Here is a 72,089-nt window from a genome sequence, read left to right as displayed (position 1 = left end):
CATGTTTTACTCGATATGAGTCGCATATTACAACACACTTTGTGCAATACAGAATATACATTGCATTTATATAGATTTTGTTCTTAATGTGAGGAAATATTTTTGTTGTGAATATTTTAAAAAATGTTGAGTAAAAAATATAAAATTTATTATGTCTAGTAAAAAAAAAAATCATTAGCAAAGCTTTATGCATTGTTTGTTGGTACAAAGTAATCCTTAATGTCCAAAAATTTCTTGGCATGGCAAATTGGGGAAGGGATCAGTAAGATAATACTAATGAATTTGATGTAGTTGCTTAACCATCTCTAAAAGTTGGAAGACCATAATATTTTTCTCAAGCCTTCATTATTAAAAAAAAAATCATTAAAAAAAATCTTTATTTTTACCTTTTTCATGATTTTAATATTCATTGAATTTTTAAGTTTTTCCATCAACCCTAATAAATATTTTTCTATCATTGAATTTCCCCTTTAATATTTAGTCCTTGTTTGGAGCTCGTAAAATACCGAAGAAAAGAAATAAAAATATCAATAAATTCGCGTTTTCACGTTTGGTTATTAAGAAAATTGAAAAAAATAAAAATAAAACATATAACAAATTCATGAACAAAATTTTGATTCTTCTCATCATTAACCCTTGGTTTTTTTTTTTTTTTTTTCATATTTTTAATCATATTAAATTCAACTTTTATTTTCAATAGTATCAAATATAGAAAGAAAATACAATGGAGAAATGAGTTTCCTTATCCTTTCTTTTTTATTTTTACTTTTTTTCAAGTAAAATCTTTAATTAAAAAAGAACACTAAGAATATTAGACAAAACAGTATTAGTACTTGGCAGTCAACAAGAAAATATGAATTTTGGGCCCTTCCTATATTTTGTATCCAGGTCTTTAAGTTGCCTGGTAGTGGGCTTGGGCCTAATTGAAATTTCAGTTTGGGCTTCCTACCAGAACTATTGAGCCCAATATTTTGGGCCTGAACTGAATTTTGGATAATAGAGCCCAAAAGACAGAGCCAAATCCTCCTCTTAAATTTCAAAAAAAAAGAAAAAAGAAAAATAGTAATTATAAAAAAAAAAAAAAGGCTGCACGTCCTCCTCATGTTTTCAAGTAATGGCATCATTTCACTTAAAGGCTCTTTAGCCCTTAATCTTTGCAAGTTGCTTTACCTTTCCCACTGAGATCCCATAAAAAAGTAATTGATAAGAACAAGAAAGTATGAATCAATCATCAAGATTAAATTAAAGGTACTTCTTATGCAACCTTCAAAGTGGACCTTCCATGCATCACAATTCACATACCCATACATCATGATGGCCATCACGGGTGCTATGCATGTATGTATGTATGGGACCTGATGTGAGCTGGATCATGGATGGAACCCACATGGGTCCATGGATTAGGTTTGACTTGCCAATGCTCAGATGAGATGATGCATGTGAGTATCATGATTTAGGAAAGGAAACCTACTGGCCTCTGGCCACTGGTTTCTCTCCACAGGATTTGCACGGTTCATGATTTAAGGCACCTCCACAAAAATATCTGAGAGGCTCAGAGCATAGCTGCCGGAGTTTTATATAGCCTCTAATTTATTCCATATTATATTTTATTACATGGTTTGTATCTCCACCAAGCCCAGAGTAGCAATTATAATATATCTATATGCTACTTTTGGGTTTTAAACCAGATTAAATTATGTTTCATAGTGCTGCATCCAAGAAGCTAAGGTGCAGCTAGCACTTTGGTCACGAATTATTGTTTTTTGGAGGGTTCCAAAGTCCAAAGCATTGGATGATTTGGTTTTTTAGGTTAAAGTAATTAATAAATATGTATGTATCAAATGGAGAAATCAAATTAAGTAATGCATTTTATGATGTGGGCAGTCATTTTGAAGTGGTGGTAGACATGACATGCCATGGCATAGCCCTCCCTCGAGTGGGAGGGCAGCGCCACCATTAGAGGCAGAGTTCCCCTTATTGAAAAGGAAAAGGTCAGCTTTGTAGTTGACTTCCCATAAAGCCTGAGAAAACTAATTTAATTTAAGGTAGTAAAGGGTATCCTATCCCCGCAAAGGGCAGGGCTAGCTAGCTATGACTGTTCCTTGTTAATGGGTCTTCACTCATTGCAAGGAAGCCCTGATTACACAGAGAGAGAGAGAGAGAGAGAGGGAGAGGGAGAGACTTATAGTCTCTCTCTCTCTCCCTTTCACTCAAATGGAAAGGAGGGGGCTTTGGTTTGGTTCCTAGTTGGTGTTTTTTGTGGGGAGAGGAGAATAACTTTTGCATATAAAAAAAGATAGGGTATTTTTTTTTTTCCTTTCTATCTTTTAAAAGGTTGTCTTTTGGGGGAGTAAAAGTGAGTGGGAATAGGGAACTCCACCACTGAGATGATGCATGTTATCTCTGCGCGTGTGTTGAGGAAAATGAGGTGTCTTTGGGCTTATTCGAATCTTGATGCGCCAAGAAAGTATGCGAGTGAATCATTTCGATGCCCTGCCCAGTGCCCCTGCCCTCCTAACTAAACAAATTTGAATATGAAATTAATGGAGAGAATTGAGATTCCTTCTCCACCACTCAAAATCAAAAGTCTCTATCTCCATGATGCTTTCAACTCTTCTAATGCTGCCATGCACTCTCATCCCACCACAAGATGGAGACTACTGCAAGTGTATAAATCCCACGCAGGGATTAAAAAAAGTAAAGTTGCATATCTGCCAATCCATATATGATATATGCTATTCCAATTTCCAATTGTAATGTTGGGGTACATTTGGACCTCTGGAATGACTTTTCATGCTCCATTTGGGGAGCATATCATATGGAATCCTTTTCCCTATTTATTCCTGTTTGACCTAATGTGTGCAGCATTATGTATTATCTTAAAAAGTATTTGGGAGTATGAATTCCGAATACTGAATTTGAATTTGTACGAATTTTGAAGAAATTTAATAAAATATTTGTATTTTGTTTTCTTGAAATGCATACAAAAACAAATCCAATGCTTAAAACGTGTGATCCCAATCATAGGGTTCGTGTATTTTTCGTAGTTTGATTTGTCATGTTATAATTAAATGTTCGATTTACCTAGAATTCTAACGTGGATGGTCCCTTTGGACCCGACCCATTCTGCCGTTCAAAAGGCACCAAAGTAGCTCCCTCGTGATAAATTAAAAATTTAGCTTTAGGATCTTTTATTATTAAATAAAAAATTATAATTCGCTTGTGTCCATTTTAGCCAACCATGCATCTCCATTTCTATTTTTCTCATCCGAGTCTTCATTTATTGACATATAGCAACATGTGTCCTCTTTTATGTGTTGGTAAGTGACGTATTTCTTAATTTCTATTCGATCATTGAACGTAATTGAATACTAACTACCTTTATTTCCTAATAAAAACTCTTCTAAAACCACCATCAAAAAACAAATGCACAAATGTCACCAGGTTAATAGTAAAATACCGATACAAATCTAAAGAAAGAATTACAATTCAACTTTCTCAAACTAAAGACCAGAAATTAATTTCATCAGTCAAGTAACAGATCTCCAAACTAAAATGTTAATGACAATTACCATCTTCACAATGGACATAGTTAAAATTTGGCTAGTTGAAACATGAGAGACAATCCTCACAAAATAGCAATTGATTGGAGTATGTTTTATCCTCTTATATAAATATTATTTTATAACAAAGCTGAATTTGATTGAATTGATTTTGGGTTCAAGTTTAAAAACTTAGAAATCAATTGAGTCTAAATTAAGTTTTGAACTCAAAAGTTTTTTTATTAATCGAGTTCGAGCATTTCATTGCATCCATTAAACTCCTCCAAAACACACCATATATATATTTGTAATACATATTTCTCCAACGTCATAAAACAGAGCATGCACCTCCATTTTTTTATCGCCCACTGTAATTTTTTTTTTTTTTTTTTTTCCAGTACATGAACAAAACTGTTGGCACCACCGATTTTTTTTAAAACAAAGGTAGGCACCGTCCAAGCTATGAGCAATGCAATGCAATGCACATGACTTATATATGTAAATATATCCCAGGTCAACATTTGGTTGCATTAATTAATTAATTTGGTGGATAAAACAAAGTTCCTGCAGCAAGAAAGAAGAATTGAGAGTAGTGATGAGGAGGTACCCATTTCAAAATTTCAACCTCAAAACTCATTCTTAATTCTAAGTTTTATAAATAAAAGGAGAGCTCGTCAACAAAAGGGTGCCAAGTGCTGGCACCTACATGCAGGGGATGTGCATTAACATTAATTCTTGCCAGAAATTCAAGCTTTCGGCCGTGCAGAATTGAAATATATACCATCTGTTAACTTGATCTGCGGGCCTAACACTGATACATGAATATATAAAGCTTGAAAAATCAAACATGAATTTTTTTTTATGATATATATATATATGGAAGTAGTTCATGTCTGACCATGATGCTGCATGTGAAAAGTTCTGCAAGGGATGATGTTATGTTTGTCACCACGACTACTTTTCATCTCTCACATAGAAATGACATTTTTTTTTATAAGTTCATTAGGGTTAAGGGATTTTGTTTGAAGGAAAAATAAGAAGGAAGTTTATTTTCTATAATAAATTTTTTTTATATTAAATATTATCAAAAATAAAAATTTAGTTTAATCTTATGATTTATAATTAATAAAAATTAAATGTTGATAATGTGTAAATTAAATTTTGATTCATTCATTTGCAACATTTTAACCTTTTTTTTTTTTTTTACTTTTCTTAATAGCTAAATATGAAAAATAAATTATATTATGTTGTAAAACATGTATATTTATGTGGATAACTATCTAGATAATAGGTTACAACCTTTGGTATGCCCATATATTTTTTATATGTGAAAAAATAGGTGTCAGTTATATACCGAGTTTTGTATGTGAAAAGGGTTAAACCGAGAGTGTGCGTGTCGTTTTATACCACAATATGAATGAATGAATTTGTGAAAATACTAGAACTGCACAAGTGATTTATGAATTGGAAACAAGTTAATTTGTCTTATTGTAAATTGTATATATGATATTGTGACCGCAACTTGTTACTATGAAAGCCTTAAAAAGCTTAAATATCAGAAAGCCTTAAAAAGCTTTATATATGTGAGTGCGGCACCGTTGCTGTAATCTGGATACAGTGCAACCACACATCTGATTTTCAATGTGGGTATCGAGATAGTCGGCTGGGTAGGTGTGGCCAATGGTGGATTAATGGACTAGGTGGATTCATTCGAACTATAGTAACCATAATGACTGACAGAGCCTACGCGAGGTAGGGCTTGTTCAGGGATTTATGATCACACAACCCGCGCCAAGGGGTAATGTTGGAATTAGTTACGAAGTTTCAAAGTTGGACAGTGTTCTAAATATGCATATACAAGATTTAAAAATTAAAATGGGCAAAGTCACAGGTTTGAGTACCGGGAGAAGGGATTGTACAGTGTATGGGCCTGTACCCTACCCTAACCTCGGGAACTCTCGCTCGTTATGATGCTAAACTATCTATTGCCGGAATTATATATTTATCTCCTATACTACAGGATTGAGAATGCTTTAAATATGTAACTGTTTTCTACTGGTTTAAATACATGTTGTCACACATTGATGTAATATCTTCCACCTTACTGAGAAGTGTCTCACCCCAACATACAACTTTCGTTTCAAGTCCTGCAGGGCACAGATCTTAGTTGCTAGAGGGACTTGGAGCGTAGTCTTGTGTGTAGTTTAGGTAAGTGTTTTGTACATGTAATAGACTTAGTTCAGAATGTCTTTTTGGTTGTAAGAACAAGTTATGTTTTAAGTACAATCGTATGTATGTAAGGATACGGTTAGAAACTTTGGTTTGTCTATTAGATTCAGTATGAATGTTTATGTTTTTTGCTGTGCATGAGATTACAATTCAGTATGAAACACTCGTATGTCTCTTTTAGGACGGGTTGTATATGTATGATTATCAGAGACAGATGTATTATACAAGTGTAGTAACACTCCGCGGTCGTATAAAGGGTCGGAGCGTTATAATTGACAACATCTAGTTCCTAAAGAACTAGACTATTGAATTTCTATACCTCCAAACTTTTTGTATTTGTATTTATTTCATTTACAACACGTTATTAATACGATCAAGTCTCTAATGGTATAACAAGTTTCGTTGGTATTATTCTAAGGTAAAAATCTTATTTTCTTTAACCTTTTTTTTTTTTAAGTAAAAGAGGGTGGCACCTCCTTTCTTAATTTTATTAATAACTTTTACTTATGGCGGAGGAATACCGTAAAAACAAAAGGATACTTGGGGCTTACATAATAACCAAATAAAAAACACCCCATGCATCAAACTAAACAAAAGAAGAAAACAAACGTATACTAATACCAAAAGGAAACCAACTAAACATACCTCATATAAGTCGTACCTATCTTATCCAATCTATATAAACCTTTGATAACTCTAGGAAGTTGACTACTATTTGTAAACAAACTATTCCTCCCCATGACACCTTGTCGAGCCAATGCATCTGGTACTTTATTCCCTTCTCTATAGAAATGATTTATAGAAAAATCTACTCTCTCCAATACACCAATAAGCTGCTCCCAAAAATCCCATAAATACCATACAAAGCATTTACTGGATCTTATCCAATTTACTACAATATTCGAACCACTCCAATGTCAATACTGGTAGGGTCCAATTGTTTGCAAAGCTTTATTCCTTCCATCAATGCTTTCAATTCAGATTCATTATTAGAACAAAAACCAAAATATTTTGAAAAACTAAAAATAAAAGAACCTGTACAGTCTCTAAGAATGCCACCACCACCCGCCAACCCTGGCTTCCCCAAGCTGCTCCCATCCAAATTTAGTTTCAACCTCCCTTGCCTCGGTTTTAGCCATCTCACAACTTACTTAGTTTTATTCATTTTATTCACAATCTGCACCTCCAGATTCTACAAGATCCAAACATCAACATCATTTAAATGAGCCATAATTGTCATGTTTATACTCAAAACCCCCGCTCAATTCTTAATGGACAGTCACACATTTGTACTACTCTCCAATTTCCCCTTCATTCTAGCCACAAATGTTGTTTTCTTTAACATTTGTTATCTATATAACTTTAGTTTTTCGTCAAACTATATTTATATGTTAACTATATCTCTTATCTTGAGTACGTGTTCTTAAATATTTTTAAGTTGGATATATATGAGAATAACATTTCCATTTAATATTTAACTAACTTTGAATTTTTATTTGTTTTCAAAGTGACTTTATGATATCAAATCTCACAAAACTTGAATTCGTTGCCCTTGTTATTTCTGGAAGAAATTATCTACCATAGGTACTTGACGCTAAGATTCACCTTAATGCTATGAATCTTGGAAGTACAATTGAAGAAGGAAATCAAGCATCCCTGCAGGATCGCGCAAAGGCAATGATTTTCCTTCGATACCATTTACACGAAGAATTGAAAATTGAATACCTTACTATTGAGGATTCATTAGTTCTTTTGGAACAACTTAAAGGAGAGATATGAACACCAAAAAATGATAATTCTTCCAAAAGCTTGATATAATTGGATGCACTTGCGATTGCAAGGTTTTAAAATTGTAAGTGAATATAATTCAGCCTTGTTTAAAATTAGCTCTCAATTGAAGTTATATGGAGAAAAATTACTGATGATGATACGTTAAAAAAAACATATTCAAATTACTGATGATGATATGTTAAAAAAAACATATTCAACTTTTCATGCCTCGAATGTGCTCTTGCAGTAGCAATATTGAGAGTGTAGATTTACATAATATCCGGAACTAATTTCTTATTTACTTGTGACTTAACAAAATAATGAGCTTTTGTTGAAAAATCATCAATCTTGTCCAACTGGCTCAACATCATTCCCTGAAGTGAATGTGGCTTTTTCTCAAGGCCGTGGATGAGGTCGTGGTGGTAAAAGGGATTGTGGTAGGAAAAATTGTTAGACCCGTGATGATTATCCTTCAAATTTTGAAAGCAAGGGTGCTGAAAAAACTCAAAGGAAATGGACAAAGAATAAAGAAAAATCTGAACAAAATAACAAAGTGCAAAATAATGACCATATTTGCTATAGGTGTGGAACAAAAGGTCATTGGTCTCGAATATGTCGCACTCCTAAACATCTAATTGATCTTTACAAGGCATCGTTAAAAGGAAAAGGGAAAAATGTTGAAAGGAATTTGTTTGAACTCATTGATGCTAAGTATGAGTCTCCTTTGGATGTTGATTTTGATGTTTCTTATTTTTTTTTTTAGAATCTTAGTGCAAAATTGATCATTTGATTGGGGATGGAAATGTCTACTATTAAATTATTTTCATGTTTATGTTATTTTGAAAAAATTAATTTATGTAATTTTTAAAAATTTTACATATAATATACTTGGTAATATTTTGTTATCTTTCTTAATTATTAAATTTTATTTTTCATTTACTAGATCATACAAAATAAACTTGATAAAATGGAGGATGACATGTATTTGGTGGACAGTGGCACGACTTACACAATTCTTCGTGTTAAAAAATATTTCTTGCAATTAACATTAGCTGAAACTAATGTTAATACAATATCTCAGTCTACAAATGTAATAGAGGGTTCTGGAAGAGTTCATATTATGTTTCCAAATGGTACAAAATTATATATTGATGCTGCGTTGTATTCTATGTAACGCCTCGAACACTTAAACCAGTGGTCCGGCGCGTTATACCTGATAAAATCCCTGATATTCCATAATTAAACCATACATACGCAGCGGAAAACACAACTATAAACCTCAATCATACAAATAATACCAGAGTTTCCTAGTTCTATCTATAGACCATAATATCTTTCGACACCTGCATTTCCATAATTACTTAATTCCCAAAACATTTCAGTATTTTCACAATCATTCCTTACTCAACAACCTTAAAACATAAAGACATAAAACATAATTATTTACATTCCCTAAAATTAACATAAAAAGATACCATTTTCTTTTTCTATTTTCTAATAATGCTATAAAAACCTCGACCTCTCAAAGTTCGATTTCTAGGAAATCCTAAAAAAAAAATAAATTCATATTCGAGTAAGACACATCTCAGTAAGGGAAGAAACAATATATTAAATACAGCGTGTGACCATCATGAGATTATACATATCATTTTATAATATTTGCAAATCATTAACATAATACTGAAAGTCATTTTATGAACCTAACAATCACATGCAAATGTTTACCCACGAGACTACCCAAGGATAGGGGTGATTACCCGCCCATACAAGTAGTACTCCTCTGCTCTGATACTTAGGTAACCCGAAGGTCATTACTGAATCATACCAGAGCACTCACCTTACTCAGTAAGCCCTCAAGTGTTAACTTGATCTCGTACTCACGCATTCAACAACAGTTTACCGGCAAAGGCCCTAAGGATAGGGAATTCTACCCGCCCATACAAGTAGGTTTCCTCTGCCCTAGTGCGTTCAGCTACTGCCACATCTGAAGCTACTAGTGCACTCGTCTTACTCAGCAAGCCCTTAGGCGAAGAGTGCGCCCCGCCCAAACGTAACATGTTATTAGAATTGTTAATTTTGTTGTTAATATGTTAATTAGTTTAGTTGTTTATTTGTTAGTTATTATTTCAGTTGTATTTTTCATTTCATATACTAGTATAAATACCACTGTAAAGATAACTTTAATCAATTCCGGAATAATACAGATTATTTATTTAACATGGTATCAAAGCATTTTTCTTCCGCTCTCTCTCTCAGTTTCAAGAAAACTTGAGAGTTCTTCCGTTGTTCCCTGCGAAGAGTTCCACTTGCGGTCTCGCCTCTCAGAGCACTCTTCGCTCCACTCTGACGCTCTCCTCTAATTCTCCCTCATTGAGATCTCCCCTTTGATGGACTCATTCTCGCCGGCGATCGGTAGCAGTCTCATTCTTCCAGCGAGGTGCAATCATTTCTCGTGCGGACTCTTCGCTCGAACTATCCCCTGTCTAAGATCGAAGAAGGGATTTGTAGAGCAGAGAGTATGATTCCAAGCGGCTTTTGAAGGAGCACCTCAAGAGACTCGCCGCAATCGATCTCCGCATCTGCTCTGCTCAGATCTTTTTCATTTCTGGTGACACTCTTCAGCTCATCCTCGTCTTCATTTCCTTCGGTCATCGCCGTTTGGAGTTTCTACGGAGCTCTCATGGCTGCCGCCACCGGTTCTCCCCTCGCATTCAAATATGTCGCAATCACCGAGAACTGCGGACTTTATGGTGACCAACTCATCACTCCATTCCAGACTTACTGTCGAGTTGGATCGAAATCGTACCCCTTGCGAGCTCGTCTTGGCTCACAATGTAGATCGAGATCTTCCTTTGCCTCGTCCGATCCTCTAGTGGCCTTGCCTCTCAGAGCACTGCTCACCGGGCTCTATTGATTGTTCTAGTCTCTTTCAAAGATTTATCCTTCTTTTTCTTCTTTTTGGAATTTCTGCTCTCCCCAGGGCCATTCTCCTTCTTCTCTGCCCCTCTATTAGAATTCTCTACATTTTTATCTTGTGCAACACCACGAGATTGATCTTGTCTGCTGGCTTCCTTCTCAGCATATCCTAATTCAGCAAGAACAACAGTAACTTCCAGTCTTGCGATTCACTTGCATATCTCGGCCGTTTTTCCTATTAAAAAAAAAAAAAGTATTTCAAACAGGATGGATAAAGATTAACCTCCCTGAGGTTTTTGCAACTGGAGCTCCGTTTACTCTCCATGTCACTAATTCAGAGTCTCCAATGTGCATTTTCCGCTCTTTCTCAGTTCCAAGAAGTGCTTTCTTTAACTTGTTGAGAAAGCCAACTCGTAAAGCCTTCAAGTATCTTCGCCTTCACCACTCATCTTGGGTCCTCTCGTGACCTTGGGTTTTTCAGCCACTTCTTCGGATCCGGTGTCCTTGTTTCGGCACCCGCGTTAGAATGCGGCTCGGTATATTTGTTTTCTTTGATTTTTTTTTAATTGCAGTGATTGCCGGTTAGGAGCTTCGCACCTTATAGTGACTTCGAAGCTCTCCACTCTCATTTCTTGTTTGATCTGCTAGTCCGTGTCGCTGTCTCCGTCTCGTCTTCGGCTCACTTGTATTGGGTCTGATCTGCTGGTCAGCCATTCCCGGCTATGCCGTGTTTCATCACTCCTTCGCAGAGACAGTTGATCTCTTGGAGTTTCTTGATTTTGAAGGAAATTTTTATAGACTTTTCCTTCATTTTGGGCCATATTGGTCTTCACTTCGCAGCAATTTTCGTCTTTGTCGGCACGTCTTGCCTGCTTTATGCATCGGCATCTTCTCCTATGGATCATCTCGGTCGTCGTTGCCTTCTCTGCTGCTATCATGCTTCACATTAATGGAGTTTTTTTTTTTTCATCATCTTTTTACCGTAATATGGCGATGTGAAATCTGTATTCACCATCTCCATCTTGAGGGGGCGTATTAGAATTGTTAATTTTGTTGTTAATATGTGAATTAGTTTAGTTGTTAATTTGTTAGTTATTATTTCAGTTGTATTTTTCATTTCATATACTAGTATAAATACCATTGTAAAGATAACTTTAATCAATTCCGAAATAGTACAGATTACTTATTTAACACATGTTCTACGTACATAAATAATTATAATATCATAATACATCATTCTTTCCATCATTATTCAATCATTCACATTCTTTCATGTTCATAACTTAACATTTCCTTGTGTTTCACTTTAAGTGACTCTTTCCCATTTGTATCATTCACATTTCACATTTTATTTTATTGCATTGTCATTCCTTGTCATTTTAATTCATAACATTTTCATTTCATTCTTTTGTACTACAGCCGCTCTTTAGCCGTCATTTGTTAGTCCACATATAAATGCGCTAGAATCTGCTAACCCGGTTTTCAGCTGTTGTACCTTTACATGGTTGCATTTAACATACATAGGCAACATTGTCTATATCATATTTTATTCTCATTGTTTTACTTACTTAGCATGCATCTCATACATTTAACATATATTTGTAAAGAATCTCATGCCACACAATTTAACAGTAAAATTCATACATAATCCTGTAAAATAGGTCAAACCACATTTAGCAATTAATTACTGAAAATATAATTTCTATTTCTTATATAATTATCTAGAAAATTCCTTCCACTTTGTTCAGTTCATTTCCACAAATACATAACTAAATAAGTGGTCCAAGGCTCAGAAATCATAATTTTACATGGTTGACATTATAATAATTCACACCAAAACATACATATAATATAACATAAATTATTACCTTTAATTTCATAAAATCTGATTTAATATATAATTTCCCCTTACCTGATTTCTTGAACTACACCAACAGGGATTTTGAAAAATACATGCAGCGCTTATCCGGACCCTGAATCAAAATTTCTAATTCCATGTAATTATTCCTAAATTAAATACTATTTAAATATTTTTTAGGGCCATAATTTTCAAATTAATAGTTATACCCGCAAATTTAGCTAATTTGCCAAATTTCTCAAATCTCACTCTCGCTTTGGAGTGGGACCTAGAAAATCTCAATTGAAAAATTACCTATGCCAAAATGACGACAACGGCGACTAAGACCCCGTGGTGGTGTCTAATCGTCGATTTAACAATATATTTACAGAGAAATTGAGAAAATGGGAAAAAGTTACATTTCCCCAGGAGTAGGGCCTAAGTCATTCTCATGACAAATTTGTTCCAGTAGAAATGTCGGCAGTGGAGTCAGGAATCCAACGACACTTTCCATTTCCCGATCCGCTGCAAATCCGCCAAGAAATTGAGAAAATAAGAGAGACGGAGACGGAGACGGAGGTGGAGCGCGCTGCAGGCAGGAAGCAATTTGCAGAGAGGGGGGGAGGAGCGTGAATCTCTGTACTTCTTCTTCTTCTTCTTCTTCTTTCGGTTACTTATATATATATATATATATATATATATATATATTTCTTATTTCAATTAGTTTTTTTTTTATAAAAAAATCCAATGTAAAAATGTTTAATTTAATAACTAATTGTTTAATTTATCTTAATTTAATTTAATTTCTTTAATTTTAATTTTTTCTTCTTCTTTTTCCCACGCAATTCCTTTTATTTATTTATCTGTTATTTTATTTATTATATTTTTTCCCAAATTATTTTAATTCTTTTAAATTTTCGGATCTTTATATTCTTCCCTCCTTATGGAATTTTGTCCCCGAAATTTGTTACCCGATCTTTCATTCCCATAATTCTACGATTTATCATATCCCATACCATAATCTCAATAACACCATTATATACTTTAAATCCAATACACATCCAAATTCTCCATATAAGAACCAACCTCACGACTAGGAAACATCACCGTCGATGGATTTTCCGTAATTTTTTAAAACCGTCGATGGTTTCTTTCTTGTGCAAACTAAAATTTGAACCTAAAACTTTTAAAATAAAAGTTTTAGGTTTTTTAATCTTAAAGAAAAAAAAGACAATATAAATATATTTAATAACCAAAAGAGAAAGTACTTCATAATAGGCCGGCAAGGACAATTATGAATCCATATTCATATTATTTATAAAGCTACAAAAAAAAATGTCCAAATCAATTTATCAAAATAAAGAAAAAAATATTTTTAAAGATCTATAAATTTGAAAAAAAAATATTATGTGTACATATTAGGACCGTAAAATTAAGAAGATTGCATTAATATTGTTGGTGAATTTCAAATTCTATTATAATAAACCAAGTTATAGTATAAAAGAGGGAGATAGGAAAGGCAGATAATGAGAAAGTGGGGAGCAGAGCAAAGGAAAATTCAAAGGAAAAATGATGGGAAGACTGAAGAGGAGGCGGAGGGGTTGACATTTGAAAATGACCAAGGCAGGGAGGCAGGCTCCTCATCAACACGTGTGCAGGAATAGTGACGATGTGCACGTGTGGGGTGTAGATAAACTTCATGCCCAAAATTCATTCTCACCAAATCCCCACCGCTTTTGACTCATTGCCTTCCACACGCACCTAACTTATTTAAATAATAAATGTTTGGTTGACATATATAAAATGCCCATGCTTAACTTCTTTTCAAAACTAATTAAATTAATTAGTCTTCAATTTGTTCACCATTTTCACTATTTTTTAAGATTCTTTTTTTCTTTCAAAGCATGTCTGGCTCGAAATAGTTTTTAGTACAAGACTTCATTCATGCTAATAATGCATACGGTTTAATTATTGTATATAATTTTTTTCTTGGATCAAGACATAGTTGTGGGTATTTCCATAGTTGTAAAGAAATGAGTCAATTACTCTCACATTGTATTTCATCTATACTATGGTAGTAAGTAAATACTTACCAAATTACTCGTTGTAGCGACCCTAATTAACTTAACATGAAATGTAACATAATAAATGGATAAGTCGACCCAAACCCGTGGGTAACGGGGACACTTGTCAATCACAGCGGAAACTTAAGTAGCAGTAAAATAAAATCTCAATCATTCAACCATAAAACATAATACCAGAATTATTTACTATTTTTCAAAAAGTCAAAATAACACTAAGATCGTAGAACAAAAATCTCATGATCCTAATTCAACGCTTACCCTTATAGTAGGGAAGCTAAACCCACTTAACGGCGGCCCTGACTCGTCGGTCCCTCTGGGTTTCCTGAAAATCATTTAATATTTGGGAGTGAGACACTTTTCAGTAAGGGAAAATAAACTAAATACAGTTGTGTGACAACATGAATATTTAAGGCACTTATACGTATACAGTACATTTCATAACTTTGTAAACATTCATCATATCATACTGGATAATCATATAATTTCATATTTATTAATAAATCATAACATGCATAAAACATCTGTTATAACTGTAATACTGAAAATATACCTAAGATGAATAGCTAGCTGGTGTCATGTATTACCCCCCATAACGAGTTATGCAGCCTGAAGGCGGGACCCGACAATGGTTGGCCGACCGAGTCAAATATATCTGTAAGTACGATGGGCCCACCACACCCTGGTCCGGACTGTCAGGAAGACGTCCACACTTTACTGAAAGTCACATCGACTATTAATCTCCTACCCCCTCATGGGATGGTTGACACTAATCTGATCATAAACATCTGATCTATAAGTTACGGTACCGAGCCCCTAAACTGAACTAAACTGACATCCGAGTTCTTATAACATATAATACATGATATAATAGCGGCCTTGTGCCGATCATTTTCATAAATACGGCATCGCGCCGAAATCATACATAAATATGGTCTCGTGCCGATAACATAAATACGATAGAAATACATGGCCTCGCGCCAGAATCGTTTCAAGTATATACATTCTGAAAATAAATCATTTATCATATATTCATCAAAATCATCACAACATAATTCATCTTTTCATAATACCTGAAAACATGCTGTACTTGTAAAATCTTTCATATCATAATACATTTCACGTAAAATAATATTCATACCACACATGTGCTATTAAAAGTCATACTTCATATTCTAAAATCGTGGTTTTCTAACATCTGATGCATACATACACATTTTAATCATCATAGCAATATTTTCCCAATCGTACATTTCATTCGTAATAAACAAATATAACATATGCTTTTCTGAAAATAGATTTACTCATAATTAATAATAATTTGCATGGAAAATAACTACTTTAGTTTATTCCCTTACCTGGCTACTGAGAAAGTCCCTAAAATATCCTAACCTGACTCCCGAAAGATTTCCTGATCAATACCCTGAAACTTAAAATTTCAAGTATTAAATTTCAGTATTTTCATGCGTACATAATTTCCTATAACTATCGCAAGACCAAATTCGGCTTAAAAAGTCTTACCTCAATTCAGGGATGATTTCCAACTCGCTTTCACCAACAATCCGCTCTGGCAGATTTGGAGAGAACTTCCCCAGGAGCGTTGTGGTGACTTTGGATTGTCGATCCAACGTAAAATTTGGCCCAAAAATGATGTGAGAGAGAGAGAGAGAGAGAGAGCCGAAGAGGAGAGAGAGAGGGCGAAGATTTCTTAAAAATGAAGTTAAAAATCGGATTTTTTTCTATTTATAGGACCAGATTCGTCGATGAGACACGTCACCTCATTGACAAGTCCTTCATTAAATTCGTCGACGAAGCCCTGTATTTGTCGACGAAATTCAGAGCAGTCAAAAACCATGCTCAATATTTTCTCGTCGACGAATCTTTGTATTCGTCGACGAATTTTCTTCTGCACTCGTCGACGAACCCCTATGTTCGTCGACGAATCCAAGCAATCTCTTTAAAATTATTTTATCCCCCAAATGCAATGTCGTCAACAAAGTCTACGACCTCCTTCTGTTTCTATTTCTATTTCTCTCCCTCTTAATTATTCAAATTCCATTTTTATTCGAGTTGTTACACTCGTGATCAGGGCTGGCTCTTCCTTTAGGCGGCTGAGGTGCTCGCCAATTTTTTTTTAATATAATAACATATTTTTGGGGCCATAATTTTTTTTAATTAAATAATGTTAACATTATTTATTATACTCCCTTCCAATACATTGACTTCCCAACTAACAAATAAATAAAACTGTATTTTAAAATGTAAAATAAATGCCATTTAATTCTTTTTTTTTTTTTTAAGTCTCACTGGCTTCCCAACTGACAATTTTATTATATTTCTAACTATCTATTACTCTCATTTCTCTCTCTAGCTTCTCTAAAAAAATATTTCCATCTCTCTCACTCTCATCTCTCGGTCTCTCTATGATTTTTGCTCCGGTTCTTGCGTTCATCATTTTCGAGCCTCCGATTATTTGTAATTTTCATCAACCCTAATTTTGATTTCAATGTTTGTGCATTATTTTTCTATTATTTTCACTCTGAATTTTTTTTTTCTATTTTTCCTTAGATTTTGGAAGCTTTGAGGTTAGAGCGTTGTATTCGGTAAGAATTCGATATCTTTAAAGTCTCGCTCGCTGATCGATTTGCAATAATAATAATAATCACGTTATATTATTTCAATCTATTATTTCTATAGATTTATTAAATTTATTTTTATTTGTTTACATAATTTGTCAATTTATAGTTAGTGTTAATTTTGAAATTTAATTATGTCAACGAGAAAATATGAATCCAGATATGAAAAACGAAAAAAGAAAAAAAAATATTAAACAAAATACTAAGGGTCACTGATTAAATCTCGCCTAGGGGGGCCTGCTTGTGATTATAAGTCTAGTTTTGACGAAGAATCATGTAAACTTCTCATGTTGTGATTATTTAATTAAATTTTTATTTATTATAATTTTATTTTATTTTTTCAATATTTACTATGTGAATGGCACCTCACGTGCATGTCTTTATATATATATATATATGTATGCACATATACTGGAGATACAAAAAGGGTATGTGCCAAACAGGATTATGCAAAGTCCACTACCCAATTGTTTATTAATGTGACAAGCAGCCACTAAGATCTCCCCCACCACCTCTTATGGTGTCTAAAAAATAACACTTTTTTCTTCCAAGAATCATTCAAGTTGAATAAGAAATTTTGCAATTGATAGGGGTGAGATTTTTTTTTTTAGTTGGGTATGCGGTTAATGTGTCTCCCTGTATTTGGGTGTGTATTTTTTTTTTTTTTAATTTTAGTTTGTGTTAGGAAATTGGTTTTTTTTAAAAAAAAAAAATCTATATTTTTCCTAAAATATCCATGTAGGGATTCAACGAGTAATGATGTACTTGCAAAAATATATTTTTTATATTTTTCGTATGTCTAGAAAAATAGTAAGAATTAGGGCAACAATTCTCCATGATTTAGTTAAAGTTTTTTAACCTCCATACAGTATCCTATATTAAGAAACAAACATATGACATGATTTAATAGTTTTTTTTTAATTTAAAATCTTCATATGTCAAGGATACTTTCAAGTCAAATAAAGAATTTTAAAAAATTTCATTGTATGGAAATATTTTTTATATCATCAACTAAACGCCCCTTAAGCCCCCGGACAATGGCTCAGGTGGCAAGGGCGGGCTTGGGATGGGTCACTTGCTGATTTAAGTCCCAGGTTCGATTCTTGGCCCAGCGAGCAAATCCTATATTTATCCCTGCGCAGTGAGAGGGGCCTTGTTGTGTGGACGTGGGAATAGTCTGAGTACCCTAAGTTGCCATCAGAGTGTGCCCGGTCAACGGGAGTATTAGTTGGAGTGTCAAATGGATGAGCTGGGGAAGTCAGGACACCGGACTTAAGAAAAAAAAAACTAAACGCCCCTTAAAAGTAATCAATTCAGTAGAAAAAATAGAAGAAAATTAGCTTGGATGGAGAACTATTGACGCAAGCAAATTAAATAAATTACCATTAAAATGTAAAATGTGAAACATCCTTCATCTAAGGCGAAAAGTAAATTACCATGATTTTGATAGATTATAAAATACTTATCTCATTTCATTTTTAGAATTGAAGTCATTTTAATTTTCAATGTCCCTCAAAGATATTTATTTCATCCTATTGCTCAAAATTCAAAAGTCATGATTCATCTCAATTTTTTCAAACATTATTGTAAACTAATCTTTTTAGGTCATCTAAAATACTAAGTATTTAACTATCCAATGCTCTCCAACTTTACTTTTTTTTTTTTTTCTTAAAAAAAGAAAACCACCCTTCTTATATACAATAGTTCTCGACAAAGTAATATAAGAAAGGTTTGAAAAATCTTGAATACATGAAAGATTAAGGAAATTTAAGATAACATTTTTGAGGCTATACCTCAATTATAATTTTCAAGGAATGGGAGGAATGACAAGAATAAACAATTAATTAGATTTTTCTTTATAATGTTAAAATTAACGATAATCTAAATAGTTGGAGAGTATCAAACAATTAGTTTGAAATTGGGACATGTATTGCCTAGATTTGTGTAATTAATTACACAAATGGGCATTCCGACTCAAACTTTTTTATTGTTTGATTAAATATATATATATATATATAAAATACTGAGATAGGATAGAAAAGATTTGAGTGTTTTGTTGCGTGATAAGGTCAGGCTTGTGAGGCATGCAACTTGGGGTGATTGACGGCTGGTCCAACTCCTTCATGCCCTACCACCTCTCATGCTTTGAAATTTACCATTGATTTCATAATTATGTTTTGTAAAAGGCTTCTCACTTAAATGGGACGAAATCATTTTATAAATTCAATTTTTTATTTTATTTTCAATATATACTCAATACTCGAGAAAAATATGAGTAAAGAGAGGGAAAAGTTGTGAATGAAAAGCAGCGGAGCTAAGTCATCAGGGTGATGGGTACTCCGAGTTAGATTTGTCATCGACCCAAGGTTTTCAAACCATTCGTCCTACTTTCACTGTTTTTTGCTTTTTCGAATACCAAATTAGAGCTATTAAAGATAAGGATTTGAGCAAATGGCCAATTATTTTCGATTAGTAATTTAGTAATGGATTCAAATGCTACTAATAACAGGGAAAGCAAATGAGAAGGGGGAAGAAGCAATTTGACAGACCGCATGCTTTGCTGGTTGAATATATATATATATAGTCGGGCAAAAGTTAAGCATGGAGACATGATGGTACAGCAAGGAAGAACTGAGAGGCGCAGGGCCATCACACGAACACAACCCTATCAAATTATCCATGGGCCTCAAACGGCGCCCGCCCACACGGCCACACTTCATACACTGGCCAATGCAAAATAAATAAGGGGTCAGCTTAATTATGTTTAAACCAAATTAATTAAGTAAATTTGATCAATTTGATTTGATAAAAAATTTATTCGATTCGATTTGATTTTTATTTACATCGAATTTTAGTTTTTAATTTTCGATTTTATTTTTGAGTTAAATTAATAGAATAGTATAAATTAATAATAAATAATTATATATATAATTTTATATTTTAAATATTAAATCTGCTAATTGATTTAACCGAAACTCGGTTCGGTTGGTTTTGAGTTCGATTAACATGAAATTTCAATTCAATTCGGTTCATAAAAATTTTTAACCATAATTTTTTTATCAATTCAATCAATTAACCTCGAACCGATCAAAAGCTTACTCTTAAAAATAAATATCATATGGGACCCTCTCTCTCTCTCTCTCTCTCTCTCTCTCATTTGTTGTGAAGAATGATGATAATATCGCCCCCAGGGCGTGGTTCTATTGGCAGGGCGGATCTTTGGAGTGCCTCTCACGAGATCAGGGCTTTCTCCCCTCCCGGGTTCGATTCCTACCGCTGGACTCCTGAATATTTACCCTCCCTGTGGGTTGTGGGGCCATCAACACAGGGCGTGAGATTAGTCACGGACCGTAAAACGGACGTGGATACCCTGAACGTACCTAAAAAAGAATGATGATAAGATCAATACAGGGCAGCTTTGATCATGATCAACGAGACAGTTAAGAGATGGATTTCATTTTTTGAGGCCCCTTTCAATAATTAATAGTAATATTTGTTATTATTATTTTAGAAAGATTTGTAAAGAACAACACATTGAATTAAGCTTTTAGTCTAGTAGTTGATAGATAGATAATTTGATGTTTGGGACATTTGGTATTTATTATATTTGATTATTTATAGAGACTCATTAGCACCACTATAAATGATTAGTATTTTTCTTAAACTTACTTAACACATTTGACATAGTACTTATATTTATTTATACTATAAATGACCATCAGATATTCTAATGTTAAAAAAATTTGATACATTCTTATTAAGGATTTCGAGTTCGTGAAAATAGATATAAGATTGAAAATTGACTAATTTTTATTATGTAATTCAAGTCCTAATTAATCAAAAAAATTAAATAATAATTCTAAATATGTGTATTTAGATTCCTTCAAACATATGATACAAGTTTTGAATTTGCTCCAAAATGTTAAAGGAAAACATTATTATTATTTGAATAAAAATTGGGCACTTCTTTCTAGTTTAATATTATTATTATTACGAAAGACATTCATTCATCATCCTTTTCCTTTAGTCTTCCGTCATCCCATGATTCAACCAAAACGAGCTTTTATAATGCGCAGCCTCTCACCCTTTTTACCACCCTCGCCTCAACTCAACTCAACTCTCCCCCAAAGGTCAAACTCCTCTGTCCCTCTCCCTCTAATGGCGGCCAAACAGGAACAAGAACTAGGAGAGTAGCCACAGCACTCCTTCTCCGTCTCCCACCCTTCTGCGACTCGGTCGCTTCTTTGACAAACCCTTTACCATTCTTCTCTCCTCCCTACATAAACCTAACCTCCTTCCTCTCCTCTCCCAAATCTCTCGGTTCTCGCCTTCTTTTCCTAAAACCCTCCAACCCTGCTGTTCTTTCTTCTCATATTTGATCTCAGAACCCCCCATCTGAATCTTAGCTATCACTGGGGGGGAAAAAAAGAGCAGCTGAAATTTGGGCATTTCTAGATTTCCTTCTTTCTTTGGGTTTCGAGCAAAAATTGTTGCAGGTTCAGGCTTCCCTCGGCGAAATGGGAAGCAAATGGAGGAAAGCGAAGCTCGCTCTGGGGCTTAATCTCTGCGCTTATGTTCCTCGGACATTAGAGGACCCTCCTCCGGCTATTGCCTCTAGTGAGAGATTATCAGATGTTGCTCTCCTCTCTCAGCGCAATTGGAATCTTGACTCTTCGGGCCCGGGGATGCCGGCGGCGCCGGTGTCGTCTTCGCCCAGCCTCCGATTATCGAAAAGCATGAGCAGATCCTCCAAGGTTTGTTTCTCTTCTCCCTCACTCTCTCTCTCTCTCTCTCTCTCTCTCTCTCCATATTTCTTATCAAAGGCCTTGTGATTTTCCTCAATGAAGTCCTTTGTGAGATGGAGTTCATTATTGGTCCTGCATACAGTTTTTGGATGCTGAGGATGGATTTGAGTCTTAGATTTTTTGTTACTCGGCAACCAAGAACCCCGGAAATTCCAATTAGCATAGCCCAATAAAACTGCTTTGGGTTAGATTAGATGGGGATATGAAACATAAGATCCAATATTCTCTTTTCTTTTTTAGTTTTCTCATGTTTCGACCCCAACCAAACAGAAGAATATCTGCAGTTTGTTCTGTGGTCTATAATTGTTTCTTCAATTTTACTAGTCTCTGCAGAGAACTTCAATTTTTGTTATTGTTTGCTTGGATTTGCATGCTAAGTTGAGGGATTAATTTGTGGGTTTTTTTAGTATGTGTGCGCGTGTACTGAGGAAGAATATAATTGAAGAAGTACTAAATTTATTGTGTGGGCTATAATTATTTTGAACCAACCCTGCAAAGTGGCTGTGAAATTATTGAGCCTTGTCTTTGTTGTCGTGTTGTTTTCTCCCTCTTTGGCTCGTGGGTTTAATACATGTGTCTCTTTCAAAGCCATTGTCGTTTTGCCTTACAAGAGAAAAGAAGGCTGGTGTACCTTTCCTTTCCTCTCGACGGTAAAGTGACTTGTTTGGTGGCCATATGTGTTGACCACTTAATTGCAAGATCTGCCATAGTAAGCCTGATAAAAAAGGAAAGGAAAAGAAAAACCTTAAAGCGGCTCATGATTTCCTTTTCTTGGATGAATGAGTTTTGGAATTTTTGCCCTACTTGTTTTGAAACTTTTGGCTCATTTGTGTCTGTGGATTAGCTTTCGCCTTCAGAAAGTCACTCCCTTGATTTTGCTTTATGTGCCCTATTTACATTGGATTCCAGACATTGACTTATTTTGTAAGCTATGATAAGCTCCCGAGCTAATCTTGTTGCTAATTATTTGGCTTTTTCAATAATCCTACTTTTGAGATTAGCCATAGCAGGCGTGCACACGTGTGCAAATCCTATACGGCTACAGCAAGATCCTATTGAGGGTATAATTGCTTAGAAAGTCAAAAGCGCCTTTCTTAAGCGTAGATCCAGAAACCTGTTATGATGATGCTTATCACATATGCTAGCTGCTAGATCTTAAGCCCAACAGTTGCCCATTTGAGTTGATTTGCCTTTTATGTGCGGATGGGTGTTGTGTGTTCTTAGTTGTGACATATATGCACGTATTGATCTCCACTCAACAGTAATTGTATGTTTAACTTAGACAAGATGCATGGTTCTATTTTAGATGCAACTGTTACCCCCCTGGGATTTGGAGTTGGATTTAAATTCCATAAAACTGAAATCCACCAAACAGTTGCACTATAAAAGCAATACTTTCAAACTCTACAGAATTTATGTCAAAATGAAAGCCGAGATAAATCGTGTCCAATTAAATGCAGCTTAAATATATTCCATCCTAGTACAAATAGTTGAAGATGCTATAACTTTTTTCATAGGTTGACATTGCCTCAGCTACACACACTCCACTTCCCTGCAATTTGTTAAATATTTATCTGATATTCTAATTACAACAAACTACAATAGATTGTGCAAATAAAATTTAGACTTCAGAAGATTTAAAAAAAAAAAAAACAGAATGCATTTTTTTAAAAAATAAAAAATCAGTTCATTTTTCTCGAACATGAAACGCTGGGGTACTTTGAAACCCTTAATGTAGTCAAAATTTATGATTAAAAAATATTTTTAAGTTTCAAATAAAGTTGCTTGATGAGTATTTTATTGATGAGTGAGAACGCTTGGTTGTCTTTTACATATTTTCAGTGATTTGGTGCCTGTAAGTAAATTTGGTCATATATTTAGAATTTGTGTTTATGTTCTTAAGTATTATTTTTTGTAGTTTGGAATTGTTCTGATCTTGTGATTGCATGACTCAATGATTTTTTGCTAGTTTCTTATTATTACACTTTATTAACATGCATAATGATTCTGGTTGAGAGTCTCAGCTGCAAATGCAACTATGAAAAAAGAATAGTTTACATATCATGGTTGAATGTGATTATTGATGATGATTAAGTCCTTAAATTAAGATTATTATTATTTTTTTAATGTTTTTCTCACCTACATTTTCTTTAAAAATTTCCAGAGGACCTGCTCAATATGTTTGGGCACAATGAAACGAGGAGATGGTCATGCCATTTTTACAGCAGAATGCTCTCATTCCTTCCATTTCCACTGCATTGCTTCAAATGTGAAGCATGGAAACCAAATTTGCCCTGTTTGCAGAGCAAAATGGAAAGAAATTCCTTTGCAGAGTCCCACTTTAGACCCTCCTGCTGGTAGAGCAAGAATCAATCCTGTAGATTGGCCCCAAAATAATGCTTTAGTGACTGTCCTCCGCCGATTACCTCCCCCTCGTTCAGATTTCAATCGGAACATCATGCCAACGCATCAAACTCCTGAGCCAGGTGTCTTTGATGATGATGAAAGCTTAGACAAGCCACCTGAATCGACTGAAAGGACATCTTCTGAAAACAATATTGCAAATGACAACCTTGTTAGATCTGTAGAGATGAAAACATATCCAGAAGTTTCAGCCATCACGCGGTCAAATTCTTATGATAACTTTACTGTTCTGGTCCATCTCAAAGCTGCTGCTGCTGCAGCAATTTCATGTCAAAATTCTCTGAGAGACCATCCTAATTTTCCACCTGCATTTCAGAGTCCCCGAGCTCCAGTTGATCTCGTCACAGTGCTTGACATCAGTGGCAGCATGGCAGGTACTAAACTTGCATTGCTGAAGCGAGCCATGGGGTTTGTGATACAGAACCTTGGGTCCAATGACAGGCTGTCAGTCATTGCATTTTCTTCCACTGCTCGCCGCCTCTTTCCTCTCCGTCGAATGTCTGATGTAGGACGGCAGCAGGCATTGCTAGCCGTTAACTCTCTTGTTGCAAATGGTGGGACCAATATTGCCGAAGGCCTTAAAAAGGGCGTCAAGGTTATGGAAGACCGGAGGGAAAAGAATCCGGTTGCCAGTATAATACTGTTGTCTGATGGGCAGGACACTTACACTGTCAATGGTTCTGGTGGTGGCAATCACAACCAACCAAATTATCGTTTGCTCCTTCCTGTGTCTGTTCATGGTGGTGATAATACTGGATTCCAGATTCCAGTGCATGCTTTTGGCTTTGGTGCTGATCATGATGCTTCATCAATGCACTCAATATCAGAAACTTCTGGGGGAACCTTTTCTTTTATTGAGACCGAAGCTGTAATTCAGGATGCTTTTGCACAGTGCATTGGGGGCCTTCTGAGTGTTGTGGTGCAGGAGATGCAAGTTGGGATTGAGTGTGTGCACCCAAGTGTTCGCCTTGGATTGCTAAAAGCAGGAAGTTACCCAAGCCGAGTGATGGTTGATGGGCGCACAGGATTTATTGATGTTGGAGATATGTATGCAGAAGAAGAGAGGGATTTTCTGGTTTCTGTTAATGTTCCAACAGAGTCCTCTAGCAATGAAACATCCTTGCTAAAGGTTAGATGTGTTTACAAGGATCCCTTGACAAAAGAAACAGTCACTGTGGAAAGTGAAGAAGTTAGGATTGAGAGAACTGAAGTAGCTGGGCAAGATGTGTTGTCACTGGAGGTGGACAGACAGCGCAATAGGATTCGAGCTGCGGAGGCAATGGCACAGGCACGAGCTGCTGCTGAGCAGGGTGATCTCACTGGTGCAATTTCTATCCTTGAAAGTTGTCGCAAGTTATTGTCGGAGACATTGTCGGCCAAATCTCAGGACAGGCTTTGTGTTGCACTGGATGCTGAGCTCAAGGAGATGCAAGAGAGGATGGCAAGCAGGCATGTATACGAGGCATCTGGGCGGGCATATATTCTTTCGGGACTGAGCTCACACTCCTGGCAGAGGGCAACGGCAAGAGGTGATTCTATCGATGGTTCAAGCCTAGTACAGGCCTATCAAACCCCTTCAATGGCTGAGATGCTCACTCGGTCCCAAGCTACATTATTGGGTAGCCCATCTGCCCAGAGGCTTGTCCGACCACTATTGTCTCTTTCATCGCAACCAAAACCAAGGCAGTTTTAAGTTTTAGGATTAGGAGTCACTCCAGTGCCCTTTTTGTTTTATTTTGTTTGAGGTGGGGATAAATTGGGGAGATAAGGGGAGAGTTTTGGCTTATATTGATTGTTCATGTTTTATATGAGTAACATGTAAATGAATAAGAATTGGGAAGGGATGCAAAGATATTTGGTGGGGCCCGTAAGAGGAGCAGTAGGCAGGGTCACGAAATTTTTTCCCCATATTTTATCCTGTTTGTGTTGCTGTTGTTGTTGCTGTGGGTTGGTGTACATATTGAGATGATATTTTTGTCGCAGTGAGAAGTGGGCATAAATCTGTAATTGTTGGGATAGTTGGGGTGGAATCATCACCTAATATATGATGATATATACTTGCTCTTGATTCTTTCCAGACTTCTGCTCTTCACTTCAAGTGAGTATTTGTAATTTAATTTGCTCTCTCTCTCTCCCTCTCCCTCTATTTTCAAGCTCAACAGGGGCGAACTCATGCTTAAAATCATGAGAATACTCGAATGATTGCAGATAAATGTACCAAACAGAAAGTTGCGTCTCCTCAAATGAATTATAGGACCTTAAAATTTTAAAACAGGAAGGAAAAGAAAAAAAGCATAGATGGAATTAAATGCCTTTTTTTCCACTAAGTTTCAAGCTTCCAAGCAGAGCCCCAAACAGTAAACCACATACGTACATATGGTGTGTGTGTGTGTTGGTGGTTTTTGTCCGTCCCAAGATATTTTTCTTGCGGGATTAGAATGGTAGTTGGAAGAGGGCGTGGGCTGGTAGCATAACACATAGAGAAAGGAAGTTGCACCCCACATATCCTTCCCCCCCCCCAATCTCTTCCACCTATTTCACCACATTACGTTTTCATTTTTGGCGTTAAACCTCTCTGCGGCTCTGCCCCACAATCTGCAACCGCTTCAAACCCCCCTATGGATCCACCTCCACCGTCTGATGTACAACTACCACCGCCAGGTCAGCCTGATGGAGGACTCAGCCGATCCTTGCGATTATGGTATGATCTTCACATAAACACCACCCCCCCCCCCCCCCCCCCCCCACACACACTCCATTATAGGCTTGCACCACCGTCTCTAGCACACACCCCAAATATTAAAAGAGAAAAATATATGAAGAGGAGCCGGAATATGATACAGGGCAGGGGGTTGTATTCTAATTTTGTATGCTTATTACAAATTTGCAGGCTTTGGTTTCTCTGCTGCTGCGGTTTATTTAGTAGTTGCTGTCCAGGTATGTCCCAGCCAGGGCCATCGCCGCCTCTCTGACAAGTGACAATCCCCAACCTGTGTCGACTAATTTCCTCACTTCCTTCTTTCGTACCAGACCAACACTCGTCAACGTGCAAAGATCAAAAGCCCATTTGAGCGTCTAAAGCTTTCTTACATTTACCTCCACCACATCCTTGTGGGACTGGATGTTTCAACTTATTGTAATTTCGCTTGCAACATTTTTTCCTTTGAAGTTCCTTCTTAATTGTTTTGATAATTTATCATGATGTATTTCAATGATAATTTTCCAGATTCAATATCTTCTAAATTTCAATTGACCATTCCAAGATTCACAAAGGTATAAAACAACCACAACGATTAATAGCTTTATTTTATAAGGCATAAGAATCACACACCAGCCTCCACAAAGTCATAAATGAGCCCACGAGAGCAGGGGACTAAAATTTCACCACACAACGCCTTTGGTTGTTCAGAATAGTCAGGAATATTAGACTACACAATACATACAGCAAATTTATTCTTTCCCTTAATGAGCAGGAGAGAGAGAGAGAGAGAGAGAGAGGAGAGAGAGAGGGAGGGAGGGGTTAATTAAGATGCAAGATCAGAAGCCTGATGCTACTAATTTTGAAAATGCTCAAGTAAATATATTGAAACAAACCCCACCCCCACAACCTCAAAAAAAAAAAAAAAAAAAAGGAGAAGAAGAAGAAAGAAAAGGCATAGCAAGCTGAATGCTAGGCTGACTTGCCTTCATTCGGTCTAGGAATTCTCTTGTACTCGTAGTCATTTATGTCAACTTTCTCCTTCAAAGCCTGTTGAAGACGAGTTGAAGCAATGGCCATATAAAGATACAATTTACTTCAATGATATTAATTTGGATAAAAAGAAAATATATATATATATATATATATATATATATATATATATATAAAATAATTTGGCAGAAGTAAGCAAATATGGTGTACCTTCAGCTCCTCTTCCAATGATATCTTTTTTGGCTTATAGGCATCTACAGGTCCAGTTCTCGATAGAGCCTTTCTTGTCTCAATGATCTCCCACTCTTGATCATCTTTCACCTTTGCTATATCCTTGCTAACCAACAAAGCCCCAACACATCATATTATCTTACAAGAAGAAGAAGAGAACAAGTATGAAAAGCCACTAAGCCAGAAGGATTAAAGAAGTGACTAAAAAGAGTAAATATCCTTCAAAAGGTCCGGACAAAGAATTTAAAACAGACTAAAGAACACACGAAGGAACGACTAATTATGTCATGATGGCAGGTGCAGCATGATAATAGCATGCACAATCCATGAATTACCAAAGGATGAGAACATTAAAAATAGTTCCAGTGGTTGATACTGAACCGCACAAGCTGTCTTTAGTATTTTGTTTTTCGCTTTTGTTTGGGACTTTGGGGTGGATGGGAAGAAGAATAACTCTAAGAGGGCATTTGTTAAAATTAAGCAATAAGCACTAAATGCTGAATTCGGTACGAAATATGTGAACCAGAATTAGAAGGAAAATGACCCGCTGAATGCTAAATAGTTTAGGTTGTTCGCTAAAGGTTTCAGCATGAATATTTTTTCACTATTTTAATCCCTAGAACACTTTGAAGAGAATTTTAAAAAATAAATAACATAAAAACAGAATTTATTCATTTATAAATAAAAGCAAGTGTATATAGTTTTTCAAGTTCAAATAAACAAAAAAAAAAAAAGGGACATTCTGTGTGTTGTAGAATTTTTTTAAAAAAAAATCTGAAATACAGTAAAAATTACAATAGAAACTATAGAAAAATTAATTTCCTAGATCAAGGGGAAGAAAAAAAACCAATAATTCTTCTTCAAACTCAAGTTCCCAAAAAGAGAAATTAGAAAAATTGTGTAAAATGACTAAGTAAAACATCTAACTGAACTGTTCTTGATCTAGCCTAAAGAGTTGAAGTGGCATTCATTGGGGGTTTGGATCTGTTGCAAGATTAACAAAGGCAATTTTGTTTCTCCAAAATTGCTATAAGCTTGGTCGTTAATGGCAGAATAATTTACCAACACTCTTCTACTGCTCTTCATTGAGGCAAGGCAGCACTTTAATGCAATTTGATGAGATCTGCCCTTTGTCATTAGATGAGACTTGAGAGGGCTCGCCTGTTTGTGTCATTAAGAGAGAACCGAAGATGAATGAAGGGTGAGGACAGATGGTCATGTTGCCTCAGAATGATATCAAGCATCATTCCAAACACTGACCGAACAAGAGGCAATCAGAAGGAATTTAGAAGTACAGCCAAACAGAGTCTCTTAAATATAAAACCCATTTGGTGTACCAGCTCTGTTTAGAGATCATTCAATGCAAACGAAAGGCCCTTAAATTCTCAACTCTTAAATATTCTACACTTCTCAAACACCCCCCCCCCCCCCTCCCAAAAAAAAATACTCCCCAACATGCACAGAAACAGAGAGCAAGAGCCCAGCCACCCTCTCAATACTATGCCCTCCTTCCTAGCTTCCCAAATCCATATAGAGTGTATGGAAGCTCACCAGCATACACACTTAGGAAGCGAGCATCTTCAATCCTGTTTTTTCACACTTCCCCTCCCTCTTTATTCATTACTCATGTCTCTCTAGTAGCTTGCCTACTTTCAATCTCCTCTCTTTTTGTCCATTGGAGGCTTACAGGCTTGAGATACATAATGGAAGGTAGCCCACCTACCCATCCTAGACCCCTCCTCAAGATTGGAACCTCATACCTTCATACACAAACCCAAGCTCTAACCACTGCATGTCTCCCAGGAGATGCCCCCTTTCACTCCCACCCAAAGCCAAATATATTGTATTTATAGGGAATTATTTAAAGCCCTATACATAATGGCCACATCCAGTAACCTAATCATAGTCTCCATCTTGACTTCTTCCCTTTACTTCGCCATCTCGTCTTCATTCTTTCTACATCCCTACGTTCATCCCAATCTTCAATCAAGCCCACTTTCAAGGTTCTACTTTGAGCCCTACTAATGAACTCACTAGGAGTATCCAAAACAAGATCCCAATGTACGTTATTTACAGATGATACTGTTTTGATTGATGGAAGTAGGACTAGAGCACAACCTAAGTCAGACTATCTGGAGGTTTTAAGATATGTAGAAATAAGAAAGAATATATGAAAGATATGGGTAAGGGTGGCAAAACGGGTGGACAGGCCGAGTCCGGGCGGGTCGCCGACGGGCCAGTTCATAAACAGCCTGGGTCATAAACGGTCAATGTTAAATGGGTCACACACATGCCACTCCTAACCCGTCCATTTATCGTGGGTAACGGGTCACCCATCTAAAAAAAATAATTCATTTTAATTTTTTTTTAAAAAAATTCATATAAAATGACATTTAAAAAAAAAAAAAATACTGCATCTTATTTGTTAATATCTAAATAAAAACATAAAATGTTGCTGGCAAATAATGCCATTACCCGAAGAAACAGAGTACTCAAATGGGAAAGTAGGAACCAAGAATGCAGTGCTATAACTCATCCAAATTGGATGAAGTATTACAAAACAAAATACAAACATCTCTCACTCTGCATTTTTCAGTGAATAATTATGAAAGGGTAAAAAATAGAAATAAGAATACAAATAATTACAACAAGAACAAGAAGGAACAAGAGTTTCAAAGTCATTGATCTGAAACTTCATTAATCCTAGATTTGATCCTCTGTAGTGCACCTTCCACTGCAACATCAAATGTATCTTTCTTAGCTCTCAAACCCAGCGAGCTCCCATCAGACTTGATATACATAGGTGAGTAAAAAGACAATCAAGCAAAAAAATAATAGCAAATCTGGTGCTTGCTGTTAGATCTTTCAGAAAATAAAAGAGGATCATAAGGAACATCAACAATAAATATACCTTAGGGTGCTAAAAAGATTTGAAACAAATTTAAGCCAGAAACTGCAAATCAAACAGCAGTTCAGCGAAACAGCCTGATCCTGTGCAAATACTAAATTGAAAAACTTGACTACCCGTAGCAGATCTTCATAGTAGGAAGAATACAAGAGTCAAAACTCTCAGATCCAGACCTTGTGACAATTCTGAAGGAAAGAGGAAAGATTATGAACCTGCAAAAGATTAAGATCCAAATTCTACACATTGCAAAAAGAATAGTCAAGCGAGATTTGCCTGGGAAATTAAGCTGCCGATCGGTGTGTGACGCGTGGCAAATTTCGCTGCTTGGTCCAGCGAGATTTGCCTTGAAACCCTTCAACTCCTCCTTTCTCCTTCATTTCACTCGCGAAGGGAAGGGACAGAGAGCAGCGAGTCTAGCAGGGAGGAGGACGGCAGCAGCAGCAGGTGACCGTTTGGGGATTTTTGCAGGTGACTATTCGGGGAGTCTTGCAGGTGACCGTTCGAGTAAAGCTATAAAAGGGGAGAAATGGGGTATGTATTTTACCCTAAATCTATTTTATTTGCATTGAATATTCTTGATTAATTTCCAGTATGTATTGAAGATTTGGAATTATAGATTCACAATTTAATATTTTGCTTTCGATTTGTTGTTTGGAAGCTGCATCCAGGAACCCCATATGAGGTAAGGTTTTTATTTCATTTTTTGTATTTTATTAAATTACAAAAAAAAAAAAGAAAAAAAAAATACAAATCTGTCTGCAGCTGTGTTTATATGATATACATACATATATACACACACACACACATATATTGTTGGGTTCAGCTGAACTACTGATGCTGATAGTAATCAGAAGGATGCATGTATGGTAAAATTTTTAAATTTAATATAAGTTAAAACAAAAATTTATATTAATTTTTCAGAAGCATGCACAAAAAATGATTGATTAATTAACCTTGGAGATAAAAATCAGCATGCATGAATGATTCATACGCAGAAATAAAATGCAGTAGGAGAAAAGTCAAGTGGATAATAAAAAGCTTTTATTATATTACGTAATATAATTTATATATCTATATACATAATTACATCATTATGTAAATGTTGATAGCTCGGATTGAATACAGATGTAGTTATGGTATTGGTGCCTCTCCTTTGAAACTAAACTATGTAATTATTTGTGTAGTTAAAACTATAATTTGGAAATCTATATATGTAATTAGGTAATTATGACAGTTTATTTCAAATATATATGTAATTACGTACCTATATGGACATAATTTGTTTGGTTCGATACTCAAACCAATTAATATGCATATTGTATTTGGTTTGATTTAAATGTCTGTAATTATATGGGTATGTAATTAAAGTATATACCGCATCTATCATTTGAAATTAAACTATGTACATGATTTTGTAATTATGGATAATTTGGTTTGAAAATGTATGTAATCACACATTTATCTATATACATGATTGGTTTAATTTAGATATGTAATCATAGTATTAGTTATGTCTATTATTTGAAATTATATATAATTTAAAAATCTATGTATGTAATTTTGTAATTATGGACAATGCAGTTTGAATATGTACATAATTGACAAGTATGCTGTAATCTAGTGTTTTAAATTTGGTATTAGAAAAGAAAAAAGAATTATTGATTGGATTTTAATTGAAAATGAATTATTGTTTCGAAATAAACTCATATTATGAAATTTCTTTTATACAAACATGTAGTTCAAATTTCTAACAAATTCTAACTTGAGAATCACACACCCAAAATGCGTAAGCCTCAACTAAAAAGGAGTAAAAAGCGTTCCTTTTTGTAAAAATGCGTTGTTCTCGGCATGTAATGCGTTACCCTTTTCCGAATATGGTATTTTAGATTGAGCCTCAATGCATTTTAAGCATGTCTTGCGTTGAGCCGAGCCTCGATTGAGCCTCAATGAATATACAGTTGAATATACTATGTGGGCATGATTAATCTGGAACGTCAACTGCATGATTGATGCAATATTGTGAAATGCATGCTTGTAGTTGATTAGGAGTGCATGTTGATTGAACAGAATGTCATCTGCATGGTTGTTTCAATGACTCGTGAATTGCATGCAGTAGAAACTCATAAGATATCTGGTACATGGTTTGTAATATGCAGAGGATGGGAAAATGTTCTATTTATAGACGGCATACTGCCGAATTTTTTATAAAACTTTTCTCACCCAAAATATTTGAAGTGTATAAATCATGTGTCGAATGATTAACAAACGTTGCATGCTAGACTTTATTTTAAAGGATTACCGCATAATTAATGCAGTCATGATTATAGTTGATTAGTTTACCATAAATGAAAAGAGTTGTTATGTGATGCGCTTACATATACAATCTTGTTTTTTGTAGATCTTTTCTATTTCCTAAGGGTCGATCTAAATGGTAGGAAGCTTAAGCAGTGTTCCGGTGATGATGTTGTATATAGGGGGGAAATTATCACCGGAATAGAAGGTGTTAGTTATAGTACTCAGCCAGTTCGACCAATTCGAATTGATCATAGGTGTAAATTAAATAAACTGTATTCAAAAATATACAAATATTTGCAAATTGATCCAGATCAATATGCATTGCGGGTGACCGCAAGGTACCCTATGTGAAGGTTCAATGCTACAGTCTTCTATGAGGTTGTTCACGTAACTGATGATTACGGTCTGCACATTGTATTAGATGCACACTGCGTTGGTTCAACTTATTTAACTGTGCAGTTATATGTCGAAACCATTCCTCAAATGGATGTCACCCCGGATAGGCAGTTGGGGGTGCACCCAGAGCATTTGGCTGAAGTGGAGGAAGAAACCCAACAAACACGCCTTATTGATACGAGTGCGGAGGTTGGTGGTATGCCTACAGTGGATTTCAACGAATGTCCGGGATTGCCGTTCGAGCCGTCGACATACGAAACACCTATTCTTTTTTTTTTTTTATCAAATGGTAAATATATTGATCAAAAGAATATTTACAATATACTCTAGGCATACCCAAGATCAAGGGGGAAAACAACCCCAATCACAATAGCAATCATTTTAAAGTTACATAGCAACCCATGCATACCTAGGTCCATCATGGCCAAAAAGCAAAAACATTATAAACCAAGCCATACATTTACATTCAACCTCCTACTCACAAGAATACAAATTAAACCTATCAAATACAACTCTAAACACGTGTCTTTGAATTACTTTTACCAACTCCTCAGTCAAGATGTCTTCTCCTTCAAATTTCTTTTTGTTTCTAAAGTGCCATAAGAAGTTGACCATGGTTGCAAAACCAACTCTCTTCCCTACTGCTTGTATTCCAGTTCCTTTAACCTCTTTATGTAACCATTTAGTCGCAGCTTTAAGGGTAGACATGAATCTAATCAACCCCAGCTAGTCTCTTATCCGACCCCAAACAGGTGAAGAAAATTTACAACTGAAGAAGAGGTGGTCTACAGTCTCGGTTTCTTCTTTACAAAAAACACATAGCCGGTCAACATCTTCCCCAACAAGCTTATCATTTGTTGATAATTTCCCTTTAATACCTAGCCGAAGAATAAAAGCATGTTTGGGGGTGCTTCCACTTTTCCATACCTCTTTTACCCAAGGGACATTGCTCCCTTTATTTCTCCAGAAATCATAACAATCATGTGAGCAATTTAAATCCCACCCATTTAGCAATCTGACAGCAGCTTCAGAATTCCCAGAGTGTTGCAATAATCTGTTTTTAATTTCTATCAACTTCTTAAACAGAGGAGAGTCACTTTTCATAGCAGTAGCTCCCCAAATATCAGAGCCTGTAAGGTATACTTGGTGAATCCACTTAGCCCAAAGAGAATCTTTCTTTGAATGCATATTCCACACAGTTTTTGTCAGCAGAGTTGAGTTCCAAGCATTTAAATCGAACACCCCCAGCCCCCCTTCAGATTTTGGGAGACATACCTCCCTCCAAGACACTAAAGGTTTCTTTTTCCCACCTCAAAGGAAGACGCTACACAATTTCACAATCTGATCAAGCACATTCTTTGGAATGGGAAAGATTGCTAGCCAGAAGCACTCAACCCCTTGAATAACTGAATTGATAAGTTCAAGCCTCCCTGCATTAGATAGTGTATGTCCCGGCCAGCCTTTAAACAGGTTAGCAAGTCTATTTACCAAAGGAGCATAATGAGTACATTTCAACCTTGAGGCTGCTAAAGGTATTCCCAAATATCTAAATGGAAAGCTCCCAACAGATATTTCAGTCAACTGCAACAGCTTTTCTAATTCCTGTACCTTCACTCCAGCATGGTAGATATTCGATTTTAGACAATTTGCTGAGAGTCCCGAGCAGCTGGAAAATTTCCCCAAGCAATCCATTTGGTGCCCAACAGATGATATATCTCCTCTTAAGAAAAGCATGAGGTCATCTGCAAAAGCAAGATGAGAAATTTTCAGTTTATCACATTTAGGGTGGAAATGGAAATCTGCTTTGCTTTCCAAGGTCTTCAGCAGTCTAGAAAAATACTCCAAGCAAATAACAAACAGTAGTGGGGATAGGGGGTCCCCCTGCCTGAGACCTTTCCTTCCTTCGAAAAATCCATGAAATCTTCCATTAAGAGATAAGGAGTATGTGGTAGAGGACACACACTCCATAATCCAACCAATCATATCTGGTGGAAAATTCAGATGTACCATCATGTCATTTAAAAAGGACCAGGAGACAAGAGTCGTATGCCTTCTTAAGGTCTATTTTAAACATACATCTTGGGGATATACGCTTCCTTGCATACCCTCTCACCAGTTCTTGGACTAAGTAGATGTTCTCAACCATACTTCTATACTTCACAAACGCAGCTTGAGCTGGATTAACAATGTGCTCAAGGCCAACTTTCAATCTGCCAGCAATCACCTTGGCTATTACCTTGTAGAACACATTACAACAGGATATTGGTCTGAAGTCATTTACAACAGATGCATGATTTGTCTTGGGGATAAGTGCAATGACAGTGTGATTAGTTTGCTTGAGCAATCTCCCATTTTCAAAAAATTCCCTTACTGCTAGAGTGAACTCCTCCCCCACAATGCTCCAGGATTTTTCAAAGAAGCATGCAGAATATCCATCTGGTCCTGGGGACTTCCCATCCCCAATACTAAATAAAGCACTCTTTATCTCATCATCGAATATTGGAGCCATCATCATGTCTTTCTGGCTTTCATTCAGGACTAGGCCAGTGGCAATAATCTGGTAATCAACTCTAGTGCAACGTATCTCCTCCCCCAGCAGCTGCATATAGAACCTCAAGAACTCCTCAATGACCTGGCCCTGGGCGTTAGTCCGCTCCCCATTTGCTTTTGTTAAGTTAGATAGAAGGTTCCTGTATGTATTTCTCCTCATTAGAGCATGAAAGAAAGCAGTGCCTCTGTCACAGTTCTTGAGGTATTTGCACTTAGAGACTTGAGCTAAGAATAATCTGTTAGCTTCTTCAAGCCTGTAAGCTTCCCCTTTCATGGCCTCCAAAGATTTCTGTAATTCTACATGAGCAGGATCATCATGCAGCAGTTGTTGAGCAGCTAGCAACTCATTCCTTGCCGTCTCTGCTCGTACTGAAATATGGGAGAAATGAAGGGAATTCAGGGCTCTCAGTGGTTTCTTCAGGAACTGGAGCTTCCTGACCAAACTTAACTGCCTGCAACCATGAAATACTTCCATCCACCCCTCCCTCAAGACTTCCATAAACTTCTGATGGTTTGTCCACATATTAAAAAATTTAAAAGGTCTATTCCCCAACTGCAATTCCTCAAAGAGAGAGACCATACAGACAGAATGATCAGAAACAGTCCCATGGAATTGGAAATTAGCATGTGACCATCACACGATCTAATTTACACCATACTTTGCCATTCGACCATGTGAGGAAACATCCCGAAGAGTTCAAACCAGTTAACCCTGCTTCATTGAAGCATTCTCCAATGGAGTAACCCCATTTTTCCTATCATCAGCAGATAAAACACAATTAAAATCAACTAACAGGATGCAAGGCCCAGAAAAAGACAAGCCAGTCTGAACAATATCATACCAAAGAGCTCTCCTTGCCACCAAAGAGTTAAAACCATAAATGAAGCTAACAAAGAATCTCTTTGCAGTCATAAACATTCAACAGAGCAATGGATAGCTTGGGCATTCATTTGACATACCTGGAAACACACTGTTTGAGGGTTCCACAACACCAAAATTCTCCCAGCTCTGTGCAATTCAAAATTATTCACCTGCATCCAGGATTTGAACTTCAACTGATAGCTTTGTTTCCAAAATGCCAAAAACATCTATTTTATTTTTCCTAATGAGATTCAAGATCTCATTTTGCTTCAGGGGTCTATTCAAACCCCTGATGTTCCATTGATGAAATCTTCATGGGGCAGGTTGGGGGCCAAACCCCCTTTTCTTGTTTGCTTGACGTATAGCTGCACTCTTCTTCCCATTCTTCTTATTCTTGACTAAAGTAAATCCCTCACTCTGATTGTCATTCATCTGATTCCCAGAAGAAGCCTTCAACCCAGTACCCTTACTAGTAGCACCCATTGCTGGCAAGGCACATACCACACCATTACCCAGGACACCAGTAGAGCATGTACCCTTTGCAGCATCAATCCCACCAATCACTTTTTTGTTGTTACCTTTCTGATTTCCTTCATCCACCAGTGTCTTTCCTGTGCCTGGAAACATTCCCTTTTCTTTCCTCAGCTCATCCTCATCTTCCAACACCTCTTCCACATTATTACTGTCATCTCCTAGTCTGGTAGCAAACTCACCAGACTTGCCTGGTTCCGGCTAGGACAGGAACCTATTTCCAAACTCTTCTTCTGGAAGAAACTCTCTTCTATCCTGAGACCTGTCATACTCCTGCTCAAGCAGGGGGCAATCACTCCTGTCTGTCATTGGAGAACATGGTTCATGGCCAACACAACCAGAACTGTGAGTAGGAGAGTCTTGCAGGCATTGGTTCTTCACTTGGACGCCACCAACCTCCACCTTCTCAGTAGGAAGTTCAACTACTACATTCTTACCAGGATCCCCATCCCTTGGTAAAGTCTCCTTCCCCCCATTACTCATTCTGCCATCATTATCCCGATTGCAGGGTTCCTTGAGGGGGTTACCCCCCTTTGCCACATACATTTTTGTTCTGAAGTGGATGTCATCTCCTTCTTCTCCTTACAGAAGTTGACAGTGTGGCCAATTGCTTTACAGAAGGAGCAATACCTTGGTAAAATCTCATAAGCTACTTCATGGTACAAAGGGTCCTCCTCATCTGGCATCATCACCTTTACACAGTATTTAACCTCCTTGGCCACATCAATCTCAACCAGAATTCTAGCAAAAGACACCCTTGCATGCATGGTAGTTAGTTTATCTGCACAAAGGGGTCTACCCAACTCTGAACATATCCTCCCCATAGCCGTCGGAGTCCACATTTCGATTGGAAGGTTCTTTAGTTGAACCCAAATAGGAAGAGTAGTTCTCTGTTCAGGGTCAAATTGGAACCTTTTCAGCATTCTTTTCATCAGCAATTGTCTTCCATAGATGATGTAAGGGCCCTTCTGCAACACATTCACAAGATCATCCCCATTTTGAAATTTAAATACAATACAACCTTCATTGTGGCTTACATAGTTAACCTTCACCTTCCATGAACTCGCCACATTCTTTAACGCTGCCTTCCCAGGGAATTTACCTACCAATAAGGCACTTGAGATATGAATTCTCCGGAGCAGAAAGATCTTCCTTTTGGAGACGAGCACCAGTTTCATCAGACTCAAATGCTGGAATTGGAATACAGCATTCAAGGTTACGGTTATTCGCCAATAACTCTGACCACGGCACCTTCTTGTTATTCTGGATTATTGTTCTTTCTTCCTTAACAATCTGAGCATAGCTTTTCCTGGCTTCTACAGTCTCAGTTGTATCTTTTGATTCCAAGGTAACAGAAACAGAGGGCTCCTCATCACCCCAGAATCTTCTCTGTCCCCTCCCCACTATCAAACTCTTCCTTGGTTGAAGAATCAGTTTCTACCAACCCCATCCCTTCAAGAAACTTTTCATTTAACACCAACGGGGCTTTGTTCTTCTCCAACAGCTGCCTCACAGATGAATCATCCCCACCTACAGCTTTCAGATCAGAGGTTGCCCCAAGCCTAAAGTGTTCCTGGAGCATGTCAAAAGGAGTAGATGGAGTGACCGAGTTGTCAATGGCCACATTCACCTCCTCCAACTGTCCCTTCTGTGGAGATTTCTCTCTTACCAGGTCCTTTTCACAGTCAGACCTGGAAATAACCGGATCTTCCCCACCAGTCGAAGAACCCAGAGAGGCATGAGAAGCACCCCCCAGTTTCCTACATTCATCCAAAGGCTCCGACGAGGATTTCAACTGGTTTCCTTCACTCTGGCTGTGGTCTCTCTCTGGAGACTCTTTTATATTCGGCCAGAATTTCTTCATAGCTTCTATTGTTCCATGCATGTCAATTCCCACACTTAACTTCAATAAATCTCAGCATATATTCAACCTCTTCCTTCCTCTCAGCTATATGCGTAGGGTTACCAGCAACCCTAGGACCACCCCGACCAGCCATGGATGCTCAGAGATTCAGATTTTCAAAAACCTACATAGGCGGGAAACTGACTTTCCACACCCGAGCCTTCAACCTCCACTCACCCAGCAATCAGTCCGATAACCTTCAACAAAGCCCAATCTCATTTCGAATCAGCACCAGCCGAACGAGATTGAAGGAGATTGAGGATGAACACATCCCCAACACACACGGCATGCACCTTCCTAGAGAGAAGGGAGAGTTTCTCTCTCTAACAAGTCGTAGAGGCTAGCTTATGAAACACCTATTCTTGACACGAGAATGATCGGGGAGGTTGTGAAGAAGTTCCGACAAAGGGTCTAGGATCGTTGTTCGCCATTGCGGACGACGCATTAGACGAGGGGATAAACATTATGAATGATGTTAATTTTCAAGATGATGACACGTAGGAGCAGGAAATGGATGAAGGGTTAAATGAGTTCCCCAATGACGTGAACCCACCCCCCTATGAAACGAATGCTGCCACGTACGACGCCCAGTTTATTGACGTAGATGCTACAAATTTAACTGCAGAAGAGGAGCTTCCTATACAGGCGACTCGTTGGGATAAATCCTTTGAGCTGAGTAAGGGGATGCTATTCAGGTCGAAAGATCAGTTGATAGCGGCAGTGCGAATGTATCACGCTCGAATCCACCATGACTTCCACGTTGTGCGATCTACCCCAGTGTTATGGGTTGTTAAGTGTAAGGAGTTTGATTGCGGATGGAGAGTGCGTACAATGTATCGAATGAAACACCAATTATTCGAAATCACCCAATATGGTTGTAGTAACCCGACCCCGAGAAAATAATAATAATAATAAAATAAATAAATAAAATTAAAATAAATAAATAAATAAAGAGATATTTTGGAGAAGATATTTTGAAAAGAGATATTTTGAGATATTTATATATAAATATCTTGGAGGAGATATTTATTTAGATTACTTAATGGCTAAGTTAGGATTTATTCTATAAATTCTCTTATTCTCTCTCTCCTTCTCATTCTCTCTCTCTCTCTAAGATCCTTCGCCGTTCGTCGTCCGTTTCCAAAAACAGAGGGTACTGCGTGGATCAGAAGAGGAAACTCTACACTTCTAGTGGATCAGATCGTCGTTTCGGAGAGTTTCGGGTTTTCCCAAGAATCGAGGTAAGAATCTGATCCTAATTTTGATTGGATATTTGGATAGCAGTAGAAAACATAGGAAGGTTATGTTATGTGATTTTAGGTTTTCGGGATCTTAGGTTGTCGATTTGGACCGTTTTCATACGAACTTTCATTTTGAGTATAAGGTAAGGGGAATTTGATTACAACAGCTATTTTGGAAAACTAAACCGCTAAAAAGTTAGTTTATGTTATTATCTATGATTTAACTGCTTATTTGTGAAATTCTACCGAGCAGAGATGCCGGTTTGACGATTTTACGATTTTTGGTAAAAACGAGGTTTTCGACGTGTAATCTCCAAAATTTTACAAACATCATTTATTTGTGTTTATACTATAGTAGGAGAGGCTCGAATCCTTTATTTATTCAGTTAAACTATGTATATTGAATTTCTATCATTTAGCGGGTTTTTGTATTAAACTTGTGTGATATATGTTGATATGGGAATGAATGGATTTTCTATACTATTGATATAGAATATGGGAACGAAGTTCCAAATTTGTTATACTGATAATGTGAATAAACAGAGGCTGGTGATACACCAAGCCGCATCAGTAAACAAAGAAGGGTAAACTGAGTGGAAAGACACCGGTTTGAACCCAATGCTATTATGTGAATTTGTGAAAAATACTAGAAATGCGCAGGTTATCATATTTGTATAAATTGAATTTATGATACACGAAACCACAACTTGAGAGTCCTGGGAGGGTTGAAAAATACTTTCTTTGTAGGGTGAAATGAAACCACTATTATATGATACGGCACGATATCGTAGCTAGATGTACACGTGTAACCACACATATTAAACGATGTGGGTACCAAGATGGTCGGCTAGCAGGGTGAAACCATTGGCTGATATTGGGCCAATGGGGGCAGTCGGATCGTATGTAGGTACTCGGTAGTGTCTGCACGAACAGGGCATTGGATGAGTACCAGTGCACAACCCGAGCCACGGGGTAAAACTAGTTATAGAGATATTTTGCTGTTGGTCATCTGATAAAACATTAAATGGTCGAAAGACAGATGTGGGAATTTTGTAATATGAATAATGATATACCTTATGCATTACTGTATTGAAAATATTTGATTTATATTCCAAATGTTGAATGAAAATATGCATGTATGCAAAAGAGGTGTCTCACCCTATCTTACAACCTTTGTTTTCAGGTCCGTCCGTGCGTCAGTCCTAGTAGATAAAGGGACTGGGGAGGTTATTTTGGTTAGCTTACGTAAGCATATAAATCTTGTATTAAACTTGATGAAAGTCCTTTTTGGAGGGTTGTAATATGACGATTATTCTAAGTCCGAATATATATAAATTATGGATGTATTAGTAAACTCTGGTATAAGGCTAGTAGAAATCCCAATGGATGTTTATGTTTTTCCGCGACATTTACACCATGATTATGTATGTTTTACACCCGTATGTCCCTGTTAAGGACGGGTTGTTTCCATATCTTGAACAGGTATAGGTATTATGTATGAATGAGTGACACCTGGGTCCATATAAAGGGCCGGGTCGTTACAATGGTGGTTCGCATACGTGTTTAAACGAACTTTTCTCGCAGGACCATAACCAAATCACATGATCCCTCATTGCTAGGGAGAAAGTGAATATGATAAGGAAAGATGCGTCGGCATTGATCACCACATTGAAAGAGTTCATAGATCGTTGCATCGGCTATTCGATCTCATATAAGAAGGTTTGGTTGGGCAAACATAAAGCAATTGCCCAAGTATTCGGTGATTGGGAGATGTCCTACCAAATGTTACCGAAGTGGATGGAAGCGAAGTGCGCGTACAATTCTGAACTATAGTCAAGTGGAGGTGGACTCCTGTTCTAGGTAGCGAGAACACTGCAACATTTGTATCCGTATTTTAATTGTTTGCAGCATCTATTCAGGGTTTTCGTCACTACCCTCTCGTCATATGTGTGGACGGGACACACTTGTATGGTAAGTACAAGGGCAAACTCCTAATTGCGACGTGCTCGGATGCAAATAAGCAAATATTTTCCCCTGCATTTGCCCATCCAAGAGGAAAGTATGGACACCTGGAATTGATTTTCTATGTTGTTTTCGTTCCATTACCAATAGGAATGGCATTTGTCTTATATCAGATCGGCATCCAGGAATTCTCGCTGCAGTGCAATGCAATCCTGATTGACAACCACCACGTGCCCACCACTGATTCTGCCTTCGACATGTGGTCAGCAACTTTAATACGAAAGTACGGAGTGTCAATCTTAAGCGTATGGTTGAGCAAGCGAGAAGGGAACATCAGATAAGAAAATTTGACAAGTGAATGGAGAGGATATTCAATGAGGGTGGAGAACCAGCAAAGTCGTTTTTCGATCAGATCCCTCCTCCTATGTGGACTCAATGCCACGATGGTGGAAGGAGGTATGGGAACATGACCACTAACCTTGTGGAATATTTCAACGCCATCCTGAAAGGCGCTCGTAGCCTCCCAATAACGGCCCTTGTACAGTTAACATTTTATTGCGTTACACATTATTTCAATATCCGACAGGAGGCTACTCGTAACGCAATATCTGGAGGAAATGCATTCACTCCGCATATCCTGCTAGCGATGGAAAGAAGGAAGCTGAAGGCGACCGGACATCGAGTCGATGTGATTTGGTTATGGTCCTACGAGAAAAGTTCGTTCAAACACGTGTGTGGACCACCATATTGGGTGATTTCAAATAATCGGTGTCTCATCCGATACATTACACGCACTCTCCATCCGCAATCGAACTCCTTACACCTAGCAACCCATAACACTGAGGGTAGATTGCACAACGTGTAAGTCATGGTGGGTTCAAGCGTGATACAATCGCACTGCCGCTATCAACTGATCTTTCGACCCGAATAGCATCACCTTACTCAGCTCAACAGATTCATCCCAACGAGTAGCCTATATAGGAAGCTCCTCTTTCGCAGTTAAATCTGCAGCATCTACGTCAATATGGCCGTACATCGGAGGTTCGTCCATAAATTGGGCGTTGTACGTGGCATCATTCGTTTCACAGGGGGGGGGGGGTTTCACATCATCGAGGAACTCATTTAACCCTTCATCCATTTCCTATTCCTACGTGTCATCAACTTGAAAATTAACATCGTTCGTAATGTTTATCCCCTCGTCTAATGTGTCATCCGCAATGGCGTACAACGATCCTGGACCCTCTGTTTGAACTTCTTCACAAACTCCCCGATCATCTGTGTCAAGAACAAGTGTTTCGTAAGTCAGCAACTCGTACGACGATCCCGGACATTCATTGAAATTCACCGTAGGCATACCACCAACCTCCGCACTCATATCAATATGACGTGTTTGTCGGGTCTCTTCCTCCACTTCAGCCAAATGCTCCGAAGGTGCCCCCAGTTGCCTATCCGAGGCGACACCCATTTGAAGAATAGTTTCGACATATAAATGCACAGTTAAATAAGTCGAACCTACGTAGTGTGCATCCAACACAATGTGCAGACCGTAATCATCAGTTACGTGAACAGCCTCATAGAAGACTGTATCATTGAACCCTCACATAGGGTATCTTGCGGTCACCAGCAATGCATATTGATCTGGATCAATATGCAAATATTTGTATATCTTCGAATACAGTTTATTTAATTTACACCTATGGCTAATTCAAATTGATCGAACCGGTTGAGTACTATAACTAACTCCTTCTACTCCGGTGATAATTTCCTCCCTATATACAACAACACCATCACCGGAACACTGCTTAAGCTTCCTACCATTTAGATCGACCCTCTAGAAATAGAAAAAACCTACAAAAAACAAGATTGTATATGTAAGCGCATGCCATAACAGCTCTTTTCATTCATGGTAAACTAATCAACTATAATCATGACTACATTAATTATGCAGTAATCCTTTAAATTAAAGTCTAGCATGCAGCATCTATTAATCATTCGGCACATTGTTTATAAACTTCGAATATTTTGGGTGGGAAAAATTTTATAAAAAATTCGTCGGCATATCATCTATAAATAGAACATTTTCTCATCCTGCATATCACAAACCATGCACCAGATATCTTATGAGTTTCTACTGCATGCAATTCACGAGTCACTGAAACAGCCATGCAGGTGGCATTCTATTCAATCAGTATGCACTCCTAATCAACTACCAGGATGCATTTCACAATATTACACCAATCATTCAGTTGACGTTCCAGATTAATCATGCCCACACAGTATATTCAACTGTATATTTGTTGAGGCTCGCCTCAACGCAAGGCATGCATAAAACGCATTGAGGCTCATTTCTAAAATATCATATTCGAAAAAGGGTAACGCATTACATGTTGAAGCCAACGCATTTTTACAAAAAGGAATGTTTTTTGCGCCTTTTTAGTTGAGGCTTACACATCTTGGGTGTGAGATTCTCAAGTTAGAATTGGTTAGAAAATTTGAACTACATGTTTGTAGAAAAGAGATTTCATAATATGAGTTTATTTCGAAGCAATAATTCATTTTCAATTAAAATCAAATCAATAATTCATTTTTTTTCTAATATCAAATTTAACACGCTAGATTACAGCATACTTGTCAATTATGTACATATTCAAACTGCATTGTCCATAATTACAAAATTACATACATAGATTTTTAAATTATATATAATTTCAAATAATAGACATAACTAATACTATGATTACATATCTAAACCAAACCAATCGTGTATATAGATAAATGTGTGATTACATACATTTTCAAACCAAATTATCCATAATTACAAAATCATGTACATAGTTTAATTTCAAATGATAGATGCGGTATATACTTTAATTACATACCCATATAATTACAGACATTTAAATCAAACCAAATACAATATGCATATTAATTGGTTTGAGTATCGAACCAAACAAATTATGTCCATATAGGTACGTAATTACATATATATTACATATATAGATTTCCAAATTATAGTTTTAACTACACAAATAATTACATAGTTTAGTTTCAAAGGACAGGCACCAATACCATAACTACATCCGTATTCAAACCGAGCTATCAACATTTACATAATGATGTAATTATGTATATAGATATATAAATTATATTACATAATATAATAAAAGTCTTTTATTATCCACTTGATTTTTCTCCTACTCATTTTATTTCTGCGTATGAATCGTTCATACATGCTGATTTTTATCTCCAAGGTTAAGTAATCAATCATTTTTAGTGCATGCTTATGAAAAATTAATATAAATCTTTGTTTTAACTTATAGTAAATTTAAAAATTTTACCATACACACGCATCCTACTAATCACTATCAGCATCACCAATTCAGCTAAACCCAACAATATATGTGTGTGTGTGTGTGTGTGTGTGTGTGTGTGTGTGTGTGTGTATCATATAAACACAGCTGCAGACAGATTTGTTTTTTTTTTCTTTTTTTTTTTTGTAATTTAATAAAATACAAAAAATGAAATAAAAGTCTTACCTCATATGGGGGTTCTGGATGCAACTTCCAACCAACAAATAGAAAGCAAAAATACTAAATTGTTAATCTATAATTCCAAATCTTCAATACGTACTGCAAATTAATCAAGAATATTCAATGCAAATAAAATAGATTTAGAGCAAAATACATATCTCATTTCTCCCCTTTTATAGCTTACTTGAATCGTCGCCTACAAAACTTCCCAAACGGTCGCCTGCAAAAAATCCCCGAACGGTCACCTACTGCTGTTGCCATCCCTGCTAGACTCGCTGCTCTCTATCCCTTCCCTGTGTTCGCGAGTGAAGCGAAGGAGAAAGGAGCTGAAGGGTTTCAAGGTAAATCTCGTTGGACCAAGTAGCGAGATTTGCCACGCATCACACACCGATCGGCAGTTTAATTTCCCAGACAAATCTTGCTGCTTGATCCAGTAAGATTTGCTTTGACACGCGTCAACACCTGAGTGTCTGGCCCCTTTAAAATTCGCTGCTTGGTCCAACAAGATTACGTGAGTCATTCTGGGAAATATTTTCCCAAATATGGTATTATTTAATATCTTATTTAAAAATAAAGATAAAAAGGGAAAAAACTCAGCAAGAGGGACTGAGGGAGGCAGCCATAGGACTGAGAGAGTGAGAAGAGAGGAGAGGAGAGGAGAGCCGAGAGTCAAGGCCCGCGTGAAAGGCAGAAAGGAATTAGGAGGATTAGGGTTTTTTGTGTGGGTGGGTGGGTTATGAAGTATATAAAGGATCCAACTAAACGGGTCACCCATCGGATGACCCGACCCAAACCCAGTTGAACCAGTTTATATACAGGTCAACCCGTGACCCGCCCATTTATTAAACAGGTCGACTTCCCTAAACCCAAACCCGTTTTAAATGTCAGGTCATGGGTGACCCGACGAGTCATGACCCATTTTGCCAGCCCTAGATATGGGGTGAAGAATATTAGAGAAAAAATTAAACTTGATGGTTAAGAAATTAATAGCACCAATATATTACCTTGGATCTATTATGCAAGAAAAAGGAGAAATCGAAGAGGATGTACTACATATTACATAAAGCTAAAGCAATTAGGTAGAGAGCTTTAAGCATGCTATTAAATAACATGAAATTAAATAGCGAGAACGAATTTTATAACTTTTAAGTTGCCCAAGGAAAATGGCCTCGATCGTGTGAATTGGCAAAAAATGATTCATGTAATTGATCTCACTTAGTGGGGAGTTCAGGCTTTGTTTGTTTGTTTGTTCTAGTCTAGCTCGCTTTCAATCTCACCTGTTAGCAAAAATTAGGGTTTCAAACCTTAAACAACTTATGTGACCTTTGGTTCGAGGTATAATAATGCCTTCCAGTCTTTTTGATTTCAGGAATCATGATACCCAAAATTTTCTGGGAATATAAGATTCCCATGTTTGATTTGGGAACATAATTGTAAAAACTCGATCCGTGAGATCTAGAATAAATAAATAAGGAAAGGGCAAAAACAGAAAATTGAACAGGCTTCGTCGACGAAGCCAAAGTTCGTCAACGAAGGCCCTTCGATTGCTCGGCGACGAAATGCAGAGGCTCGTCGACAAGGAGAAGCCGAGGGGTTTCAAGAAATCCGGAAATCTCAGGCTCGTCGACGAGGCCACCGCTACGTCGACGAAGACGCCGCCTTGTCAACGAGGTTGGTTGAGTCAAAGGTGTTATAAATATCTTTTTCCATTGCTTTGAAGCTAAGTTATCAAAATCCTCTCTCTCTCTCTAGGAACTCGAACTCCACTCTCTCTCTCTAGATTTCTTCGCCATACGTTGTTAGAATCGACGATCCAACGTTACAACGAGGATCAGGGAAGGATTTTCTTCGAGATTTGTGGAACGGATCTTCGTTTCGAGCGTTTTCGGGATTTGACCCAAAATCGAGGTAAAGCTCGGTTTTCATTTCCATTTTGGTAGTTCTGTAGAAAATAGAATTGTAAGTATATTTTGTACTGTGATTTATAGATTTTGGGAACTCGGTTCGCTATTTAGGAGCCGTAGAGTTTGGGTTTAGATTTTTGGGGAAAGGTAAGGGGATTCTGTTTATATCGGTTATTTTCGAAATTGGATTCGATAGAACTGTGGTTCACAGTCCTGTGTGTGTTTTGACTACTCATTTGGGGAAATCTAACGAGTGGAAATTACGGTATTTCATGTTACAATTTTGGGAAAAAAGGGGCATTGGGTTGCATCTCTAGTTTTGTTGGAAAACCGTGGATATATTGTGATATATATATTGTGTTATGGAGATGGCTATGCCTTAACTTGTTTAAACTGTATTTTTGAAAAATCATGATTTTTAGATTTACCAAATGGGTGTGGATTGAATTGTAATATGAACATGCATGAGTTATGATTTTCTGAAATGAAATATAGGAACTGGGTTCCGAATTATTCCAGGTTGTGAAAGAGTGTCCGGCTCTATATCCGAGGGTGTGAAATATCACCTGCCAATGGCAAGAGTGTCTAACTCTATATCCGAGGGCATGAGCCTTTCCGGCTGATCACCGAAGGATGTGGATCCACCAGATGTACCGGTACGATGCTATGGGAGCCTTGGGCTACGCCATGTGCTGAGGACACCATGTAATGCGGGCCGGCTTCGGGCTGAAGGGTGTGACGACATCGGGTTATCTAATCATGTGTGTGTGTGTGATGAGCACTATACTAGAACTGTTTTGTGAAAATACTAGAACTGTATTGAACTGTGTATGTTTTATGTCATGATAACACTCATATGCCACACACCGATATAACCTAGATCTGCCTTACTGAGAGATGTCTCACTCCTATCGTACGTACATATCTTTCAAGTCCTTCGAGTAACCGGAACTAGCGTTCTTGTGTTGGGAGCATAGTAGTCGGTGTACTGCATGAAGTACTTGTGTAAGTATTAGGACTATATCGGGTTGTCTTTTGGGTTTTGGCTGGCACCCGGGTTTATGTTTTGTATTTTAGAGCTTAGACTCCTTTTGTGTAGACTCTAGTATGGTACATTATATGTATAGAAAGAACATTTTCCGCTATGTATACGTCATGTATGTGAATGTGTATAGGGTGTACGGGAACCCCACGGATCGGACCCTCATTCATTATTGTATCATTGGTGTTTTGTATGATACAGGGACAGGTTAGATTACTAATTCACCCCTGGGTCCCATTACCAGGTTCGGGGCATGACAATAATATTGATAGATTCCTAGGCATACAATATTCTTATATAGATAATCCAAAGCGTAGAGGCACATGTATCCAGAGTACGCGCATCAAGCTAAAGCTCATACTGTTTTAAAACTATTTCTACTCAAATAGTAATTGTAGAAGACCATACTTTTGAGATTCAATCTGTAACAATCATATAATAACAGTTGTGCAAGATTCCAAGAAGTTAAAAGGACAAATTCTCAAAGATCCTGCTCTGTCCTTGTGACCTATTACAATATTGCATTGAACATTGTGAGATGAAACCACAAACAATTTTTATATGTAGCAAAAGTACAAGAGAATAATTAGGTGTCCCAAGAAATAATATGGAGCAAAACAAAATTAAAAAAAAAGTGAAATTATAAATCTTTCCAGTAGTTCTATATATCAGCCAATTAAAATCCTCTAAAACTCCAATAGCTGGAGGTGGCAGAAAAGCCAAGAAAAACCACCTTGCCCCAAATTAACTGCTTGGCTGACATTGATATTGGAAAAATTCCTGTCCAAATACAACAAACTAATGAAGGACACTCCAAAGGATCTTCTCTCCCCCAATGCCACCAAAATGGTTTTAACATATAGCCTTCAAAGTTTATGGAGAATAAATGAGTTTATGAACTACATTTTTCCATTTCCTTCACTTCTCCATTGTAAATCTTATAATCTAGTTCTTGAGCTAGATAAGATGAGATTGGGACTTGGGACAACAAGCCAAGACAGGGTCAAATTAAAGATTGAAGTGGATTAAGGTCCAGCTTAAAATCTTTTTATTTTTGACAGGGACAAAATTACACTTGTGGCCAATTATTCTCTTCAACTTTTACCTAAAAGTCAAAAATATGACTTGTAAACTAGATGTATGCCATAAGTTCCACAACCTGAATAAAGAAAATACTATTGCTAGGTTAACCTTATATAGTCCATCTTTAGTCCAAGTTGAATAATTGGATAAAATGGAAAACCAAAACTCAATGATAGGTCTCTCCCTCTCTTTACAATATATGTCAAGTACAATAGGAATGACCATAATACCCTTACTAACTCACACTTATTACTAACAAAACTCTAACACAAAATAATAATGCTAAATGACTAAATAACCATTAACACTCCCCCTCGAGCTGGAGCATATATATCATATGCTTCTAGCTTGTTACAAATGAATTTCACACAAGCACCTCCCAAGGCTTAGTGAACAAATCAGCAAGCTGAAACTCAGACTTCACATGAGTGGTTGTAATGATCTTCTGTGCAAGTTTCTCTCAAATAAAGTGGCAACCAACTTCAATGTGCTTTGTCCGCTCATGGAAGATAGGATTGGAGGCAATATAAATAGAAGCTCAATTATCACATATCAACTCCATAAGCTGAGAATGTGGAAAACCTAGTTCTTTCAACATGTTCTTCAGCCAAACAAGTTCGCATGTAGTGTGTACCATAACCCTATACTCTAACTCAACACTCAACTTAACCACCACAGTTTGTTTCTTACTTTTCGAAGACACCAAATTACCACCGACAAAGATGCAATACCCGATTGTGGATCTTTGGTCGGAAGGTGACTCAGCCCAATCTGCATCTGTATATCCCTAAATATGAGTGCGACCCCGATCCTGATATAAGAGTCCTCTCCTTGGTGCACCTTTGAGATATCTAAAAATGCAAATTATTGCATTATAGTGACTTGTTCTCGGGGAATCGAGAAACTGACTTACAACACTTGTTGTGAGGATATATATGGTCAAGTGACTGTGAGATAATTCGACTTTCTAACAAGTCTTTGGTGCCAACCTAAGTTAGGCAACAAATCACCCATATCTAGCATTAACTTACTATTGGAGTCCACGGGTGTATAAATAGGTTTGGAACCCAACAGCCCCGTCTCATCCAAAAGATCAAGAACATATTTCCTCTATGACAAGATAGTTCCCGTACGAGATCTCGACACTTCTATACCCAAGAAGTACTTCAATGGTCCTAAGTCCTTGGTCTGAAACTTACTCCATAGGAAAAGCTTTAGGCCCAGGATGCCTCAATCATCATTGCCAATGATCACAATGTCATCCACATACACAATAAGAAAAATCCTAACAGATGGAGTATGACGATAAAATAGAGAGTGGTCTCCTACAGTGTAGTAAAATAATGAATGATTTGAAATCCGACATGCTTTTATCATACACATACATGCATTCCTCAGCCTATAAATAGGAGAGTCCCCTCCCACTGAAAGCTCACACCTCACTAACGTGAAAATTTCAAGAAGGAGAGAAGAAAAAGTGAGAGAAAGATTTGAATAGTGGAAGCAGAATTTTTTTTATATACTTAAAATTCTCACTCTTCCACTCTTTCGAATCTCATTTTTATAGAGAAAATTTCCAAGAAATCCGTTGTGACCACTTTACAAGGATTAAATCAAGGTAAGTGAGTTTGATTATGTCAGCTTCTTATAAATATACCCAAGCTTATTTTTTTAAAGAAAATATTATAAATCTCTCAGGTAATCTACATCATTATGATATTCTATTAAAAATAAATATTTTTAGCATGAAAATTGTGTGACATGAGCTTATTTTTATTAAAGTACGTTACATGTTTTATGAAAATATGAGTAATGATGAAATTTCCATAATGCCATTTTTATTGCATAAATTATATATTAGTATGTTTTAAAAATTCTTATGGCTCAAAGATTACAAAGTTACAGATGCTCAGTACCGTAACTTAAAGTTTACAGAGATCAGAGTGCACCCACACTGTTTTACAGAGTGATTTTACAGAATAGAGGATTTCTCCTGATTGCACACCTGATTCAGTCATACCATTGAATATCATTGTCATCTAGACTAATAGAAGCAATCTCAACTTTAGATATTTCTTGAATGCGGTGAAAGCAAAAGTATTTTCAGCTCTAGAAACCCAACCGATACGATCATTACCGTCCCAGCGAGGTTTTTCCACCTTCATATAATAAGGAACATGATCACGTTCTCCTTGGTAACCTCTTTCACACATGTACAGCTGCTCCTTACGATTAGTTGATGTAGAGACATTATCTTATCTCTCTTTACGGGGAGATATACTGAAAAATTTAGACAGCGATGCCTAAATCTCTTCAAATTGAGACTTAAACATATTGCAAGTTCAGCCTTTAGCCTAGCTTCCATCTGGGACACCGCTGAATTTTCTAAAACAATTGCGTATGAGTGAAGATCGAGAATTCCAAGATCTTGCTTTTGTTGGTGGGTTAACAGCATCCACAAGAATATGGGCTCGGATACCAAATGATAAGACTCTAGGGTTTTATTATAGAGAAATTAGGGAAATTTAAAGAATGGAACATATTAAGAGAAATAGGGTTTAATCACTTCGAGGGGATATGCCTCCAAATTAGCCAAATACTATGAATTATGTTATTGCTTCATTGCTTGCCTTTATGTCAAAAGCCCCATAAGGGTCACATATATATAGGGTAGAGAAACTGATTCCTATTAGAACTGTAAAATATCCCCTAGAATCCTATTTGATTTGGGAATCTTAACAAACATTAAATAATCCTATATTAAATAGAATCCCAATTGATTTGGGAGTCATAACACATTGATTAGAAACCCCTAATGATTTGGGAATCCTAACATCTGCACAATAACTCTTTCCAAATGTACACAAATTCAACAAACTAGGATCTAGCAGCTAAAATTTCTGATTGTTCAGAAATATAAATTTCATTGCTTAGTTACAGTTCTGCTTGGGAAAGATATACAACTATCCAAATGTGGAGGAACTAGGTAAAACTTTTTCTATTTTGCAAACAAGAAACAATGCAGGTTTTGAAACCTTACAAGAAGCAAGTTCACTCATTCATGTGTTTGAAAGAAGAAATGAAGGAAGCGAGGCTTGACATAGCCCCCCCCCCCCCCCCACAAAAAAAAAAAAAGCATTCTCTTCTTTCCTTTCGTTTTATTATATTCTTTAGAGGCTTAGGAATTAACATCTAACTAATAGAAATACCCTTCAGAAATAAACTTCTTGCCCACTACAAAAGTGCAGGTTACAACAAGCAGAAATTTGAAGGTCATGTCTTGACACGCTAGCAAAATCTGAAAAGTGGACAAGAAATAAAAGCCATCATCATTCTTTGAATATCAACATGAATGCCCACATGTCGTGTGATTGTATCTAAATATATCAAGTAATAAGGAGAATAACCATATTTCCTTCAAACACTAGTCTTTCCTAAAGATTACATTGAGTGGAAAAATGTTCCAAACTTAATCGCTACAGCCACTTGAAGTTCGGCATACAAGAAACTGTCAGCAGATTAATATCAATATTTGTACAACACCAATAAATATTACCATGTATTAAATGCCTAGATGAGAACGTCCACAAATCCAACCAACCTAGGAGTCCCTACTGTACAGTTCATAACACTAAGCTTACATTGAAAAAACTGTACATCCCAGAGGTCCATAATTTGTCATTAAACGTGAGCTAAATCAAACATAACCTCAAAAGGGCTGTTGCTTGTGAGTTCTGATCTTAGCCTATTTGTGAAATGGTGGAAGTCCTTAGGACAAGGATCATTCCTAAAGGTCCAACTAACATATTCATCACTTTGAACCCCAAAATCCAGCAACCCCAAACACATGACCTAATTTAGATCAGCAAGTTAGGGAAACAAAACACGTGAAAATATTACAAATCTCTGTAACTCTAATCAGCTTGATCGCCTAATTCATTGTGCCCCTCTTCACACACTAAGCTCTCTCTTGAAGCAGTCCTTTTTCCAAGGAGTCCGCAGTGTGCAATTGTGCACACACACACATAACACAACACATGCACAGAGTAAGAACAGCCACTACACGAGACACTCAAGCAGTTTATGAGCTTTGGTTCATTTACCATCCCAAAAAAAGATACTTAGGAAACATACTGATTAAAAACAGCTTGACAAATAATTGGCACTGAAACACGCTGGTTGATTTGGAAAAACAAGATGGTTTCACAGATGATTCATGGCAATTTCTTTTTAATCCATATAAAAGTTCTAATCAAATTATCAGGTTTGATTTTTTATATCAATAGTGATATAAACATAGCACAAAACACATGCAAATATAGCCCTCAAGCCCATGTCTAGGCATACAAAGCCCTTTTTGCCTTAATATGTTAATTGTAGTCAAAAACACTTATGCTACTGTTGAGGGAAAGCATAGTATAGATCTGCTCAAAAGTTCTGAAATTACCAAGATCATTCTAGTCAGTGATCACATACATTACAAATATGAACAACTGCCTTTTAGTCAATTTTAGATTGAGACCCATTATTCAAAGATGGAAAGAGAATCTTAATAACATTTTGCATTAATAGCATTATAGCACATTCATAGTATAGCACGCTACTACCACTAAGATCATAACATTTGAAACTGTAAATTTGGATGACATTAGCACTAACCTGCCTTGCAAGAGATGACCAAGGCCAAGTGCCCCAAACACAGTAAGTGAAATCATTGGAAGTCCATATCTAATGAATGGGTATTTCCTGCTCCATCTCTTAAATCCTGAGGTTGAGCCATTAATTTTAGGAGCAGCAGTAGCTGCAGTATTACTGGTTTTCTGAGACTGATCCACTGCTCTCTCCAAAGTTGTCATTACTGCATTACATAAAAAGGCCTGCACCATTATACCAGGATCATAAGCAAGTACAAGAATTTTATTTTTTATGCTTGCCCACAAGCCAAACTGATTCTGCAAGTCGAATATTACAGCTTATTTTCTTGATCAGCACCAAGATATTTTTTTCTTGGATATTAAATAACGAAGGCACAGAGAACCTTTGTAATGCATAGGCATAAGAACAACTTTACACCTATTTGACTTCAATACTGATTGCTAATAGTTAAGAAAGCAATAAGATCATCAATCAAAATTCAAGCCGCTCTCACCCATGATCAAAGCAGGTTTTGCCCCCAAAAAATCCACATCAGAAGTTGCATAAAAAGCATAATAAATCGAGGATGATTCTTCAAAATGAAAGCAAATCTAAATATAACAAAAAAATGGAAAATGCACAACAGGGGCTTTGTGGTGATTGTGGCTATGTGATGACAGATGGAACTGCAAGATGGGGGACAGGAGAGAAGCAAGAGACAGAGAGAGAACACAAAGGCATACCCCCATGTCACGAGCTAAGCTTGTTCAGGGCATTATGCTTGCCTGTGACAGCTTATCTCGTGTGCTTGGGATGGGTTTCCATCATGTAAATACTAGTACTAGGTTATTTTCTGCTAGTAGTGTCTTTGTATGCCAAATAAGGCAGTATGACTCCTCGGTCACTTTGATGTTTCCTAGTGCTAGAGTGGGAATGGCCTACAAAACTCTTTAGGGGAGGGTGAGTGTTCATCAGTCATTGTAAAACTCACTAGCTTTTGTCAACGTGTTTAGCCTACTTGTCTCCCTCACTAAGCACACAATGTCAACGGAGGTGTTCTTAATGAATTACGTTTGCTTCAATGTTTACTGCTTCCTTGCCACGGCTTTCATGAATTGATTACTGTTTTCGCTGCTATTTGAATGAATGTTAATGAAAGTGTTTCGTGGATGAATGTTGGTAAACGATAGGTTGGCTAGTTAAGCAAGAGTGCTTTAGCTAGCGCCGCACGGCCCTTCACAAGGGTGTGAAAATAGTCGGACCGTGACACTTGGTATTAGAGCCCAAGGTTGAGTTGCTACGTGAATTTGATTGCCTTCGTTGTGGGATTTGGAAAGCTTTGGTAAGTGACCATGGCACCAAACAATGCTGAGAGGATCAGCGTGCTAGAAACACAGGTTGAGGCAACAACCAATACTGTGGCCGCGGAGGTGGCCCAGATAAGAGAACTTGTTGGTGAAGTGATGGGATCACAAAAACATCAAGCAGGTTTGATAGGCGACATGTCAGAGGACTTTCGCCACACAATTGAAACTTTGCAGTCGCGAATGGCTGATCTGGATACAAAGGTGAATCTGATGGTTCTTGCTATGGGAAACTCCAACACTCCGTAGTTAGCAAGACCAAAGTACCAGAACCCAGGACGTATAGGGGTGCCCGTGATGCTAAGAAGTTAAAGAACTTCTTGTTTGATATGAAATAGTATTTTCGCGCTGTGAGGATGGCCTCAGAACAAGTGAAAGTGGATATTGCAACCATGTACTTGGTTGGTGACGCCAAACTGTGGTGGCGTGCTAAGTACAATGACATTGAAAATGGAAGCCGCGTAATTGATAATTGAGCAGACTTGAAGAGAGAGCTTAAGGCCCAATTCTTTCCTGAAAATGTTGAGTATAATGTAAGAAAAAAGCTGAGAGACCTCAAGCATACTGGGTCGATCAGGGAATACGTGAAACAATTTTCTGCTTTGATGTTGGATATCAAGGATATGTCGGAGAAGGACAAGTTGTTTTATTTTCTAGAGGGGATGAAATCGTAGGCAAGAACTGAACTTCATAGACAACGAGTTCAAGACTTGTCTACGGCACAAGCTGCTACAAAACGCTTGACTGACTACGCTGGGGAGAATACCGCTTCGTCCAAAGAGTCTGGCGGAGAGGGAAACAATGGAAAGTCTTTCAAGAAAGGCAAACCCAAGAGTGGGGGAGCCGACTATAAAGCATCAACCTCAAAGGAAGTTTCGTCATCTCAAGGGTTCAACACACCCAAGGGAAAGGGTAAACTTGAGTGTTACTTGTGTCGAGGTCCTTATAGAGTTTTTGAGTGTCCTCACAAAGCAACATTTAATGCTTTACAAGCTTCCATTGCAGAACAGGTAGTAGAAGACGATGGAAAAGAAGATGAGACCCCGAGGATGGGTGGAATGCGGCAGGTGAGCACATTGGAAAAGCAGGCTAAAGCCCCAAATGTTACACAAGCCAGAGGGCTAATGTTTGTGGACTTGAGAATCAATGGGAAGAGTACCCGCGCTATGGTGGATATCGGGGCTACCCATAACTTTGTTTCGCAACCGGAAGCTTGGAGATCCTTAGAGAAGGATACAGGACACATGAAAGCAGTTAATTCTGTAGCCCAGCCTACTCTGAGAGTAGCCAAGCAAGTTACTGTGAAACTTGGGCAGTGGAAGGTCATGTGAATTTCACAACGGTGCCATTGGATGACTTTCCAATCATTCTAGGAATGGAGTTCCTAAGGGGGACGAGGGCAGTGTTGATGCCTTCGGCTGGTTCCCTATGTCTGATGGGAGATCACTCGTGCATGGTGCAAGTCGTTGCAACGAAAGGAGACGAAGGGAAGTCCCTTTCAACCATACAACTCAATGATGGATTGGGTCAGGGTGAGCAGACACGTCTAACCATGGTGGTGGTAGACAAAGAAGTAGGCCAAGAGCTAGAGCCTACGACCATCCAAGCGGTGTTGGATGAGTATAGGAGGCGTTGCCGGATAAGCTGCCTCACAATTTACCTTCACAACGAACTGTGAAGCATGAGATAGAGTTGTTATTAGGAGTGAAACCTGCTGCTAAAGGGCCATGTTAGATTGAGCCTCTTGAAATAGTAGAGTTGGGGAAACAGCTTGATGAATTGGAAGCGGGATGTATTCGCCCTTCCAAAGCACCGTTGGGAGCATCGGTGTTGTTTCATAGGAAACATGAAGAGCATCTACGGAAGGTATTCGACAAGCTAAGGGGAAACAGTCTAGATGTGAAAAAAGAGAAGTTCTCTTTCGCTCAGCGGAGCAACAAATTCTTTGGTCATGTGGTTGAACAAGGTCGTATCCGGAAGGGTATGGAGAAGGTAAGGATGATTCAAGAACGGAAGATCCCCACAACAGTGAAGGAGTTGCGTTCCTTTCTTGGCCTTACTAGATTTTGCAAGAAGTTCGTTGAGGGGTATTCGCGGAGAATGACTCCAATGACAGGACTATTGGGGAGGTATTATTGGCTGCACACGCGGGATGATGTGGTTGATTATACCAAAACTTGTCTCACTTGCCAACAAGACAAGGGGGAGCGGAAGAAGTATGGTACTTTCATGGTCGCACCAAAGTACTGTTCGGAAAAGGAGACAACACAATTGTTCCTTGCGACTATTGTGAAACATTGGGGGTGTTCCCCAAGTTATTCTTTGTGACCGAGACTTAATGTTCGCTAACAACTTCTTGACAGAATTTTTCAGGATATTCAAATCACATCTTGACATCTCTTTGAGCTATCACCGACAAACAGATGGACAGAAGAAGAGATTCAGAGGGCCACTGAAAGAATACTTGTGCCATTTTATCAACGATAACCAGAAGAATGACGTGCGACTACTTGATGTGGCTCCGTTCTGTGGCAAAGCCCAAAGGAGCTCTACAACCAATAAGAGCACTTTTGAGCTTGTTACAAGCCAGCTACCGCTGTTACCTCACACAGTGGGCAAGCCGTACAGACAAAAGAGTCCCAGGGCGTACATCTTCACCAGAGAATGGAGACAGAATGCAGAGTTTGCCCGAGCCTATCTAGAGAAAGCTTCTAAGCATATGAAGAAGTGGACAGATCAAGGGAGATGACCGCAGTTTCATGTCAGCTGCCTCAAGCCGTTCAACGCCAACACCGATGACCTGAGCAGAAGTCAGTCCAACAGAGCATAGTTGAAGATAGTGCAACCTAACAGACGTGAAGTTGAAGAGATCTTTGCAAACAAAAAGTTCATATCCTCAAGGAAGAAGCGGCAGAAGTTCCTAGTGAAGTGGAAATGTCTTGATGACAAAGAAATCAGCTAGATTTCTGCGGAAGATATTCAATCATTCGTGGACAAACTTGAAGTGTACCTACCGCCAAAGTCTACGAGGACGTCGACCGCATAAGTGGGGGAGAATATCACGAGCTAAGCTTGCTCAGGGCATTATGCTTGCCTGTGACCGCTTATCTCATGTGCTTGGGATGAATTTCCATCGTGTAAATACTAATTTAGGGTTATTTTCTACTAGTAGTGTCTTTGTATGCCAAATAAGGCAGTATGATTCCTCGGTCACTTTGATGTTTCCTAGTGTTAGAGTGGGAATGGCCTAAAAAGCTCTTTAGGGGAGGGTGAGTGTTCATCAATCATTGTAAAACTCACTAGCTTTTGTCAACGTGTTTAGCCTACTTGTCTCCCTCACTAAGCACACAATGTCAACGGAGGTGTTCTTAATGAATTACGTTTGCTTCAATGTTTACTGCTTGCTTGTCACGACTTTCATGAATTGATTACTATTTCCGCTGCTATTTGAATAAATGCTAATGAAAGTATTTCGTGGATGAATGTTGGTTAACGATAGGCTGGCTAGTTAAGCAAGAGTGCTTTAACTAGCGCCGCACGGCCCTTCAGAAGGGTGTGAAAATAGTCGGACCGTGACACCCCGCTATGGCAATTTGACTAAACATGACTAAGGTAAAGGGAGTTCCTAATTAAGTTAAATGTAGCTATACATGTTCTTATTTGTGAACATGAAGGTCTCCAAAAGTACTTCTCTTAATCCACCATGTTTTTTTTCTTCTTTCTACGAGCATAAATAAGAAAATGCTACAGGTGGAAATGTGGAATGACGTTACAAAGATATCACACATAAAGTAAAGTAATCAAAAAGAAGTAGGCCACGACAGTTTCTCCCATCACAAAATCAATACAAATTTTGAAAATAAATCTACTAAATCAAAACAGGCTCCAGTTGGCAGTAGCACATAAGTTTACACAATGGAGAGGAAGAGATTAAGCAGATAAAAAAATTTCGGTACATCAGTTAAACAGGAAAATTCTTTAACAAAAATTATGTATAACCAAAGAATAGAGAGGCAGAGAAGCTCAGAAGCATTTCAGATTTAGTATGGAATTTTTCGTCATGAAGTAGCAATCTAAAGCAATCGCCAATCTAAATTAAAATGCCCAACAACATTACTCGGGCATTTCAGATTTCTGTCGAACCATTGGCAGAGAATCACTTTAAATTTCATTAATAAAAAAAATATATAACAATCCCATGACGCATATTTGGAATCGCAAGAAGAAGAGGAAGAAGAGTCATACCTCTAGGTCAAAGCCACGAAGGAGGGGTGACGGAGTGGCAATCGAACGCAACCTCGAAGGTCGGACTGGTAGCGGGTGAATCGACGGCCGACAATGAGGTTGTGATTTATGAATGATTGGGGACAAAGGGGAGAACACAAGAGCAAAGCAGCGCGAAAGGAGTAGAGAGGCGACCGACGGCCGCACGAGCAGAGCAGCGGAGAAATCGACGGCAGTAGCGAGAAAAAGAAAGAGTAGGAGGATCGGGAGGGAGGAGTTGGGGTTAGGGTTTAAGAATGAAACAAACGGCGTCGTTTTAAAAAAGTTTTCCTCCCCACTGTTAATTATGAACGAAGATGAAATTTGTATAAGAAAATGGAGAATATGAGGGAAGACCAAAAGAAAAATGATAAAGGAAATTATTGTTTTTGTCTTTTTATCAAATGAAATGAAAAATAAAATAAAATATGTAGGAAATTAAGTGAATAAATTTTTATTAAATATATTATGAACTTAAATTTATATTTTTAAATTATATCTAAATAAATTTTTATTTTTGATAGACTTTGATATTGAGACTTGAGAGAAAAAATCATGGAAATTCATTTTTTTAAATTATTTCATCCAAATGAAGCCTAGCCTATTGGATTTCATCCCTCAAATTGCCCCATACTTTCATTGTTGCGCCCATCAAAAAAAAAAAAATCCTTTTTGGTGAAATGTAAGTAGATTATATACACCGAAAGAAGGGAGCGGACCCCCTAGAGTACGAGCAACTAACATGTTTGAAAAATAAAGTTTGGGAGGTTCCACAACCTTTGGAGCATCATATTACAACAATTATCTCTCACGTTCCTAAACATAGACATCCTCCTTCTAATACTTTTTTAATCAAGGCTAAAATTGTCCGAACAGAATTACTATTACCAGCTAATCTTTCATTGTTTCGGTCCTTCCATATGTGATAAATAGCAACATTGAAGGAGTTCTTTAACAAGCTGCCCACAAAGGAATTTGTTTTTGTGGCTAAAATGATCCAATCCAGCTCTTGAGCCCATCCACTAGTTAATCTGATAATACCATTAGAAACAAGAATGTTTTTCCAAATTTCCATCGTTCAACTACATTTGAAGAATAGGTGCTCAACACACTCCTCCTCAACAAAACAGAAAGGACAGCAAGTATTAATCTGATCATTCCAATAGCAGATTCTATTTGCAGTAGATAGTCTATTCTTGGTAGCAAGTCAAGCAATGAAGTTGTGTTTGGTGATTGATCCCCTCCATATCACATTAAACTAGATCACCTTATCACCGAGATTGACCAACAGCTTATAACTTCTAGCGATTGAGTAGTCCTAGTTATTCAAGAATCTCCCATAGAAGAAATTTGGATTTAAGAACACTTCTCCAACACCATGGCATTGGGCCCTTCACATCCAAGTCAAGCAAAGGGGTGTTCCTGCATTTATTAGAGTTTATCCATCTGCACCACAGAGAAGATTGGGGGAGATAGTGAAGTTTCCATAATAGCTTACCTATCATGGCAACATTCCACAAATTCAAATCAAGAAAACCCAATTCTCCATTCTCTTTAGGACTACAAACATCCAGCTAATTAACCTTAGAAGTTTTGTTCAATTGAAATGTACCATACCACAAGAACCTCCTAATCCTTTTATTGATGTTGTAGATAGTTTGTTTCGGTAGGAGATATATTTGCATCCAATATGAAGCAACCAAAAAAGGACAGTTTTGGCCAATTGCAACCTACCACTGTAGCTAATATTCTTGGAACCCCATCCTTCAATCCTACTCATAACTCTGTCTGATAAGGTTTTATAGCCAGAAGTACAGAGCCTTCTTATGATGAGAGGGACACCCAAATATATAAAGGGCAGGTTCCCTTCTTGAAAAGAGAGATGGTCTAGGATAAAATATTTTTCACCATCAATCAAACTAGAAAAGTAAACTTGGCTCTTACTAGGATTGAATTGCATATTAGTGAGGGCAGAAAAATCATCAAGGGCATCCATAAGACAGAGGGCATAATTAATATCCCCATGAGCAAATAACAGCAGATCATCAACAAAGTAGAGGTGAGTTATCTTATCAATTTTACAGTCTTTGTGGAAGATAAAATCAGGTCTAAAAGTTTTTTCTTAAACAGATACACCAGGTCATTCGAGATTCTGGAGAGAGTTGGTCTGGTGGCGTACAGAATAGCATTACCCCCTAGCACTGTCCAAGATTCACAAGTGTTCCACTTGTCCATGCTGAGGAAATATATTCCGGATTCTTCACATGTGATCAGTTACGAGTCTTTGGAGCTCAGGGACACATTGGCATACGAGGAGATACCAGTTCAGATTTTAGGCTATAAGGAACAGGAGTTATGTACTAAGAGGATTCCGTTGGTAAAGGTACTTTGGTGTAATCATGCAGTGGAAGAGGCATCGTGGGAATTAGAAGCATAAATACGTCAAAAGTATCCACAGCTATTTGGAGAGGCTCGGCATTAAATTGGTAAGTAGAGCGGTAGGTAAATGTTGTTTTTGTATATAGGTTTCTTAGAGTAGGGTGTTTAGTTTTGTCAGTGGTTTATGGTTATGGTTTATGGATGGTCTCTAAAAGAGTTTTTGTATGGATATTGTAATATCCCGAGACAGTATATATAACCACGGTATTCCTCCGCCATAAGTGAGGGTATTTAATAAATTTGGGACAGGGTTGCTATGTGGGTGGCCGTCAGCTCTTCCTAGAGTTGGATCAGCAGATCAGTGATCATTCAGTGGATGTGATGGAAATTAATTAGCAAATTTCGAGGAAGATATTTTTATAAGGGGGGAGATTGTAGAAACTTGAACCCATAAAATAAAGAAATAAATAAGAAAGGAAGAAAAGGAAATTTAAAAATGAAATTTCAGTAAGCTTTGTTGACAAATCCCTTGTTTTCGTCGACGAATGCCCTTTTGTGGTTCGTCGACAAAGTTCAGGGCGTCGTCGATGAAGAAATCCTGAACGATTGAAATTTCAGACTTAGAGTTCATCGACGAAGCTCCTTCTTTTGTCGATGAACGTCCTTCTGTAATTCGTCGACAAAGACGTCATTTTGTCGACGAAGGTGACTAGATCAACGACTTATAAAAGGATTTTTTGTTTGCTTCTTCATTAAGAAAACAAATTTCTCTCTCCTTATTTCTCTAACCCGCGCCCTCACTCTCTTTCTCTACAATTTCTCATCGTTCGTTGCTAGATTCGATGATCGAAAGTTACCACAAGGATCTAGGGGAGATTTTCTGCAAGTCTAATAGAGCGGATTGTTGATCTGAGTTTTTCAGGCATTACTCCAAAATTAGTGAAAGTAGAATATTGTAAGGCGTTATAGTTGTTTTGAAGTATAGGGGGCCTAGGAAATGCTAAATGAGGAATATTCTGGGGTTTGTGTTGATTTATTTGGAGGGAAATGTGATTTCAGTATTTTTAGCTACAAATGCCGTAGGACGTGGATTTTGGGATTTTCAGTGGGCTTTCTTGTAAGCCAGGTTGTGACGCTCCGATTTTTCGTACAAATTTTTTTTCTCAATAATAAATAAATAATCACTCATCATCCACAGCATCCACAAATCGGCCACGTCAACAACCCTACTACCATTCGTACGACCCGACCCGTATTGGGTACCGGGTAAAAAGTCATTTTATTTATAAAATCTAACAGCGAAAGACAATATATATATATATATATATATTAATCATAATACAATACACAGAGTATCAACATACATATATACACAATACTATCTCATACCCAAAAACAATACAATTCTGGGGAATCACACTTCCCTAATCCAAACTCACCCTGTATATCAGGGTTCCAGCTCCCTATAATCACAGAGCTCTATTCCCTGGTCGGTCTCTATTTCCTAAAAAATTTAGATAATTTAGGTGAGACACATCTCAGTAAGAAGAAACAAATTATTTACTATGTGTGACCATATAAGTTCAGCTATAACATGCTTTATTTTTCAAAACAACATTTCATCTGAGAAAAATACACTGATATTCACATTCACATAATCATATAGATATACAACACAAGCTTTTATAAGCTTTAAAACCATTACTCAAGTTTATTCATTTCCAACACACATAACTACTCGTGAAGTTCCTGAGAATAAGGAAGATTACCCATCCATACAGGTAGCTTCCCTCTACCCTAACACGTTATACAGCCAAGAATGGTCACATTTGATACCTATAAGAGCACTAACCTTACTCAGTAAGCCCTCAGGCGGAGAGTTTCACTTCGCCTCAATTATATATTTTATAAAACACATACTCTTTCATTTCTCATAAACATTTCCCATTCTAACTCATTACATATCTATGTATATATAAATTCACATTTATATACTTTACATAATACATTAGATCACATAATTCCAATTCTCAACACATTCACGATTTCCCTACTGAGCATACCTCCCCAACAGCATCAATAGGAATCTCACAACACAATTTCCATACTGAGCATACCTCCCCAACAGCATCAATAGGAACTTCACAACACAATTTCCATACTGAGCATACCTCCCCAACGGCATCAGTAGGAACTTCACACACACACACACAGTCTCCATACTGAACATACCTCCCCAACGGCATTAGTAGGAACTTCACACACACACAATCTCCATACTAAGCATACCTCCCCAACGACATCACTAGAAACTTCACACACACACAATCTCCATACTGAGCATACCTCCCCAACGGCATGAGTAGGAACTTCACACACACACACACACACACACACAGAGCCTCTATACTGAGCATACCTCCACAACGACATCAGTAGGAACTTCACACACGCACATAGTCTCCATACTAAGCATACCTCACCAACGGCATCTGTAGGAACTTCACACACACACAGTCTTCATACTTAGCATACCTACCCAACAGTATCAGTAGGAACTTCACACACACACAATCTCCATACTGAGCATACCTCCCCGATGACATCAGTAGGAACTTCACACACTCACAATCTCCATACTGAGCATACCTCCCCAATGGCATCAGTAGGAACTTCACACACACACACACACACACAGTCTCCATACTGAGCATACCTCCCCAATGGCATCAGTAGGAAAAGAATATCACCTACCCATAATCATTATGCGGTATTGGCATTTCATCAATCATGCTTCAGTAAAGCACAATTCAGTTCAATATAAATATTCTCATCATTTTATGTGCGCATTTCATCATATCATAATAATATATATCATATTTCTCGTATTTCCACATTTCCCAAAATACTCATATTAGTAATTTGTACAAACTTAATTTTCATGCAAATAATCTCTACTCACGCATAAATATCACATTTCATTATTTTTCACTAATCACGTCAATCATTCTCGTTTCAATATTTTCTCAAAAAATACACATCGTTATATTTCACATTTTTCAACGTACACATACCACACAGTTTTCATTTAATATTCACAATTTAACATTACTCACAGGCCACACAATTTATCTAATATTTATATCATAATCATTTTTAAGGAAAATACCATATGCTCATTTTCACATATTAATTTAAACAGTAATTCTAAAAATACTGTTATAATTTATTCCCCTTACCTGGCTTACTGAGAGACTCGTTAACACACAGATTCTACACCCTCGGCGCCCGAAACTCAAATCCTGAAATTTACATTTTTCCTAGATTAATTAACTCATTTTCCCCAAAACAATACTCAACTAACCTTCCCTAAGCTTCATATACCCCAAATTATCATTTAAACTATTATTTAACACCTCCATTTAATTTTCTGAATTTTGCCAATGGGTTCCAAAATTACACCCGCGGCGCTCACCCGAGCCCTAAATTCCAGAAATCCTACTTCAACTCCAGATGCTCAACATTCTAACATTTTTAAATTAATCCTAATTAATTAAAAATAAGTTCCTTAATAACCCCCGTACCCCAAATTTGGGGTTTTGCCCACGACAACCCCACGAGAATTCTGTCCTACTAGACTTGTAGAGAATCATCCCTAGATTCTCGTGGTGGCGTCCGTTTGTTGATTGGACTTATAATTTACAAGAAATTAAAGAAAAATGGGAAATTAGCTTACCCCAGGAGATACGTCTACGCCGCTCCCACCACCGATCCGCTCCGGTAGAAATGATGACAACAGAGAATGGAGTCCAGCTGTATCTTCTGATTTTTTATCGAGTGAAAATCCGCCACGAAATCGAGGAGAGAGGGAGAGAGAATGAGAGGAGAGAGAGAGTATCTGTGCATGCAGGAAAGGAGAAAGAAGAGGAAAAGAAGAAGAAGAAGAAGAAGAAGAAGAAGAAAGAAAGAAAAAGAAAAACCAAAAGAAACTGAAAAAAAAAAAAAAAAAAAAAAATCTCCTGAAGCTAGAAGCTTCAAGAGAATTATAATAATAATAATATATTTAATTAATATTAATAATAATATATTTTATTAATAAAAATAAAATTAAATTTAATTATTTTTTTCTTTTTTTAAAATCCAATTAATTAATTACTTAATTAATTAATTAATTAATTAATTTTTTTATTTTACTTTATTTTATTTTTTTTGGAATCACTTCACTAATCTTTTATATCCCTTTTTGGGATTATTACATAGGTAAGGGGATTATATTATGTTAGCTTTTTGTGAAATATGGATTGATTAAAATGCAGTATATGTTTTTGGGGCAAAATTATTGTAGTTGGTTGATCATCTTCTATTTTCTATTAAATATGTATTTTGAGTTAAATAAAACCTTGGAGATGTTCAGACCCTGTTTTCAGTAATTTATGTTTTTTCCAGTTAGGTTATTTTATTTATGGTTAACAAATGAAAATTGTGTGACATGGGAACAATTTTAAATGACATATGTGAACAGAAGATTTTAACTGGTTTTTATACTATATATGATATAATGGTCAGGGGCCAAGTGTTGATATAACAGCCGGGCGCCGAGTTTTGATATGACAGTCGGGGGGCCAAATTTGATATGACGGTCGGGGGTCAGGTTTTTATTGAATTATAGTTTTATATGAAATAAGTTATAATACAGTTTTAGTTACTTAAATTGTCATATATGATTCTAGAACCTTATGGATTTGCGATATGTGATATTGTGAGCACGGTATCGTAGCTATATATGGTAGTGAGTGCAATCACATGGGCATGGAGGTGTGATAAGTCGATTGGAGACCTGGGCCGTAGTACTACTCTGAGGCTTTTGCTAGGGGAGCCATCTGTGGTATACTAGTGACCATAGGTAGGCACAATCGTACTTCAGTGATAGTTTTGACAGTTGCGAAACTGCCGACTGTGAGTTGAGTCCAGCCTTTAGGCTGCACAACTCGTCATGGGAGGAAGCATGTCGTATGAGTATGTGATAGCGTGACGATGCTACTTTGGCAGTCCAAGTTGCGTCTTTTATGCATATATAGGCAGATTTACTATAAATGAGCTATATTGTGTCGATCATTATTACTGGTAAATTATGTTTCTTCTAATAAACAGTATAGTACAATTTTCTTTAAAATGCCATTTATATATATATACTTAAATGATGGAATTATATTTCACACGAGAACCCATGCTAGTCACACACTGATGTTAATATAACTCGTCTTATTGAGAAGTGTCTCATCCCATTATACAAATGATTTTCCAGGTCCTTCAGGGAACCGTTCATAGCTTGCCTCAGGGTGGGAATTAAATTTTTGGGATAATTTATCAGTGCTGGTGAGATACTAGTTATCCTATTTTATTGCTTTGAGGATTGTAATATGTAGACGAATAGTGGTATTTATATATTTGGGGAATAATTAGAACTCTTGTAAAGAATGTTGATGTCTTAGTAGTCTTCCGTTGTATGGTTTTATTTCTAGTAATGGCAGGTGCACCAGGGATTCCCTAGTTAGGGCGGGTTGCATTCTTGTATATCTATGTATGTGTGGTATCAGGGTATGTTTATATTTTATTTTTCTAATACCCCAGGCCACATGGTGGGTCGGGGCGCTACAAGATAAGCAAAAGCGAGCAGAGAGCAGAGTGCAGGAAGAAAAACATGCAGAAACTATGAAAAGAAAGAAAGAAGAGAAAAGAGTGAGATATTTTATATAAGGTAAAATAGTGGGAAATTTGTACAAACTCATATACATGTTAAAATTTCTCTTAACATAGTGGATTACTGATATCATCTACCCATGAAGTAGGTATAAACCGAATCACGTAAATTCGGTCTCACTTCTTATTTATTTATTTATTTATTTATTTTTGCTTGTCTTCATTACTTTTTGCTAATACCCGTTTATTCATTATTAATTCTTGTATTATCTTATAACACGTTATCAGCACAATGTTCTACCCAACTAATATATTTATTATATACACCGCCTTAATGGACGGTTTTATTTTTATTTATTAATACCGCCCCAATGGCTGATATTATATATATATATATATATATATATATATATATATATATATATATATATACATATTACCAATCTCTAGAAGAGATGGTAAAATAGTCCTCATGAAGAGATTATATATTCAATCTCCCGAAAAGATAAGTCTCTTGAAGAGACAATATATTTAATCTCCAAAAAAGATAGTAATTGTTTACCTCTTAAAGAGGGTATATTTTTAATCTTCCAAAAAATATTATATTACTATTTGTATTTTTTCAGTTAGTATGTTTCGCTTTTCTAAATCGCTTTATTATTGTTAATTTATTCAGATGTCAAGTTCAAGCAAAGTTAAGTTTGCTCCCCTTAACATCCAAGGCAACAACTATCTCTCATGGATTCTTGATGTAGAAATCCATTTGAATGCAATGAATTTAGGAAATACAATATTAGATGAAATAATGCATCTCTGCAGGATCGCGCTAAAGCCATGATCTTTATCCGAAATCATTTAGAAGAAGAGTTAAAAACGGAATACCTCACTGTTAAAGACTTACTTGTCCTATGGAGAAATTTAAAGGATAGGTTTGACCATCAAATAACTGTGATTTTACCAAAAGCTTGATATGAATTGTTGCACCTAAGGTTGCAAGATTTTAAAAATGTTTGCAAATATAACTCAACTCTACATAAAATTAGCTCAAAACTAAAGTTATGTGGAGAAAATATTACTGATGAAGACATGTTAGAAAAACTTTTACTACTTTTCATCCCACTAATATGCTCCTGTAGCAACAATATAGGGAAAGGAAATTTACTAAATTTTCCAAACTTATATCATGTCTTCTTGTCGCTGAACAAAATAACGAACTTTTGATGAGAAATCACCAAACTCGTCCAACCGGTTCGACCCCATTCCCTAAAGTGAATGCAAACACATCTCGTGGTCGAGGGCGAGGCCGCAGGAATGGTCGTGGGTATGGTCGCGACCATGGTCAAAATAATTACTGGCATCAACGTGAGGTAACAAACCCCCAGAAGACGGATGACCCCCAAAAGAGGAATAACCCCTAGAAGCGAGTAAATGATTAGAATCAATGACCCAAACATCACGAAACTTAGTGTTATATATGCGGAGGAAAAGTTCATTGGTCACGTACCTGTCGAATGCCCAGACATTTGATAAATCTATACCATGCATCTATAAAAGAAAGGGAAAAGAGTGAAGAAATTGAAAAAAAAAAAATTACTGATAATATTGTTCCAATGGACCTCGATACTGAACCTTCCAACTTTGTGTATCTTGATGTTGATGATTTCCTTGTAAATCCAGAAGAAAGTAATGATGTAATATTTTAGGATATATAGTAAGTAATATTGTATTTTGATAAATTGCTACTATTATCAATACAATAATGAGTTTTTAAAATATTTGTTGTAGTGTAAATTGTCTTAAAGATTTGAGCAAGTCTAAGATGTCAATGGAAGCAGTTTGTTTAGCTGATAGTGCTACAACACACACAATTCTTTAAAATAGAAAATATTTCCATTATTTGAAAATATCATCAACAAATGTTAATACAATATCTGGGTCTACAAATTTGATTGAAGGCTCTGAAATAGCTAATATAAAGTTACCCAATGATACTTTATTACAAATCGATGAAACTTTATATTCTAGCATATCAAGAAGAAATTTGTTAAGCCTTAAAGATTTAAGACTTAATGGGTATTGTGAATTACGGTGTTATCCCAAGAGGGGGGTGAATTAGGTATTTTAAAAACTAGATCCTTTAGGTTCTAATTTTGTAAACGATAATTTCAAACTTGCAAGATGCCAATTACTATTTCAATCAATTTTATTAATCAACTCAATGTGTAATTTTAAGTGTCTTTATCAAGCATACAATGTTACCCAATTATTCAAACATACACCAATTGATCAACACATACACAATATGATTATGTAGAATTTAAATAGAGATAAGGGTAAGAGAGATGCAAACTCGATTTTATGAGGTTCGGCCTACCCCAGCTTATGTCCTCGCCTTGAGTAACCCACTTAAGGATTCCACTAAATAATATGCTCATTTAATTGGGACGGAGCTTCCTTTACAATTCGCTGCTTACAAGAGGCACAACTTCCTCCTACTTCGCTGCTTACAAGAGGCGCAACTTCCTCATTACCCGGTTCACAACCCGAACCGTGATTACAATATAGAATTAGAATTCTCAATACCCAAGTTGTTTGCGCAATATTCGCAAGAATGCCTTTTTAGAATCAACGTAACCCAAGCTTAGATTTGATGTGAATGCTTTGAAATCGCACGCAAGGGATTAGCAATGTGTTCAATGCTTTCCAGATATGTGTATACATTTAAGGCTCCAAATAATATGCAAGAAGTTAGGCACTAGGGTTCTTAGGTTAGTTTTATAAGTGTTCTCGACCCTAGATTTAATTTTGGTCGTTGGATCAAGTTAAAAACAAAAGTTTTCGTCCGTGTCCGCACTAAAACGTGAATCAGCGTCCCGATCTTCGTCGACGAGTGGGTAAGTTCGTCGACGAGACCATGAGTTCGTTGACGAGAGCACTATCTGAACTTTTTAGGCTATCAGTATTTATTTTTCGACGAGACAACACTGTTCGTCGCTGAGTGGCCTTCATACGTTCGTCGACGAGGCCATTGGGTTCGTCAACGAGGCCTCTAAAATTTTCCTCGAAAAATTTATTCAACTTGGACTAATGTAAATGAATTTTTCATGAATGCACGAGTTCTAAGGTATATTTGTGCTTCAAAATATATCATATGACATATAAATACATTTAATTCTAAATACTCATTCCCATTGACGATCTCGAACTTGAAGTTTGCTTCTCCATTCTTTTATTCTTCTAGATCCATGGATTGAGCCAAGTGATATGTATTTTAGGTTACTCTTGGCTTCCACATCAAGATCACTGTTCATACATTCTAAATCATGATCATGTTCACAAACTCAATTGCACAAGTCAAATACCAAGTGATTTGTCATTA

The 72,089-nt window shown here is 37.1% G+C and overlaps 2 protein-coding genes and 1 long non-coding RNA gene across 5 annotated transcripts; 1 reads left to right on the top strand and 2 right to left on the bottom strand.

The window, feature by feature from the left end:
* The first annotated feature begins 21,088 nt into the window (after positions 1–21,088).
* LOC131165384 (E3 ubiquitin-protein ligase WAV3-like) lies at positions 21,089–27,474 on the top strand. 2 transcript variants are annotated; one of them, XM_058123124.1, is made up of 3 exons: positions 21,089–21,765; positions 23,981–26,338; positions 27,131–27,474. In XM_058123124.1, the coding sequence occupies exons 1-2, from the start codon at positions 21,529–21,531 to the stop codon at positions 25,931–25,933; spliced, it is 2,190 nt and encodes a 729-aa protein (XP_057979107.1). In that variant the 5' UTR covers positions 21,089–21,528; the 3' UTR covers positions 25,934–26,338; positions 27,131–27,474. The 2 variants fall into 2 exon arrangements, with proteins under 2 accessions (XP_057979107.1, XP_057979106.1); XM_058123123.1 differs by having other exon boundaries at positions 23,981–26,941.
* A 42-nt stretch (positions 27,475–27,516) lies between these two features.
* On the bottom strand, positions 27,517–60,950 carry LOC131165385 (uncharacterized). Of its 2 annotated transcripts, none has more exons than XM_058123125.1 (4): positions 60,614–60,950; positions 55,029–55,227; positions 28,142–28,268; positions 27,517–27,988 (listed from the first exon to the last, which is right to left on the bottom strand). In XM_058123125.1, exons 2-4 carry the CDS (start codon positions 55,223–55,225, stop codon positions 27,911–27,913), a joined length of 402 nt encoding a protein of 133 aa, XP_057979108.1. In that variant the 5' UTR covers positions 55,226–55,227; positions 60,614–60,950; the 3' UTR covers positions 27,517–27,910. The 2 variants fall into 2 exon arrangements, with proteins under 2 accessions (XP_057979108.1, XP_057979109.1); XM_058123126.1 differs by having other exon boundaries at positions 55,029–55,246; positions 60,614–60,941.
* On the bottom strand, positions 30,667–31,235 carry LOC131165386 (uncharacterized). The gene is made up of 2 exons (XR_009139557.1): positions 31,074–31,235; positions 30,667–30,896 (listed from the first exon to the last, which is right to left on the bottom strand). It is a non-coding gene; the product is annotated as an uncharacterized LOC131165386 (long non-coding RNA).
* Positions 60,951–72,089: the final 11,139 nt, after the last annotated feature.

Source organism: Malania oleifera, chromosome 10, assembly GCF_029873635.1.
Source record: "Malania oleifera isolate guangnan ecotype guangnan chromosome 10, ASM2987363v1, whole genome shotgun sequence".
NCBI lineage: Eukaryota > Viridiplantae > Streptophyta > Magnoliopsida > Santalales > Ximeniaceae > Malania > Malania oleifera.
Note: the sequence above shows the minus strand (reverse complement) of the source record. Positions and strands in the feature narration are given on the sequence as shown.

Coding starts and splice junctions, on each gene's coding strand:
- LOC131165384 (XM_058123124.1), top strand. CDS start 21,529: ATGGGAAGCAAATGGAGGAAAGCGAAGCTCGCTCTGGGGCTTAATCTC. Junction 21,766..23,980: donor GCATGAGCAGATCCTCCAAG/GTTTGTTTCTCT, acceptor AAAAATTTCCAG/AGGACCTGCTCAATATGTTT.
- LOC131165385 (XM_058123125.1), bottom strand. CDS start 55,225: ATGACAACTTTGGAGAGAGCAGTGGATCAGTCTCAGAAAACCAGTAAT. Junction 28,269..55,028: donor GGTCATCTCTTGCAAGGCAG/GTTAGTGCTAAT, acceptor TTTGTTGGTTAG/CAAGGATATAGCAAAGGTGA. Junction 27,989..28,141: donor CATTGGAAGAGGAGCTGAAG/GTACACCATATT, acceptor CGTCTTCAACAG/GCTTTGAAGGAGAAAGTTGA.